Here is a 72,089-nt window from a genome sequence, read left to right on the forward strand (position 1 = left end):
ATGTTGAAAATATGGATCCAAAACGAGATTTGTAAGAAATTATGGAAAGAGTTTAAATTAATGATAAGCTTGGAATGTTTTCTTCATCTACAGACTTATGCAAATACATGACTGAAGTACTCTTCTACAAATGTAACTTGCGGTTGTGTTCCCTATAGAAAGTGACTGCTGGTTTCCTACAGATTCCTAGCATGACCCTAGCCATCCAATGTCAATAAAGGACGGCTAGGGTGTGTTGTGCGCTGTACGGTCAAAGTCATTGAAAACTTTTGGACTGACTTTGAGCAAAACAACAACAAAACATCCTTGACATCAGATGGCTGAAGAGGTGCCCGAGAACTGTAGAAAACCAACATACCGGCACGGAGTACTTTCCAATACAATATAAAACAAATAGGGAAATCACACATAGTATATGGAAACATATAAATAACATGTGGCTTATGTTCTTGGGTTTAGGTCCTTACATACAACTGACTCTAATTTCGTTGAGTGGGTCAAATTTCATATTATGTAGTTGCCACTTCAATATCTTTGTGTATATAGTGGATATTTTTTTGTCACTGTTTACCAAGTCAACAGTTTCATACCATGTTCTTAAACTTGGTATGGACCTTGGGATCTTCTTTTGCCCAGCCGATTAACTTGGTCTAGTCTTAGTGGACTTAGCCAGGTAGTGAATGAGGCCAAAAAATACTTAAACAAGTAAAAAATTAATGAAATTGTTAAAAATAAAATAAAAATTGTAAAAGTCAAACAAAACCGAAACAACAGAAAAGATCCAAATAAGTTGAATATATATACATTCAGAAAAAGTTAGGTGTGACACTAATAGGGTATAAGATGAGATAAACTAGACTTAGGTAGGCTGGCCATGTTCATCGTAAACCCACTACGCACCTGTTAGAAGGTGCGAGATAGTTCAAGTAGAAAGCTAAAAAAGGGCAAGGGGTTGGAAGTAGTGAGAAAAGATATGGAGGCTTATAGCCTCACTGAGAGTATGGCCTTTGATAGAGTAGAATTGCATACTAGGATTTGTGTGGCTAACTCCAAATCGTTTGCGAATAGGATTTGAGTATTATAATATATATATATATATATATATATATATATATATATATAAAGCTGGGATTAGCCCACTAACTCATATGAACATATGAGCCCAACGGCCTAGATTGAATTTGGGCCGATCTGACCATCACGGATGTCCGGTAGTACTTGAATTTTATTTATTTTTCTACAAACCCAAATCACTTGAAATTTTAGGTGTGTTCTTCTCATCAAGATGAACTTAATACAAAAATAAATTTTTTTTTCCCGAAAACAAAATGATCAAAATACCCCCGAAACTTTTTGAGGGTATTTTGGTCAATTTATTTCATGTAAAATATTTTTTTGATTTTTTTTGAAGATTTACTTATTTTTGATAAACACATGTCTAAAATTTTAAGTGATTTGGATTTGTAGAATAAAAATAAAATTCAAACACTACTGGACATCCGTGATCGTCATATCAGCTCAGATTCAATCCGGACCGTTGGGCTCATATGTTCATATGAGCTAGTGGGTTTATATATATATATATATATATATATATATGGAAAAAACTTGGGTGAGTCCACTAGCTCATGGAATAGTATATACCCAACGGTCTAGATTGAATCTGGGCGGATCTGATGAACATGTATGTTTAGTAGTGTTTAAATTTTAATTTTTTTTCTACAAATCCAAATTACTTGAAATAAAAATATAAAAAAAATTTTCGAAAACAATTGACCAAAATACCCCCAAAACTTTTCGGGGGTATTTTGGTCAAACATCTACAAGCTCATACTTCAACAAAGGAGACAAGGGAGTGAGTCGTCGTTCAGAACGTGTTAAATCCGTGGTTTCTGATGCTGAGAAAGATAAAAAAGAGTATCATGTAGCTGGAAGATATCAAGTAAAGCATGGATTTGAAGATGTTAGCTCTCTTGAGTTTTCTAGATATGGATCATGTAATCAGGTTTCTACAGGGAAAAGACAAAAAAAATGAGATTTTATTCTTCGTTGTTTTGCGTAAAATGAGAACTATGCCTGAAATATCGAAATAAATCTTTCAAGTTCTCCATAGTCTCGGAATTTGGAAAGAGCATTTGGACCAATTAATTTACTCATTTCTAGTGTGCATCTTACCTTGTTCATTCAATGTCATTTACTAGATTAATTTGCTTGTTTGACATGTCAAATTCCAGAGTAGGTGCTCACTAACCAAATAGATTGATTGTTTGGAGCTCCTCTTTTTCTTGAGCACTTACATGCATGGTTTATAGAGGTGTTTCAAGCACTGGAACTGTTAATTACAGTATATGGCTCTTTAGTATTCTTCATTTCAATATTGAAGCATTTGAAGTGAACATTAACATGCTTTCCTACTTCTAGAGAGAAAAATATGGAAAAGTTGGTTTATGTTTTTCAAATTTCTGTTGTGGTATTTGGCTATCAGTATTCAAAATTCGGCAATAAAATGACTTGCAGGCCTGGAAGTTGACTCTTTTGCAGAAAATGAAAGAAGATGCCCAGTAACTAAAGAGGAAAAAGAAAGAGCATTCATGGAGGCTTCCTCCTTTAAGTCGGCCAATCTTTTTTTCATCAAATTTATGCATGCCAGATGTAGTCAGGGAGTTGTGGTATGCCTTCTGACTACTTGAACCTTTTTGTGATTGTCCGGTTCTCACAGAAGATGCTTTCTAAGGAATCAATTTGTGTTATTTGATCAAATATTGCTAAGGTGACATCTCCTTTAGCATTTGTATCTCTACAGAAACGTATTTTTTTAATGGAGCACATTCAGTTAGCCTCTTTTTAATTAACTATGCACTACTTTAAATTCTGCTGCCCTGAACATGGGTGATTGTGATTGTTGGGTTCTCACAGAAGATGTTTTTACAAGGAATTTGCTTGTTTTATTTGATCAACTATTGCTAGGTGACATCTCATTTAGCATTTCTACCTCTACAGAAATGCATTTTAAGGGAGCACATTCAGGTACTCTCTTTTTTAAATTATCTATTCTCTGCTTTTAATTCTGCCACCCTGAACATGGGCGGCAGTTACTAATTCTAATTTGACCACCTATAATGTCAGGTGGATTATTTAGAAAATGAGTGACCGAATGTTCTTCCCTTTTTGTAATTGTGTTTTCTTTCTGTCCATTTAATGCAACGAACATAAGAAAATTGACTGTCTGTGAAACTTTGGTCTAGTCTTCATATGAAACTACTAAAGGTGAATATAACTTGAGGCTAATTGCTTAATTTGTGTGCCAAAGTATTGAATGCCTTTGTTTTGTACCAGTTGTGAGAGGCTGTAATGGTTTCGGTTTTTCTATCCATGGTCTACAGAAGCTTCTGTATAGATGGTTTATCTATATAAGCTTCATCTAAATTTGCCTTTTCTTCCTGTTCTGTTTCTCATGCATATGCATTTATTTTGAACGCAGAATGTTCCTAATGCCTTCGTGAGAAAACATGCTTTACTTAAATCTCAAGACTTTCACCCTTCAAGATCCAAAAGGAAGGCTATGGCAAGTGATATTTAGAATAAAAGAAGCAGGACTAAGAGTTCAGCTTAGCACGGGGCGGCGTCAGTTCTCCCTCAACGATAATTTGAAAGAAGGTGATATGTGTATTTTCGAACTGGTTAAAAAAGTTATTCGCCTGCATATATTCAGGTGTAAAGATGATTGTGCCTCTGATTAGAAGGTACCAAAGGTTGATGGTTGGCGAAAGGGAGGCATTTCATTTTGTAAGAATTGATGGGCATTTTATGAGGGGAAGGATCATTACCATCTTGTGAGGGAGGCTCTTTAAGGCTTTAAGGTATGTATTTGCCTTATTCTGTGTGAGAAGGAGCTTAAATGTTGGAAAAATTTATGGCTTTTTTGGACAGGAGAGACAGGGTTTTTCTTCTCATTTTGGAAGTTGGGGTTGTTTCATGGTTACTGCCATTTTAATTGAGAGGAACTTTTGTAGGTGTATTTCGCTCTTGGAAATTAAGGAATACTCATTTTTGTGAACTTCAGATACTGGTATCGGTGTCTTGTATTTGTGGACATAAAACCGCTGCTTCCCCAACTGTCTTGTAATTGGAAATTATTTATTTTATATAAATATAAAAAAATAAAAAAATCATAATTTTTGAAAAATACTGGAAAATATATGGAATATTAAGTAAATTTGATATATAAACTTATTTTATTAAAAAATTATGTGATTAATCATCATACATTCTATGTTCTCTTTTTTTGTTTTGATATAGTAACGGTGGGAGTGGAGAGTGGGATGATGTATTGAGGCATCCACCTCTTAACCATTGATGCCCCAACTCCATTTTTACTTTTTAATATGTTACTTTATCATGAAATTCGGTTCTTGAAACTAGGTGAAAAGTAATTCATGCTATTTATTGGTATCATAAGGAATTATATAAGGCTTTATGCACCAAAAAAAAGTAGAGTAAATATAAATTTTTTATTGACATAAATGGAATACTAGATTTTGCATTTTGATTTGAACGTGAATTACTGGTGTGGGGTGGTTGGGCTTCTGCTCGTGGGTTCAAAGTAATGAGTAGATGCTTGGTTTTGCATTATTAGATGTGGCATTTGGAGCATCCCCACACCTAAGTCATCATGTTGGGGTTTTTATTTTCATTGTACCACCCTATTAACATTTTCAGAAACCTAACTCCTAATCTATTTCAAAATAATTTTAGGGCAATGATTTCATGCAACCGTTATATAGTAATATGATGCAGCAATCTTAAAAAAATCATCTTATGGCCATTTGTTTGATTCAAAATTTGAAATATACACTCTTTTCATTTTAATGAACAATCACAAAAAAAAAAAAAAAATGAAAACACAACCTAGAAAGTATTTTTTTAGCCCAATTAACGTAGGTTTTTCATTTTGGTTAGATGCTTAGATCTAGGTTTTAGATGGATTTTTTCATTTCCAAATTTTTTGGATGACTTTATTATCATTAGATGAACAATGTTAAAAAAGAAAAACATGATTTTGAGTTTATAAAGGCTAAGATTTTGAAATTCACAAAATGAACAGGTTAGATTCGTTTTTGGAGGGGACTCATTTTGACCATAGTTAGGGTTCAAATTGATTAATTTTTTTTTTTTTGTGTGTGCAAAATTTGGAGTCATATAAATACAACAAACATGGTTTTGTTTAGAAGTGTCATTGCATTATACTATAATACAACCGTTGCATTGGATCATTGCTCTATAAATACTTGTGACCTCATTGTATCAAAGGTAAATGGTCTCATTGCGTACAATCCCTTATAAAATTATAAAATAGGGGTCTCATTGTTTAACTATTATAGAATAAGTTTCTCATAGTTTACAATCCGTTGAAATATTAATAGAATGGAAAAAGTTCTTATAAGGTTACAACCTTGAAATGTAGATTTAAAGAGGCACATCAAAAATTCATCGAAAATGGTTGTTTTAATGTCGAAAACCCCTCTAATTGATCATCTTGACATTGTAATGTATGAATATAAAAAAAAAAACAAGATTTTGAGTCTCATAAACAGTACATCTTGTAACATATTATCTAAACTGTCTATTTTCAAGATTTTGATATATTTATAGATCTACTTGATTTTAGCTATATTTGAAGTTCTAAAATTTTATAACTAGATATAAAAATAGATTTTTAAATGATCCAAAAAATTTTGATAACAAAATTACATATTATGATAAAATTTAAAGATGCTACTTGATTGAATTGTTTAAAGTTGCAACCTTATAGAAACCACACCCTTATGAAATAGGAGTTATAGTATATAAGCAACTCGAATAAAAGGGGTATGATGGTCATATTTCGATGGGTATTTGAAAAAAAAAAAAAATCGCATATGCAACAAAATAATGCAATTTGCGGCCATGGTTGATTTAGAGTTTAGAGAGAGAGAGTGGTGAAATAAGGATCAAATCTGTATTCCGACCACCCATCACCTCTTGACCTTATCCGTTTTTCTTCTCTCTCTACTTGTACATAGCCCCCCTAACCTTCCTCTTTCCTTTCCCAATTCCTTCGTCCTTCCACCGCCCAATCGGACTCCCAATTTAAGGTAAAGTACTTGTCTGCAACTCAGTAAATTTATTTCTTCATCTCTTTTTTCTACTAATTTAGTGTCTTTCTCTCTCTAAATTTCCAGTTTCTTAAGAGTTATTTCCAATTCTAGTCTTTTGGGCTCTCTCTCAACCCATCAAAATTTCAGTTCCATAGTTTGGATTCTTTTTTTCTAATCTTTTGGGCTTTCTCTCAACCCATCAAAATTTCAGTTCCATAGTTTGGATTCTATTTTTTTTTTAATTTCTCTCCTGTTTTTTTCCTCCCCCATTTTTTTCCTGCTCTCTCTCTCTAGTCTCTCTTTCGCTCTCTCTCTCTCCTTTTCATCCTCCCCCCATTTTTCCTGTTCTCTCTCTCTTTCCTTTTTTTCCCTCCCCCCATTTTTTCTGCTCTCTCTCTCAACACATCAGAATTCTCAGTTCCATCATTTGGGTTTTCTTATTTTCTCTCATCTTCTCTGCCCCCATTATTTCCTTTTTAGTTCTTGTCATTTGGGCTCTCTCTGTACATCTATCTATCTACCCATAAAATTTTTTATTTGGTTCAATTCTGTTCATTTGGTTGTTTTGTTGCTTTGTTTAATTCTGTTCATTTGGTTCTTTTCTTATTTCGAGTATTACCTCATCTTAGTGGCTCCGTACCTCACTCTAAATTCTTCAGAAAATTTTGCAGCTCCTACAAATCACCAAAATGGCAGCAACTTCAGCCACCATCTCTCCTGCAACACTAGCTCCGGCCTCTGCAGCCAACATATTAAAGAGAAAACCCACAAATTTCATAGTGGGTCTTAATTCCTTTGGTGGGTTGAAAGCCCAAAACAAACTATCAACTTTGGGCCTTCCCAAATCCACTGATCACTCTTTCTCACTCTTCGCCAATTCCATGAGAGCTTCAATGGGTAGTAGTAAAGGCAAAGGGGGCGCCCTCTCTTCAACCTGCAATGCAGCTGCTGAAATTTTCAAGATTGCAGCGATCATGAATGGGTTGGTTCTCGTTGGAGTGGCTGTTGGGTTTGTTTTGCTTCGAATTGAAGCATCAGTAGAAGAGGCAGAATAAGAGAGACAGAGAATGGCTGTTTTTTTTATTTTATTTTAATTTTCTTAAAATAGGCTTGAAGCCTGTGAAAAATCCAATTGGTTGTTGCTGCATAAACTGATTCCTTATTGTGGATTTAGCAATATATTTCCTCTCTCTCACAACTGGTTTTGATTCAAATTCAACTTAGGTATATATTATATATTGTATCGGGACAACCTTTGGTATAAGCAGGTGAGAATGGTTCATGACTGTCTCAATTGAAATTTGATAGCTTCGGTGTTACAAAATTTGAAAAAAATTTATTTTTATTTTTGAGTTTGATAAATAAAATAAATGGAGCCATCAAATTTCACATTCAATGGTAAAAAACAATCGTGACCACCTTATACTAAAAATAAGTCTCACATACTTTACCTATTGTATTACATATATTATGTGTTCTATATAATATTAAAGAAATTTATCAAGTTATCCATGAAAGATTAACAATTTATCCCTCTACCTATATTTTTAAATTTAAATTCAAAATAACTATAAAATAACGGATTAGGTTTCTATAAGGTAAAGGCTTTATGAAAACAAAATAAAACCTTGCCTCAAATCCTCCTCTATAAAGTACTTTTGGCAACATAAATATTCATGATGGATCTAAATCAATTTCTAACACCGACAATAAAATTTGAAATTCAAACAATAGTATAGATTTTGTAGATCTATGAACACTTATTTTTAAAGTGAACCGGACGGTCTAGATAATTTGTTATAATATACATAGTTTTTAGAGTTTAAAATACTATTTTTTTCACAATTAATATGTTCATGCTGAGATGAGATGATTGATGTAGAAGTTTTTCAATGTTTGAATTGTAATTTTCATTAAATTATGAGGTGAGGCTTTATTTATTTTGATAGGGTTGCGAGCCAATCAAACCATTTTCTTAAAATAACACATGCTCTTGAATTAGAATAGTTCTAAAAAGGGTAAATTGTTAAATAGTAAATCTCATGTAAGTATTTTGATAGGTTTCCCATAATATTATAATTATTTAATTTTTTGGTGATTTCAGCTATAAATAGCTTCCTCTGGCTAAAAACATACGGCTTTGAACAAATATTCGAAAAAGGGTGCGGTTTATATAACGCCTAGGCTCTAAACAATCAAATTAGAGCCTACTTTCGAATAGTGTCAAGAAATGTGGTTTCAATAGTGAAAATCTTTTTGATAGCCTTGAAGTATATTTTCATCTTTATTTATAAAGTTTGTAGCTTAAAAAATAGTGTAAATCGAAAGATATATGAAAACTTGAAAATCTTGAAATTTGACAGTGCAAAAATGCGTTACAAAATATGCTATTTCCAAAACTTGAAATCCTTTTTTTTCTCATGTCCATGCATCTTGATATCAAGATGATGAATTTGAGGATATTTGGGCATCAAAACAACCTCTTCTACTGAAATTTTTGGGGTAGGCTTGAATTTGATTGTTTAAAGCCTCGGCTCTAAATAAACTTTTCCCTTAAAAAAAAAAAAAAAAGAGAAAATGGATTTCAAGAAGCACATGGTTTTGGAGCTGCCATAAAGATATCCCAGGCCAAAAGTATTTTCCATTCAAAGTGAGGCTTTACATTTTTTTCATAACGTAGGCCTTATCGATACTCCATCCAATATACAAATGGTGAGGTTTGCATGAGGTTTCAACCTTAAACAATCGAAGTAAGATTTACCTCTAAACTTTGTCAAAAAATTTTTAGATGGCCCTAAAACCTATTTTCATATCTAATTAGATAATTTTAAATTCTAAAAATGGTTCAAATCAAACAAATATATAAACATATGAAAATCTTGAAAATTGACAGCTTAGATAATGTGTTGCAACACGTACTATTTTTGGAATTTGAATTTTTTTTTTTTTGGATACCATCTCGATGTTGAAGTGATCAATTGGATGGTTTTCCAATATCAAAATAGCCTTTTTCCGATGAATTTTTGAGGTGCACTTTATTTTGACAATTTGATGCGTCAATCTTATATAACTTTTTTCCATATATAAAATTAAGGTTTTTTGGCCCATACATTATTGTGTATCAAATTCCTTTTCTTTTCTAAAGGTTGATCGTTAAGTAGTCAAATCTGGAAATTGAGAGGCGGTTTTACATTTGGAAATAAATATACATTTTTGTGCCATAAAAGCCTATATTTACCGCTTATTACAAAGAAAGCACAATTTCATTTAATGCACAACAAAAATTTATGCAAAAAACGAGTGCTCCTAATATTCTAGAAAAAGTAAACCTGAATGCACTCATTTTCTGGGGTAAGTTAGCTAGGATTCAAATCGAAAATCTGACGCCGTGGCCCTCATAACAAAATGACGGTGTCAATTTCACATATCTTTTAAGATTATACCATACATGACGTGTCTTTTAAGATAGTGCCCAACTTACGTTGTCCAAATGTAATAGAAGATGTAAATTACTGCAATCTTAAGTTACAAATTTATATAAATTTTTCCAAATTTTGATTGAGTAATGATCCTATGAGATCTTTTCACATCCATGTGTATAGGACCTCAAAATATTATCATTAAATTTGGTATAAATATCTAAAAAAGGTTATTACATGGGTGTGAGACTTGATTTTTTTAGAGATCGGTGCCAAATTTAATGGTGATCATTTGAGGTCCCACACATATGAGTGTGAGAGGGTCTCATAAGATCATTACTCATCTTGAATTATATACAGCCACAACTAAGACTAGCAAGCATACAATGTGATCGTATGGGAGTACGCACTCATATTCATTTATAACTTGAGTTTCCATAATTCCTTGAACTTGTCCTTGACCAAGAAAACGTGGTTTTTCTTTGGGTGGGTCAGCGAAGACACCCATAAACAAAAGAAGATGGATTCTCCCAGCGGAATACTTTTAGGTGTGAAGCTGACCGTTGGATTTCATCATCAATTGCAACGCCTTCACGTCCACAAAGTTCAAGGGATTTAAGGCCCCTGCAACCGTTCGATATGATGAGCAAGGAGTCCTTTGACACCAAGTCATAGTCCAAAATCAAAGTCTTGAGATTTTTCATGGAATTGGCAATGGCTGATGCCTCTTCTTTCGTCATCCACCACCCTCCAACCTTCAATTTAGTTATCTTCTTGCAAAATTGGCCAATAGTTAGCAAGACTTCTTCATTTGCAACGCACATCAAGTGCATCACTTCAAGCTTTCTCCACTGTCTTATAGCTTTCCACAGAGCATCCTTTGTGACATCAGTGCACCAATTTCATGACACAAACTTGAGTCCAGGGGACCTAGATCAAGAAACAGCTAACACATGCGAGAGACAGAGAGCATGGCTTGAAAATCTACTTTCATACCTACTTTTAAAATTTAAAAAATAGTACATATCAAGCAAATCTATAAATTCTTGAAATATATTGTCTAGATAATTTGTTACAATATACACTATTTATATAATTTGACTATTTTGTTTTTCATAAACAACATGTTGACATAAAGATGATGAATTGGAGGATACTCAAATTTCAAAACATTGTATTCTAGTGGATTTTTGAGGGGACCCGGTTTCTATGCGACCAAGCCCACATATGTAGAAATGTGGGCCCATTGATAAATATATTTTTGAGATAGATTTTAAGATTTACATTTTTAAGGACACGTAATATCTAACATGGAGATCATGAATATGAAAAAATATATAAACTTTAAGAACTTTAAAAATAAATAAACTTTAAGAACTTTAAATACTAATTTTAGCAAGAGAACATTTGGACCGCTAGTTTCCATTGTTTTTAGATGGAACACCTACTTGCATCCATCTTAAAGATGGATGCTTTACACTCTCTGGATCGCATAAGTAGAAATGCGGTCCAGGCCGCATGAAACAATTTTCCTTTTTGAAGTGCACCTTATTTTAATAATACAAGGTTGCAACCTTATATAAACTCTTTTCATCCAGTAAAGTCATCAATAAGAATTATTGTATGGGACAGTATATGATGGGACCATTTACCTTTGGTAAAAAATGTGGTTACAATTAATCTTGACCATTTAATTTGAAATTAAGTGGCTGCATTTATTTTATTGACCAAGCACAAAATTCAAATTTTTTTTTCTTAAACTTTGTAATGCACCCAAGCTATCAGATTTGACTGTAAGTGATTGTGACCTTCATGTATCAATCGTATCTAATGAGATTACTTATTAACTATAGGAGAGAGAGAGAGAACCTTCTAGCTACATACAAAGTGTGTCGATCGGCTGTAACAAAACTAGGGAAATATATTGAGATCAAGTGGCCATGGCTTCGACCGACCACGAATTCGAGAAGCTCAGCGAAATCGAAAATATGCCTGCGTATATCCCGGCTTCCCGAAGAGATCATCCTCCATTGTCGAAGATCAAGGTGCTCCCAACAAAGAGGATCAAGAGATACGAGTCGCCACAGTGAACAGACCAAAGGCACAATTGAGATAAGTTGTTTGAAGTCTAATCTCCTAAAAATTTCAATCATAATATCTCTGGGAAAATTGTTCCATTGTTTACTCTCTCTATCAAGAAAGCATACTTCCTTCCTCCTACTCCTCTCCATAGAGCTCCACACGAGACCACAAAACACATGGATATATAAGACATGAGGGTCTCCTCTTATGTCTCCAAGGAAAATGAATGTTTTAATTTTGTTCCTTTCCGGTGCTATTGGAAATCAGATGGGTCAAATTTATGTCCACTCCCATTAGGCATGGGAGGCCAAATGAAGTTTTTGACTACGAGGGACCTCATTATTACATTTTCTCTTGGATAAACTCAGGCACACTGCGGGATTCAGTATTCGCAGGTCCAACTCAAAACCGGTTGGTTAAACCGGAGCTAGGCACTGACCGATTTGGCTTTGGTGGTCAGGTCGGGTAGTTTTAAAAAAATAAAATCCTCAAAAATAAAAGATTTGTTTGTGATGTATTTTTGAAAATTTTTATTATTTTGACACATATTAGAAAGTGTTTTGGTCATTTTTATATTTTTCCATCTCTTTGGAAAATTTTGAAAATATCTTTAGGTACAAGTCAATTTTCTAAAATCTATTTTTTTTACTTACGTTTCAACTTCATTTGAATGTTTTTTGTTTAATCATAATTTAAATATACTTTTCATAATTTTTTGGATTTGTTTTTAACGCTCTTTGGAGTGTCAAGGACCTGCCCGATTAGGCCGGTTAAACCAGTCAAACCGGTTGCTCGGACCCGGCCTTTGGCCAGTTTTTGAGGGTGGTTTGATTTCTGAAACACTGATATAAAAAACACGGGCACAAAGAAATTGTGTGGGGAAAAAAAAAAATGTACAAAAAATTAAATATGGTCCTCCCTTAGTAAAAAGACGAGGTTTTGATAAGCCCGTTGGTTGGTTTACATAATTCGCATAGGCCTCGCTCCAAATTCCCACCGGGAAATGGAGTTCTGGTGCTTGAAAACCTTGTGATGGCCTACAAATCCGTTTCTCTTAAATGATGCAAATTTAACAGATTTGGGCGGTCTTAAAAATGTGTTGCAAAATGAACTATTTTCAAGCCTTGACATTTATTTTTTATTGATCCATGATTATGAAGCTGGGGTTGAAGTATTTGCATATTTCCCGGCACCAAAAAGGCATTTTAGAGCTAGACTTGTGATGCAGCGTTGAGCCTACACTCCTAGTAAGCTCAAAGGTGGACACCTAGTCAGTGTGCTTGTTACCTGGGACTTGGGCATTACATGATGCATGTGCATGAGTTTATTTGCTTTGGAAAATTGTGTAGGGAAAATAAAAGTATTGCATTGAAGTTAATGTATTTTGCTTTAGAATTTATGTTAGCATGGGTAATAGGTTAGTTTTGTATGTAGTTATTGTTTTAAGAGCTCCAAAACTGGATTTTGATCTTCCAATATATAGGGGGTTGATTAGAGGCCTTTAGAAATATGAAAACTTAGGGGTTGAGTTTATAAAACGGCAATATAAATAGGATGACGAATTTTGACTAAAAATATCATTTGTTGCTAACAAATTTTATGCTGCGTTGAGTTGAGTGAGTCTTCCCTTAGAGTTGAGTGATTCCTCCTTTCTCGCGTGAGTCATTTCATCCTTTCCTTGTCCGTTGAGAGATTCTCGATAGTATCGCGTAGGCCCCAGCCCGCATCAACTTGTTGTGCAGCTACGTAAAGCTACGGCTTTACAAAATACTTTAATCAATGGTTTGATAGGGCTGTGGCTCTATCAAAACAAGTAAAGCCTCACTTCATAACTCATCCAAAATAACAATTCAAGCATTGGAAAACGTTTATATCGATCATCTCGACTTGAGCATTATGATTGGAAAAACATAGGATTTCAAGCTCTAAAAATAACGTATATTATAACAAATTATCTAAACAGCCTATTTTCCCCTAAAAATAAGTATTCATAGATCCACAAGATTTGTACAATTTTTTTAGTTCCAAATTTTCTTTTTGGGGCTGGAAAATGATTTTAAGAGCCATCATGGATATTTCATTTGCCGAAAGTGCTTTCTGGACGAGGATTAGAGGTGAGGCTTTATTTTGTTTTCATAAAGCCTAGGCCTCATAGAAAACTTCTAAAACTCATAGGGAGTTTATCTTAAATAATTTTATTATGGATTGCCAAATAGCAATCCAAATAACATTTTAAAACCTTATAAGTTTATCTCAAATAATTTTATCTCAAAATAGCACTCCAAATAACATTTTAAAGCCTTATAAGTTTATCGCAAATAATTTTATAAATAGTATTGCCAAACAACAAATAGCTCGTTACCATTCATAAAATTATTTGTGATAAACTTATAGGGAGTTTTAGAAGTTTTCTTTTTCAAAAGTTGTTTTTATTTTACTCATAGAAATGGTCAAACCCACAAGTTTTTTTACCAGAAATAACTAAAGGTAAGGTATATAATAGGACCGCTTAGTTTTGTTACAAGGAGGTCACAATTATTATTGGCCATTAAATGTGAAATCAAGTAGATAAGAATGTCTTCGATTGGGCACAAAATATCGAATAAAATTTCTCGAATACGATAACACATTTTATTTTGTAGGATTTCACATCCAATGGCTAAGAGTGAATGCGACTTCATTGTACTAAAAGTGAATGGTCCCAAAAATTTAAATAAATAAACGAGTAACATTATATAATTCAAGGTATGTAATAGAATAAGGGTGTAGTTTGCATAAGGTTGCAACCTTAAACAATTAAAATAAGGTGTCCCTCCAAACTTTTCATAAGATGTAATTTTGGTGCCAAAAATACTTTGGATGCCTTGAGAATCTATTTTCATCCCTAATTAAAAAATTTTAAAATAAAAAAATGGTTCAAATCAAGCATATCTATAAACACGTTAAAATCTTGAAAATGGACGGTCCAAATAATATATTACAAGATGTACTATTTTTGGGACTTAAAAATATTTTTTGTTTTTGTTTTATTCATATCCGTACATCTCAATGTCGAGATGATCAATTAGATGGTTTTCCAACGTCAAAACATCCTTTTTCAATAGATAATTGAGTTGGACAAGAGGCTCAATTTTGGACCACTTCACAAGTCGTGCCTTATTCCTATTTTTGAAATATTATTGTAAATTGATGAAATCCATCATATAACAACTTCTACGAAATCAAATAAAGGAATGTGTACTATAATGCTATTCACTTATGGTACAAGAAGGTTACTATCACTTCTGGCCATCTAATGTGAAATCAGATAGCTTGGAGTATATCATAATGCTCGAAAAATTTTATTTTGGATTTTAAGTCTGGTTAACACCATTGCTATTAGCCACCCCATTTTACATCTAATATTCAGGTGATTATAACCTCCTTGTATCACAAGCAAATAGTCTTATGCTATACTTTTCTATAAATCAATCGGGGCATAAAATCCATGAGAGCATATGATACATAGGACTCTTAAATAACATATCCAATGAAATTATTTAAATTTCAATTTCGTCGATACTTTGATGAAGCATGGGAAGAGGATGACATGCTATTTTTACATAAACATCTCTCTCCACAGTAGTTGTTAACTCCATGTTCATTATAAAAACAATCACTACGGCGCGTTTGTTTGCAGGAAGACAAACGTTCCAGAAAGATTTCTTTCAGAACCAAGACTTAACTGCAAAACAAACGTGCCCTAAGTATAAACATAAACCTTTTGAAACCAAGGACCAAAAACACATCTTACATGTCCTAGCTTCCAAGGACTTTGTAGTAACTAAAACCCTAATCCTTGATTAACAAGGGGGTGGGATCTGAGTTCCACTATAGCTAGCCTTGACATTCATACAAGTGGCCTTAGCACGCTTTCCTGGTCCATAGTAGTTCAATTGCACGTCTTGTAGTCGTACATTTTGGCAAGGGAGTCCATTGCTACAGTGAAGAGTAACTGCGGTCTCAGTAGCGGAAGTCCCGCGTATGTTCTTGAAGGAAACATCACTGATCTTCACTCGAGAAGGTGCCTGTATGAAGAAAAGAATTTTGTTGAGCATGGAATTAAGGGGAAAAAATGGTCATACAGGAATATCGCCTGAGTCGGACCATATCCGGACGCTGGTGATTTTATGGACAAAAACTCCCAAAATCAACCTAGTGTCCTAATCTCTAATTTTTTTTTACAAAAATTTATATCTGTGCCATATTTAAATATGGTAATTACAGACTAGCGCAAATTTATGGAAAATTTATGCGGACGTCCATTTATTTATTTATTTTTAATTTTGCCTTCCAATCTGATTTTGGAAACATCATACTTTTTTTTTGCCTTCCAATCTGATTTTGGAAACATCATACTTTTTTTATATATATATATACTTTACTTTATGTTAAATAATGCAGTTCAGTATCTCTAATATGAGACTGCCCCACTACCAACCACTACATCCACTAGTATCAAAATTGTGTTCTAGGTGGTCGGATGGACTACAATCTATTTTTTTCGTGAATTTTTACTGTTTTCTTGATCCCGTATACGCTCTCTTACTTTTCAAAAATAACGCGAGTATCAAGCTCTTAGACTTCCTGAAATATTGCCTAGTTTTAAAGGTTTTGTGGTACATCGGGGCCTTTGTGGTCGGCCGGACCACCTAGGACGTAAAGGGTTTGAAAAGCTTTTGGATAACGGGGTACGATATGCCATATATTGAACCGCCCTATATGCTTCCTTCTAGAAAATTTACTCCCAATGTCTCCATTAGAACTTGTACCTCAGAAAAATTATGATCTAATGTTTGATGTTTTCAACATCGGGCCAATCCATGCATTTAAAAAAAAAGAAGACTAATTTAACCTTTCCAATATCTTACCAAAGAGTAAAACTAGAAAAAAACAAAAAAGAAGAAAAAGAAAAAAAGAACCACAAAAAGTACCGGTCCGATGTAGATATCGAGTTGGTATACCTCTGCATAATTTTTTCACAAATTTGGATCAGTCTATAATTGCCATATTTAAATATGGCAAGGACCCCATTTTTTATCTTCTCTGTAATTTTTTTATTGCTAAAATATAGCCCGATCCAACTAGGAATCGACCAAGTTAGATCAAGGGAATCGGATTCGATTTACGATTTTTAAACATTGGCGTGGAACATCACTCAGTCCTTATCTTACGTGGTTGTTGTTTCACCATGGATGCACTGTTCACATGAAGAGAGAAAGAGAGAGAGAGAGAGAGAGATATATATACCCGAGCTGTACAGTAGGTGTAGGGACAGTAATTCTGGTCTATGATGATGGGGTTTGCTACATTGTACATGACTATATTTTCAAAAGTCATATTTGTAGCAACACTAGTGTCTGGTGAATCTTGCCATGTCTTGATCCTCAAACCGTTGGCTGTGCCCGTAAGGACGCATCCAGTCACACTCAGTCCCATCACGTCCCCTTCATTAGGATACCTCCCAAGGCTCCCAACACTAGCAAAAGTAGTAACAACAAATTAGATCAAAATGTCATATACTTACTACATACCCTACAAATTTCTACAATTTTTTTCTCCTTTTTCGATAGGGCTGCCCTATTTTTTTTTTGCCCTAATTTAATGTTTAAAAAGACCAATTGCGCGGACACTCGACTTTTGCCACGGAGACACATGTAGACACGCACAGACATGCACCCGACATTTTGTCTATACGGTCAGATGAGATATTTTAGCGATACAGTATGTCGGAATTCCAGACACGAAGTATCTCTATACATTTAAAAAAGGAAAAAGTTTATATAAGGGTAAGCCCTAAACAATCAAATTACGGTGCGTCTAAAATTTTGATGTTAAAAAACCCTCAATTCGATCATCTCGATCTCAAGATGCACGGACATGAGAAAAAATAAATCTTAAATCTTAAAAATTATCTTATCTAGACCGTCAAATTTCAAGTATTTAAAGATCAGCTTGATCTATACTACTTTTGAATCTTTAAATTTTATAATTAGGTATGAAAATAAACTATTAGGCCATCACAAAGATTTCGACACTATTTGAAGGTGCCTCTTACTTTGATTGGATAGGGCCTCAACCTTATACATATACAAACCATACCTTGAAGCGATGACCATTTGTAGTAACACCAAAAGAGCCAACCACCACACCATTAATGTGACACAAGTTTTTATTTGGAATATATTTTGGACAAGGTTTTTATACAGCCAGCCAGCGTATTGTAGAAATGCTGGCTTGGCACTAAAAATAATTTTTAAAAATAATTTAATCCTAATTTGTAGAGAATATATAACTTTAACATAGGTGTCATGAATATGAAATATAAAATAAAATTGAAAAATAAAAATAATAATTATATTAAGAAAACATTAGGACTGTTAGTTACACTTGTTTTTAGATGGACCACCTATTTGCGTCCATCTTTATGGTGGATGGTTTATACCTCTGGACCACATATTGTAGAAATGCGGTCCATCTCACGTAAAATAATTTTTTTATATTTTATTTGTCACTTAACAAGCCATAAATGCACATGTAGCCTTTCTAGCTTTATACAACATGATATTAACAAAAGAATCATTTAATGCAAGCGCATGCACGTGTTTATTAATGTTATTAATATATTGCCAACTTATTATCATATGTATATATTTTTCAATAGAGTAATGATCCTATAGGACCTTCCTCCATCCATATGTGTAGGACCCCAAAGAATCACCATTAAAGTTGGCACATATCTCTAAAAAAATTATGTGGGACTTGATTTTTCTATAGATCCGTGCCAAAGTTAATAGTGATCATTTGGGGTTCTACATACATAGGTGGGAGAGGGTCCAATAGGATCATTTCTCTTTTCAATATATTCAATATCTTTGTTGTTAATTTATTGTTTTGTTAATATGTGCTCGTATATACTAAAAAAATATTATCCATTTTTTTAATTTCTAAAATTAAATGATGCTTAAATTATTTTATTCATAACATTTGGACATGTATATTACTATTATTTACAAGAACAAATGAGATACAAAATTGTACAAACTATCGAGAGATCAAGCTTACGAGCATACAATGAAGCTCTAAGAGAGAGTGATTGGCCAACGACTAAGGCATGAATGAGTGTATCAGAAAATCAATTTGGTTTTATATCAGGAAGATCAACAATCGAGGTTATTTTCCTATTTAGACAACTGATTGTGAAGTTTAGGGCAAAGGGAAAAGGCCTCCATATTGTTTTTATTGGTCTAGAGAAAGCTTATGATATAGTACTTTGAGATTTGATTTGACGGGTGTTGGAAAAGAAATGAGTTTCTAGACACTACATCGATTTGGTGAGAGATGAGTATGATGAAGTACAAACTAGTGTACAAACAACTAGTGAAGAGACGAATGAGTTTTCAATGACAGTAAGTCTACATTAAGGGTCAACATTTAGCTCTTATCTCTTGGGTTTCGTTATGGACGATTTAACTAGGCCCCTACAGGTTAATGTACCGTGGCGCATGTTATTCGCATATGACATAGTTTTGATTGATGAGACCCAAAACGACGTCAATACAAAGTTAGAACTTTGGAGGGATGCTCTAAAATCCAAAGGTTTTAAAAATAGTCGGACTAAGACATAATATATGAAATGTAATTTTTAATAATAATAGGAGTAGAGATGAGGAAGTATTTAAGATTGACTGTCAGGAAGTACAAAAAAGACTCCACTTTCGATATATTAGGTCGATAATTCAAAAAATGGAGAGATTGCGGAAGATGTCGCACACAAAATTAGAACCGGTTGGGTAAAGTAGAGACGTGCAATTGAAATTTTATGTGATCGCTGCATACTAATGAAGCTGAAGTACAAGTTCTATAGAACAACTGTGAGACCAACTTTGTTCTATGGGGTAGATTGTCGGGCAGATATAAAACAATATACCCATAAAATGAGTGTGGCAGAGATGATGATGTTGAGATGAATGAGTGACAAGACAAGAATCGATAGAATTCGAAATGAATCCATTCAAGAAAATTTAGACGTGGCACCAATATGCAATAAGATGATGGAGATAGCAGATTTAGGTGGGCTGGCTATGTATGGCATTGACCCAGTACAACAACTTATTATTTATAGAATTTTAAACTTCGAGACCATTTATCTTTGTTACAATGAGGTCACAATAATTTATCACTAAGATGTCAAATTGGATGGCTTGAGATGTGTTGTGAAGTTAGGTAAAAATACCTTTTCAAGGTTAAGTAGAATTGGAATTACCTGATTCCATGGCCTGGTCCACAGGTGACGCCATTGATAAATACTCTAGTGTTTCCATGGCCAATTGAGATACAATCGTCTCCTGTTCCGATCTTGGAATTGGAGATCGAGACATCAGTGGAACGTTCGATGTGGATTCCATCTGTATTTGGGCTAGTTGCTGGTGCTGTGATTTGTAGGTTGGTAGCCTTAAAATTCTTACAGTCCAGAAGAACTATGTGGAAAAACTTGCTATTCAAAGAAGTTATCGCCTGAACTTCTGTATAATCTGTAGCAACAAATTTAATGGACTGCAAAACCCCAAAAGTTTCCTTTTATTAATTGGCTCAAGAAATTTCTGAAACATTTGAAATAGCCAAACGTTAATAAAGAATCCAGCATGAAATAATGAAAATTCATGTTAAGAAACGCACAAAAACTTTTATCAATTAGGAAAGAACTTACAGCAGGGAGAACTTTGCAATTCTTGTTCTTTGGGCAGTTATTTAGTGGCCATGAAGCCGCGCCTTGGCCATCAAAGGTGCCATAGCCAGTGAGCTTGAGCCCAGTAAGCCATCCAAACATGACCCATGAGTCAGTGGGTCCATACTTGCTCAAGTCTGTAGAGGCTTTTAAGGTGCCCTTAATCATGAAATTCATGGTTGTCACACCCTTGCATGGTCCATTAAAGTTTAAAGGGCCCACTATATAATTGCCAGGAGGTATATAGTACCTAACTGAGCCTTTGAACCCACATGCTGCTTTCCATGTATCCATCAAGGCCTGGCTCAAATATATCAAAATGGATGTCAATAAGAGATAGACATTGTTACAAATATAGAGATACGAATATCATAAATATTAATACGGGTTATGTTAGAATATTCATACACGTTAATATTTTCTTAAGGTACTAAATATTTTTGCACCCTGGATATCCTTATCTCATAATGCAGTAACTTTTTTGTCTAAAGATATTTAAGATAATTAGTCAAGGATAAAATAGAAATTCTCGATAGAAAGATAATCGTTTATTACTTATAGGGCGAGCATTCTATGCTCCCCCTACAGCATAGAATTTCTATCCTCCCCTTACCATTTAGCCATCCAATTTTGATCAAGAGAGCTACTCACCGTTTGATCTTAGATCCGACGTCTTAAAGTATTTTATTTTTAGTTTTTCTTATACAAATTGTATGAATATGAAATTTGGTACGCTCTATCTTCTCGTTGGAGTGCACTTATAAAAAATATTAAAAATATTTTTTCAATAAATTATAATGACCAAAATACCCCTTAAAAATTTTAGGGGTAGTTTGATCATTTTATTTTATTGAAAATATTTTTTTTATATTTTTCTCTAGTGCGAGTTTAATAGAGGAATGGACATCCAAAATTTGGTGTCAAAATAGTTTATAAATTTTTTTTTTTTTTAAAAATAGTGTAAAGATGTGACATTGTGATTGGGGCAATCTTAGCCCGTCATTCAGAATGGACGGTTGGATAAGGGGGCGGATAGAACTTCTATGTTGTAAGGAAAGCATAGAAACCCTTTCCTTAATTATATTGAAGGATGACATTGTTCATATGAGGTGTGATATCACTCACATGGAACAATGATTGCATCTTAACTATTAGTAAAATGCTTTTAATTTTTTATAAAAATATCTATTCTACCCTTCCTAATGATTAAAGATATCCTTACTAAAAAAAACTTTTGTATTACAAAACAAGGGGCAATGAGTATCCAAAACTGTTGAATACATTAAAAAAATGCCAATATATATGTGTTCCCTAACATAACTTTGTTAATATTAAAATTACTCATGCAAATAGTACATGTTTACAAACCATTTAAAGAAGCAAGGGACAGGATCTTACAAGGCATTAAGTACTTTTGTAATAATATTTGAAGAAGAAAGACCCAGAAGGTGTGGAATTAAGTACTTTTGTTTTTGGATAAAAATAGCAAATCACTTGTATCTTGATGAACATGGGCGGTACATGTAAGATTTGAGTACCATATTCCATACTAGTACGAACTATTAAGCATTTTCCCTTGTGCCAAAATTCGCAATAACCTCATTCAAAATGACCAAAAATATCCTTCTAGCAACAATTCTTACTTGTATTGGTTTGAAAAAATATGTGCAGGTTTGGTTTATGCGAAATTTCCATTCATAAAAAAGACTTCTAAGATATTGGTTCTATACTTTGCAAGGCATGAAGCCGCCAAGGTATGGAACCGGTTTCCAATGAATCACTACCAATTTTTATTCCAACGTGAGCATTTTTTGGCGCCATTTTCCCATTAAACAAACATGGAAAAGTGGCTTAGTTAGTAGAGAGAGACAAACTGAATTTTTTTCCTTTGAAATTTTTTTTTAGTAAATTATTGGGGATGACAGGCTTGGATTCTTTCATAATTTGTTTTTTAGATACTGTTTGAAACTATCCCAGTCTTCTACATCCCCTCTCTCTCTCTCCATTTTCTATTCTTTCTTAAAATATAGATTCAAGGAGACACCCTTCAATGCAATTTATGTGGAAAAGGAAGAAAAATGCCATTTTACTCTTTTTTTGAAAAAACAGAATGTATACAATGAGTCAATTTACCTTTGATGGAAGGAAGTCACAATTATTTACAACCATCTAATGTGAAATCTGATAGCTTGAATGGGTTATAAAGTTTGAAATTTTTTTTTTTTTTTTTTTTTTTGAAGTTTGAGTTTAATCAATGAAATAAATGTAGCCGTCTAATTTCATATCTAATGTTCGAGAATAATTATGACCACTTTGTACCAAAGATAAAGAACCTCATAAAAAAAAGAGTTTTTCTTTAAAAAACAAAAAACATAAGAGAAATAACATTTTGTGTGTCTAACCTTACTATCATCTGTTCTCCCATCACCCTTTGCACCATAGTTCATCACATTGAAGAAATCACCATTCTTCTCATTATTGTTCTTCACATCTAAGAAATCATCACCTTTTGCACCATAGTTCTCCACATTTAAGAAATCAGCACCCCGAGAGTGCTTTTTACCTCTACATTCTGAACCTCCAATCCTCAATAGCAACAAGCACAAGAGAGTCAACAATTTCATCCCCATTCTCATTTCTCAATAATCAATACATACACAATTCTTTTGGTTTCTCTAAAGAAAGCTCCAAGTTTGGTGGGGTTTTTATAGAAGCCCAACAATCCTCAAATTCCGGTATATCCATTAATAACCTTCAATTTAGCAGAGTTCAGCCAATTTTAGAAAAAAAAATAACAGCCAATTTGACTTCCCCTGAATTTGTCGCCGTGGAAACATTTAAAGAACAAGTCTCTTTGGCTGATAACCTCTATATTTTTTCTCTCCTGCAGTAGAGAGAGAAAGCGGGAGAGAAACCCGGGAGAGTTTTCATGGATGGGAGAAGGGCAATAAAGTAAAAGAATAAACTGAGTCAAAATATATTAAAATCAATCAATTGTAAATTTATTAGATGTGATTAAATTTAAGATGGACGGTTCCAATGTCACATAAACACTAACAAAGTGTATTGAAAATACATATGATCATCCTCATTTTTAAAATTATTTTTTTTGGAAAAGTTTATATACGGTTGCAACCTTAAAATGTAGAAATAAATATGCACCTCAAAAATCTCTCAAAAATCTATCCAAAAAAGTTGCTTTAATATTGAAAAATCCTCTCATTGATCATCTTGACATAGAGATGTATAAATATGAAAGAGAAAAAAGATTCTGAGTCTCAAAAATAGTGCAGCTTGCAACACATTATCTAGACCGTCCATTTTTAAGATTCTCAGAGTTTTATAGATCTACTTAATTTTAACCATTTTTTGAGTTTAAAATTTTATAATGGACCCGGTTTCTATGAGGCCAAGCCCGCATGTGTAGAAATGTGGGCCTATTAATAAATTTATTTTTGAGATGAATTTTTGGACTTAATTTTTATGGACGTATAATCTCTAACATGGAGATCATGAATATGAATAAATAAATAAATTTTAAATCTTGGAATATTTATTTTAGTAAAAAAATATTTGGACAGTTAGTTGTTATTATTTTTAGATGGAACATATGTTTTACACTTGTTGGACTGCATATGTAGTCATGCAGTACAGCCCGTATGAAATAATTTCCTTTTTATAATTAGATGTGAAAATAGATTTTCAAATAACCCTAAGAATTTTTTACACCGGATTGCTTAAGGTTCACCGGATTGCTTAATCAATTTTTACTAATTTATGTAGAAACCACTTGAATTATCTTCGGCAATATAGACTTCCACACGTCTAAAAACGAAAAATAAGAGCTTGTGCAGCATGCAGGAGCATGCTAGAGGTCTGATTTTTTGGTGAAAGATCTATTCAAGATGATTTTCTCGACTTTAAATTTTGTAATTACATTAATATTTTCAAAAAAAAAAAGAGAAAATATTTTGAGGTTTTAAACACTTACCATAGAGTAAAGCCACGCCTCAAAGCTTTGGAAAATGCATTTTGGTGCCACAAAACATTCAAATTGTTCAAATTGACATCAATAATTATGGGTAAAAACATAAATTTCAAGCTATAAAAATAATGTATCCTATAAAAATATTTTCCTGATCATCCATTCTCAAGTGTCCTTATATTTGCCAGGTTCGTGCTGTTTTTAAAGCTTCTAATTTCATAATCATCTGGCAAAATTTCTAAGCTAGGGGTTTATGGCATTAGAATTGTCTAATTCCGTGGGATCTTGAGGTGCAACTTTACTTTTTTCCATTAAGCTTAGGCCTCATGATAATTGAACCTACAATCCAGTTACATAAACCGATGTAACTGATGATTAACCATTCTGACTATTATACAGTCAAGTGGCATGTCGGTTTCAAAGCCACTTGAATAGCAGTAGAAACAACTATCGAACGATATAATGAGATGACAAATTATTGAGGAAAAAGCTTATTCAAGGTTAGGCTTTATGATAAAGTAAAGCCACAACTCAAACCCCTAGCAAATTCAGTTTTGGTGTCAGAACCCTCAAATATGTACATCTGGATATTGATAATTATGGATAAAAAAATGATTTTCGAGTCATAAAAATAATGTATCATGTTATACATTTTCTTGATCATCTGCTCTTATATTTGTCAGATTTACATTACTTTTTGGAGTTTCAAACTTCATAATCACAAGCAAAAACAAATTTTGAGGCCATCATAAGAGTTTTTGACATTATATGAAGGGATTGTATGCTACGAGACTATTTACTTTTAGTACGAGAAGCTCACAATTAATCTCTGCCATTAGATGTGAAATCCTACATACTAAAGTGTGTTGCAGCATTCTAGAAATTTATTTCGAACTCTGAGCCAATTGATAACACATCCTTATCAACTTGATTTCACATCTAATAGTGAGTAATTTTTGTGACTTGTACCAAACATAAATAGTCTCATTGTACGTTTCATTACATATGAATTTTTCAATAAGATCTTGAGGTGTAGCTTTACTTTTATTATTATTAATATTATTTTCCATAAAGCGTAGGCCTTATGCAAATTGAACCCAATTAGTAATAAACAAAATAAAATAAAATAAAATAAAATAAATTGGCTTTCTTGCCCTTATTTAACCTTTAAGCATGATACCACAAAAAATGTGTCTCCCCATGGCTTAGAAATTTAGAGATAGTATTCCATAGAACTTGAACATGCGTACACAATCAAACTAGAAAAATCATATGTTCATGCTATAATTACAATGTCATTAAGAAAAGAAAAATATTTTAACAAAGCTGCAGCCTTATCCCAACAGGTAAGGCTGAGGATGTTTACAGGGCTTTACAATACATAAAATACAACAAGCCAATCGCTACACATACATATATATACAAATCAATACATAAAATTAATAAAAGCGATTAGCATACATGACTACACTGTGAAACAAGGACTGAGGATGACAGGTTCAATAATACAGCATCATCTCTCGTTGCGAATTAAAACTAATCATACACCTAAGATCTAAACTACCAAAATCTCTTGGCTTTTTTTTCTTGTTTTTTAAGAACAAGGGGGTGGGATTTGGGTTCCACTATATGTGGCTTTAACATTCACACAGGAAGCCTTCGCGGGTCCACCATTATATTCCAGGTGGACATCTTGCAAAATTATCTCTTTGCAGGGGTGGCCCTTGCTACACTCAAGCTTGACTGCAACCTCTGTTTTGGAAGTGCCCCTTATATTCTTGAAGGTGATATCACTTAGCTTCACTTGAGAAGGTGCCTGTGAAGGGTAAAAAAAGGTTCAAATTAGATACAAATTCTAGCATCTACAAGTTATGTAATTGTTGGGATTCGACTTGAATGAGAATAGGAATAAGTGAGTAGAGGAAGGGTAATAAATTTTCTAAGGACAAAGATTTGGTGTTCTGAAGGACCAACTCATATGTTTGGACGTGCACCCAGAATACCACTGAGGGAATTTATTTTACGACAATATACAAGGATACGGTTTTATGAGTCCCTCTTAAAAATCTATCTTTGAGATGGATTTTCAAACCCAATTTTTAAGGAATTGTAATCTCTAACATGGAGATCATGAATATAAAAAAAATAAATAAATTTTTAAAAATAAAAATAATGATTTTACGAAAAAAACAATTGGACCGTTAGTTTCAATTGTTTTTAGATGGATAACCTATTTTACCATGGATGCTTTATACCTTGGGACTGTAGAAATCCGGTCCAGCCCACATGAAACAATTTTCCCAATATACAATGAGACCAGTTATATTTAGCAAATGAATGTCATAAATAATCTTGACCATTGGATGTGAAATTGGGTTGCTGCATTTATTCTATTGACCAGGCGTAAAGTTCAAAAGAAATTCTCTCGAACATTATGACACGTTTAAGCAGTCGGATTTCACATCAGGTAGTTATAAGTAATTGTGGGCTCCTAATATCAAAGATAAATAGTCCCGTAGTATACAGTCCAATTATCTTAAAGCCCCTTAAACTCATAAATTATCTTTATTCATCCCTAAGATCAATAAAAAAAAATGGTTTGAAGTTAAAAAATTATGCTCCAAGATTGACTATCTACTGTCCATCTGATCGAATATCATAACTAAGGTTTTCAAAGCTCAAATATTTTTTTTTTTCTTTTTCTTTTGAAATCAATTACAGGGTGAACCAATTATCAATTAAAAAATTCAATTTATAAAAATCCCCCCTAAGTTGGTATTTCGTCCTCACGATTGCTTGAGATAAAAACCAAATAATATTTAGAGAGAGAGAGAAAGAGAGGATCACCTTGTCAGGGCAAAAAGAATATGGACAATAACTTTGGTCTATGATGATGGGGTTGCCTACATTGTTCATGATTATGTTCTGAAAGGTCATGTTCCTGGCCCTGCTTTCTCCTGGTGATCCTGCCCACGTCTTGATCCTCAAACCATTCATGGTATTCGAAATTGAACAGTCTCTCACACTCAGTCCATCCACGTCCCCTTCATCAACATATTTCCCAAGGCTCCCAACACTGAACCCATTAAACCGTTATTATCCCAAAATTTTAAATCGAAAAGAACTTCAGCAAATGAGCGGTATGCTTCCACAGGAACATAATGTATTACAATCTATATTTCGAATAATATTTTCAATGGTCACTACCAAGGGAGGAGGTACTAATTACTTGACTTAGTTACCTGATGCCATGGCCCGGCCCACATTTGACATTGTCAATGGAGACAAGGGAATTTCCCGGACCAACAGAGATGCAATCGTCTCCTGTTCCAATGGTGCTTTGAGATATGGTGATGTCTGTGTTTCCTTCTAGGTGAATTCCATCAGTGTTTGGGCTATCTTCTGGTGCTGTGATCTTTATGCTGGAGGCCTTGAAATGTTTGCAGTCCAAAATTGCAATGTGGAAAAATTTGCTGTTCAATGAAGATATTCCTCGGACCACCGTGTTTGTCAGTGAAGCGAATTTTACAGACTGCAATAAGCAAGAAAATCCATAATAAAAGATCACATTATTTCTTCTAAAAATTGGTATAACCATGATCTAGGTATAGGTTTCTGCTATATCTGAAAGTGAGATTCACTAAAAAACACTTTAAGAGATGGACTATTTAATGTTTTAAATATATATTTTTTGAATTGTTTTGAAAAATCTTATAAAAAGGACATAATCATGATACAGAACAGTTTAAAATGCGTAGAATATTAAACAATTGATAATTTTTTATAAAGTCCCATATTTGAAATAATTCGTTATTTTAGACCTTAAGACTTAAAGGTCGAACTCCACTTTGCAGAATAATCACCACAAAAAAAAAAAAAAGAGTTTGGAGTTCATAAAATATATCAAATCTAATTTTGTGGCAAAAAATTCATGTCCATATATTGAAATGGGTGCTGATTAAATGGATTTAGAGCCTTTGTGAAACTCCAAATCAAATATTATGTAGAGAAGCCAATGCTAAATTAATTTCCATATTACAAAAACAAAAGAAAGAAGAAAAAGTGCTTGAACCCCAAAAATGCTTCAAATCTATTGCCAACCCAAAATTAGATTTTGACCGAATCGACAGTCAATTGGGGCTTGAGGCTTAGAGGTTTTCCTACAACTTCTAATCAAATCTTATTCAGGGAATCATGATTTGCATTTCACCCAAAAAAACAATAGTATCATGATTTGGAGGTTATCTCAAAAGGTTTTCGAGTTGAGAGTAACTTGGTCGAGTCGATTTTTTGAAAACCGATCACTTTCGACATAAAGAAAACTAAATGGAATTATGCGTAATATGCATAGAAAAACATGTGATTCTGAGAAGCAAGAAAGGTGATCCAAAAAGAACTGTTATAATCATTTTTCTTTTCTTACATATACTTACTGTCGGTAGAAGCTTGCATTTTGTGTTAGTGGTACATTTGTTGAGCGGCCAAGCCGAAGAACCTTGACCGTCGAATGTTCCACCTCCAGTGAGCGTGAGGCCGTCGACCCAACCAAACAGGACCCAGGTGTCCAAGGACCCGAACTTGCTCATGTCTCTTGGGGCCTTGAGGATGCCTATAAGCTGGATGTGCATGGTGGGCACATTCTTGCATGGGCCCCGGAACTCCAATGGGCCCACTAGGTAGGCCCCCCAGGGAATCAACAATCTCCCGGGTCCCCGGGACCCACAAGCTTCCTTCCATGCATCCATGAATGCCTGCACCAACGCACAACTAAATGAATAAAATTGTGATTTTTGTTTAGAATTTTTAGCGTACTGGCTAAGATATTACATGGTCCCAAGGGAGCACATTGTCCATTCAACCCCTTGCATAAATTCTATCCAATGCATTTTCAAGACCCAAAATTTTTTGGATGTAACCATCTCAACCTAACTACCAATCAGAAAAAGAGCAAAAAAAGAAAAAAAAAAAAAAAAAAGGACCTCTTAATGTGCCTAAAAGAGATGTTGATATTGAACATAGACCCTCTAATATTTGGAAGGTTAGATCTAAGTTTTTAAGAGTTCAAAATCCAAATTCATTATTTTTGGTGAAAATACCTTAACCAAATTTTGAGGAAAAGTACCAAGTAGTTATTTACTCAGGAGGAGTAAGTTTACATTGTGGTCCTGCAATAGCAAGCTACTTTTTCAAAATAATACTCCCCTGGTGGGACTAGCCCAAAAAAGTCCTTATGGTTATTAGAGGACATAAAGGTAAATGGTTAACTTGAAGGGGTTATTAGAGAACATAAAAATTAGAGAGCCCCTTGTCACTAATCATTGAATAGAGAAGCAATTTACACGAGCAGTGTTAACTTGTGGTTGAAGCGGGTTTTTCGACCCTGCTAAAAATTATTTTTAGGGCATACTTTTGTTAGGAAATGTAAAATGTATGATTTTAAAATATATTTTTTATTATATATATGATTTTTTATGAACTTTTCTTATTATGCTCAAATTTTTATTTTTTCTCTTTCTTAATTTTTCTGAAATTTTTGAGAGTATAAATCGAATTTCTCAATAATCATCTTTTATATACATTTTTAGATTTTTATAACTTTTAATAATTACGATTACTGACTTTACTTTTTTCCATTGTAACAATTTGTTAACTTTTTTTAGAATTTTTAGACTACAAGATCAGCACATGACTCGGGTGAATCCAACAGGACTCCACCGAGTAACTCGGCTTGAGCAGGGCTCGAGCCGAGTTTTAAAACATTGTTGGGGAGCTTCCAAGTACTTGTGCAAGATCATGGGTCTTAAAATCGTGATTCAGGGCTAAGATTTTCCAGTTTCAATAACATCAGGACTAATTTTGTCCAATTTCCATATTCTATCTTCAGAGCAAGAGAAAATTTTGCTACAGTTTTGAATTTCTCAAAATCCATTCACATTTCAGTCCAGGAATTTGACAACACATTTTCCAGTCCTGAAATTAAAATCTTCCAAGAAGTCACCCTGCCCCAAAAGTGAGTGGTGCCTCTCTCTCTCTCTACTCTCTTTCTCTCTCTAAAAAAAATAAAACTTCATGCAGAGTTTAAAGAGACCAAAGCTATTCTAACCTTAGTGTCATCTGTTTTTCCATCTCCCTTGGCACCATAATCCTTGACATTAAAGAAACCATAGTTGGAGGAGAGAGAGGAAGAAGAAGAGGAGCCACATTCCACTGCTTGAATCCCCAGAAGGCACAGCAGTAACACCACTTTTATCTCCATTTTTGTAATAGACTCACATGATTATGTTTTCTCTCTTTAAACTTGCATTTTCTCTCCCTAAAAGTGTTACCAACTCCCGTAACTCCCCCCACTAAATCTATCATCCATTAACTGCCACTTTGAATAAAGAGCAAGAGACAGGTTAAAGAACGGAGGGGGAATGAGGTTTTTTGTTTAGCCGGTGATTAACCTGAAAATCCCGGTTTACCGGAGTCAATTTACTGCTGACCAGGCTTTGAATGTTCGAGTATGGAGATAGAAATTTGCGGTTTTGGTCCGGGGCTGACCGGACTGTCCGGTTAAACCCAATATTAATGCCATCCAAGTGGCAAGATATCATTCCTTTCTTCCCTATTTTTGCTCCGTCGCTTTTCACCTTCTTTTACTTATGCCAAAAGATTTCCTACTTTTACGTGAGAAAGAAAAAAAAGGAAAAACAAGAAAAAAAAAGTATGTATGCTCCCTTAGACCTAGCTCATCTTATAAATATTTTTTAATGGGTGCGGTCTTAGGCTCTAAACAATCAAATTAGAGCCGACCTTCAAATAGTATCGAGAAATGTGGTTTCAATACTGAAAATCTATGTGATAGCCTTAAAATATACTTTCACATTTCTTTATAAAGTTTAAAGCTTCAAAATAGTGTAGATCGAGGGATCAATGAAAACTTGAAAATTGATGGTCTAAAAATACGTTACAAAATACACTATTTCTAAAACTTGAAATCCATTTTTTTCTCGTGGCCATGCATCTTGATGTCGAGATGATCAATTGGAGGATATTTCGGCATCAAAACAACCTCTTCTAATGAAAATTTTGAGGTTGGCACTAATTTGATTGTTTAGAGCCTCACCTCTATATAAACTTTTCCCTTTCTTAAGCCTAAATTTTTTTAAGAAAGAAGCCTTGCACTCTTCATGTCCTTCCATGGTCCAAGTTTTGGAAGGAAAGATCCAAATGTTCATAAACTCAAAACCCACCTTTTTTTTTCATTTAAAGGAATCATCTAGCGATACTAATTAGATCTCAAAATTTTGAATGAAAAATAATCGCCTAAGTAGCTATTTTGCCCTAGGGAGTTGTGTAATATATCCTCTCATGGGAGCATGCTATATTTTCCATTCACTCCCTTGAGAAGAGTATTTTTGTACCCCATATTTTGGGACGGATGTGTTTGCATAAAATTGCAACCTTGAACTATCATAGTAAGGTGCACCTCCACAAACTTTATCATTAGATGCAATTTTGGTGTAAATTTCTTTTATGTTGGTGTTATAATGTATTTTTATCTCTAATTATTAAATTTTAACCTTCAAACATTGTTCGAATCAACTAAATCTATAAATGTACACAAATCTTGAAAATAGACTGTCCAGGTCAAGAGCTACAAATTTGTAAGACTTGAAATCTTTTTTTGTTCTCTATGTCTATGCATCTCAATGTTGATGATCAATTAGATGCGCTTTTCCAACATCAAAACAACCCTTTTTGAAAGATTTTAGAGGTGCACCTTAATTCTACAGTTTAAGGTTTCAATCTTATAAAAACCTTTCCCTTTTGGGATATCGATCAACCTTAAGAAGAGCAAAGCAAAGAACCTATAAGCGCTTTCGCCAAGATTTAAAATTCTTATTTTTTGGATGATCAAATCCAAGTATTTAAATACAAAAATAGAAATGCACTTTTTGAATGTACTCCTCTGGGCATTCCACATTGGAACGCAAAATTTCACTTGGAAAAATCCTCCTGAGTAGAACTTTTGCCTGAGGGAGTAATTGTGCAATCTGCTCCGACAGTAAAATTCCTTTAAATGTAAATGAAGGAACAAATTTGGGTTGATATCGTAACTGATCCCAAATAGTTAACGTAAGACTTGGATGATGATGATTATGGCTATTACGTTAGAAAAATAAGTATTAAAAAATTTCATAAGGTTGCAACCTTACTTTGTTGGAAAAAAAAAGTTATTATAATTTGGACTGGCGCAGATTTAACACTACCTTCCAAGATGTGTCACTTGTTAACAGTCTTAAAAGATGTAAACTCCACGCTGTCCAACTAAAATGGACAGTACAGGACATTACGTCCAACTAAAATGGACAGTATAGGACATTACAACATTATTTATACAAATAAGCTTGCAACCTTATAAAAAGCGTACCCACTAAAAAAAATAAGAGAAAATTATCAAAATACCCATAATATACCAACTATTTAACATTTTATCCAATTGTAATTATCTACTCATGACCACGAGTCTTTGATGGGTATTTTGAAATTGAATAAAAGATACGGATAGAGTATTGAAAAGTTTCTCTCTCACAGGTATAGGTATTTGAGTAAATTTCCCAAAAACAAAAAAATAAAAAAATTGCAAAAAGCAAAACAATCAAGCGCGAAATTACAGGAAGACAAAAATGACATGTTTTTCTAACCATAATAACAGGCTTCAGTTCTGATATTTGAAATTAACAGCCGCTTTTTCTACCGATTTCGTTTTCCAGGGATTATATCATATCAAAGACCCTCTATCGTGGGCACAACAAAGCCTTGTAATGGCCGTTTTATGCAAAGTAGCATGCAGTCTTTTTTTTGGGTAATTCATTGAGGAAGACAGAGGAAGATAGGCCCCTATCCATTTTTTAATATTAGGGAGTTAGAACTTTTTTTGAAGGTGTCAGTGGGTTGTGTCAGCAGGATTGGAAACTTGAAAATATCGGATTTGGCAAAACCTTGTGATTTTTCTTTCTTTAATCTGAAACCTCAGTTCCTAGGTGGGGAGGAATTTAGTTCACTCCTTCCACACCGTTTGTCATTTCAATTTCAAGTGTAAGTGTATTTCCAGCTAACTACTGTGGAACAGGGCAAGTACACATTGAAATTCTTATGAACTTCGAACGCAGAATTTGATTGGTAAAAAGTAAAAACAAGCTCAAAGAACCAGAAACCCAATGATTTCACATCCATGAAGGTGGAAAGGAAACATCAGTTGGTGTGACAAAGGAATTACACTCTGAATAACACGTACACAAATTTTGACAGAAATGAACTGGAAAACTACAATACAAGAAAAATTGCAAAGTGTACAACAATTTGCGAAAATTGGATTTTCGGTGACTTGGAGAAGTACTTGGGAATAAAAAAACTCAAGAAAAATTGAAAAGACAAGGCTATCAATGAGAAACTACAGAGTATTCTTCTTTATAACCCAATTTATCACCAAGACTTACGATGATTGAGCTTTCGAAGAATGCCTCCTCATAATATTCAGGATGATGGTCGTTGGCACGCGCTAAAAAGCTGCCAGCTAACAAAGGCCATGATCAGTGATGAGAAGAGTTCAAATCCAACAACCTCAGGAAAGTGCCATCCCACACTTCTTCTCAAATAGCTACAGAATAAGAAATTTATTAAGGAAACAAACATAAATATCCAGCAAAACACGAAAGAAATATGAAACAAGACAGGCCTTGATAGGCAAAAAGAGCTATTTGGAATGGTTCTTTAATAAGGAGTACACAATCAACCATAGTAATTTTTGTATTTTTCATTGTAGTGGACATCCAAAGAGATTTTATGCTCTTTAAGTTACTGGTAGCATGGCTAAAGAATCATAAACTATTGAAAATCATATTTTTGTTTTGAGAAAGTTAATAATTTACAATAGCACGTTATGAATAAATACAGAAATTACTCATTCTTGATTTAATAAGACCAAGTGAATTGGTAGATATAATAGTGCAGAAAATTATTCACTCACACTCACCAACACATGCATTAATGTTTACAGAGAGAGAGAGAGAGAGAGAGAGAGAGAGAGAGAGACCTTGTAATGGAGGGCATGGTCGCAAGAATCCCAGCAGATAAATAAATTATAGGAATCAGAGTCTTGGGTTTATTTTTCCGCAGCCACATTAAAGATCCTAGTGCAGCAAGTGAGATGTTCAACACCTGATTACCGAAAGAGAAACATTAAGAGACATTCATCAACTAGCCAGCTTCAGCAGACATAAATTTAAGAACTGTGAAAATACAATATTTAAATGAAAACAAGTTGGAAACTGTATGCATAAATAGTATAATATTCAGTTTTCTCTCTGCTTTGGTTGTCAAAAACCAATGTATATATCAGCATTCTGAGACTCGGCCTCGCCTTAAGGGCGAGGCGAGTTTTGGGTAAGTCGGCTGTACATCATATTTATTTTTTAGTTTAAGTATATTAATACTTCAATTCTTACTAAGATGCATTAAAGTGTCTTTTTGGTTAGTACTACCACCTAAAACTCAACTTTGATACGTTTGAATCCCCATAGCAGCCACCTTTTCAAACTTTTTGAAAACGTCCTTTTTTCTTGGGACTTTTTAAACAAAAATTAGCCCCCCGCTCAAATGGAGGTTAAGACCTCTTGAAAGTGGCCTATTTACTTGGAAAGCAATAACCAACACGGAAACTGTTCCTTGGTGATAAAAACATGGGACTTATAATATATATAACTGAATTTTATCTTCTTTTTCTTAAAAAAAGAATGAACTGGCTCGGAGGAGTTATTCGGACTCACCCTAGTAAATCACCTCGGCCAGGGCCTGAGTACCTTGGCCAAGTTGATTTTTTTGAACACTGGTATATATGAGTTCAGTCAGTTCCTCGGCATTTCACCCTTACACATACTGCAACCTGATCTTTAACTAATGGAATACTACTGTTACCGATTATGCACTTAGAAGCCAAACTTAAACAACTGATGATCTCTAAAACTAGCCAATAAATTCACTAAATTCATCTAACCAGGTTTGAGATAAAACCAGAGTGAAAGAAGCAGAGTGAAAATGTGCAACCAACCAGGTTTGCATTCGCTTCGAGGCCTTGCAGAAGAAAATCCCAAGTGAATTCCAATCCTCTAGCTCCAACCCAGAGAGGTGCAAGTCTATGTAACACTGAATCAGCAAATGCCCAACCTATAAATGGGAAGAGGAAAAAAATTAAAATCGGAGTTTATTATTTAAGCAATGTACTTCCCTCATACAGAGCATTTAAAATATTGGCTATGCTTTAACAAATTGGAAAGTATACAAAATATCCAATGACCATGGAACACAGTTCATTGGAGTCATCACTGTCCAATGAAAAAGAGATGGTTAGGGAAAGCAGGGAGCGTTATAGGGTCAAGTCGTGTTCTAGTGGGTCCCACTCTCTCCATTGCTGTCCAATTTATTGGAAGGTGATGACCATGATGGAGAATGGCTTTCCATAGTCTATCAGATTATAGTACAACTTTCCATAGCAAATGTATTTCTCACACTGAAATATCTCATTACGCACCAAGTCCCACAGCCTGGAATTTATGGTTCTGGGAAATGTTTCGGTGGGTCAACTGCGTCAGAGCAAAATAAAGCCCAGCAACATCTATAAACCCTATCAATGCTTTCAACAATTCCTGCACAAACATAAAGTACTGGTCTGAGGAATTTAATTGAACTTGAATGTGTCAAAACTCAGTGCAGATGTCATTAAAGTTTGAATCCATTGTTTGACAATGTCTAAGGGAAAGAAACTTTTTACTACGTAAATGAAAATAGAACTTTTAAAAACACTTTGAAGTCCTTTGCAAACAATGTATCAGTAACATAAAGTACTGGTCTGAGGAATTTAATTGAACTTGAATGTGTCAAAACTCAGTGCAGATGTCAAGAAAGTTTGAATCCATTGTTCGACAATGTTTAAGGAAAAGAAAGTTTTTACTAACTAAATGAAATTTGAACTTTTAAATACCCTTTGAAGTCCTTTGCAAACAGTGTATCAGTACAATGGTAGAAGAGAAATGAGTTACAAGTGTACTAAATGTAAATACACTATCAGTCATAAAACTGTTAAAATATGCGACGAACAAACCAACTGGTGTTGATCACATATGACTACCATTTGGTTTAGCAGAACCCCTGCAGAAAATTTTATTAGGTTTTCAGCTTATTTAGAACTTTTATAGCAGTGTAGGACAAACTACAGAGTACATTCAACTGTTAAAATATGCCACGAACAAACCAACTGGTGTTGATCACATATGACTACCATATGGTTTAACAGAACCACTGCAGCAAATTTTATTTGGTTTTCAGCTTATTTCGAACTTTTATAGCAGTGTAGGACAAACTACAGAGTACATTCAACCCATAAAATTGCTTGTCTACTGCACCAGGTAGAGCTTATGCAAGCCTCACAATTCCCCCAATTGGTTGATTTTTATTATTTTTTAAATCAAATCCATGAGATTTTGGGGATAACCAAATTGACAAACTTTTAGAGTCTGCGCAATTTGAAGCATAAAAAAGAGAATCATTCAGAACAATTTCCAGTGAAATTAGGAAGAGGTTACGGGATAAAGTACCTGGTATGGATCAAAGCTGTCATTCTCTTGTACTTTAAGAAAAGTTGCAAGGCACACAAGCTGAAAACAAAAAGGGCAGTTCTCTCCATATTAGAAAAAAATACAAATTTCGAAAAAAAGAATACTAGCAAGTTCAATGGTAAACATGGATATACAACACATTTCTGGTGAAAAGCAGAGGCTTACATGTGATATATAAAGAAGATAATTTGACACAACATAGTCACAAATATTAAAACATTATACAAGAAAAGGGAAGCATAAATCTTGTAGTTGTGCATCAGGGGAAAATAGAAAAACCATCAATACATACTACCCAAAGACCACCGTACATTTTTTTTTTGAAGCGTTAACAATTAAAGACCACTGCACATTTTAAAGTACTAGAAAACTTGTAGCAATGGAAATCAAAGCCTAATTTCTTTAGTGGTGGGATGATTCGTTGCAATGTTTATAGCAACATGATGCTTACTGTAGTAATATGCAAATAACTGTAATCCATAAGTTAGGTATTTCTCCTTCATTGGGTTCCTTTGGTAATTCAAATTGTGAATCGGCAAAGGTACTTTCACAATTGTGCCTTTCCGAAAACCTTAGGAGTGTTAAGAGTTCATAGATACGCAATCGCATCACAAGATATGCAGGAATCTTGAAATGTAATATTCCAACAAATGTCTCCAAGAGATAATCCTGAACTTGCTCCAAACAAAGACAATCCCAAACTTATCATGAACCACAGAATGCACAAGCAAACACACCCAACATGAACTTTATTCGGTTACTCACATGGATAAATGCATTACAATTCAACAATCACTCATGTTCGAGGGCTAGTCATTAATGCTGGCTGGTGCACTACTCAAAGTGCTCAAGAGCAATCGACAGTACACTGGCATTTTCTAAGTGGAAGTTTGCAGCATGCTCAATTTCATGAGTAAGGCAGGATTGGATTTCAATAGCCTTTTAACAGACTCCATCTATGGGATCCATAGCATCATAAATAGCAAAGGCCGCATGTTCCACATATGAGACCCATGGCATATACGAAAGCAGTTCTTTACAACTTGGAGAGTCCAACTCGCACTCGCCCAAGACACTTGGAATGGGAGACCCCCTAAACTTCAGGGTACACATAATTGGCTTATGACTGATTTAAACCTTGATTAAATCAATTAGGCTTGACTTATAATTAGTTTCATATATAATTTTTAGGGTTTATGATATTTTTTCCAGTTTTTACTAATTTTTTCTCATCTTTCTGAGAAAATGATCTTTAACCAATTCTCTTTTCTCATTTTTTATGTATGCTCTCTCTCTCTCTCTCTCTCTCTCTCTCTCTCTTTTTCTCTCTCTCTCTCTCTCTCTCTCTCTTTCTCTCTCTCTCTCTCTGTTTCTTTTTGCTTTTTTTTTTTCCCTGACATTTACCGATTTATAGGGATTTTTCCCAATTTTTTCTTAGGTTATTTCACTCTTTGGGTGGGTGGACTTGGGTAAGTCAACTCAGATGCCTCCCAAGTAACTCGGCCAGGCTGCAAGCCAATTTTAAAAACATTGAATAAAAAAAAAAGTTTGTTGTGGACACCTCAACTATAAAAGTACAAGAACAACCTTAGTAGGTTCAAGATGGAATCTCTAAGATTCCTTTGTGTGTGGATGGTGTCTGTAATTCTAGGATTCATAAGGTTTAATTTTATGGATAGAATTCACAAACTGGTGAAAAACTTCAGTTTTACCAAGAACGTACAGAGAACAGAAATGGACAGGGACTTGCCTCGATTGGGGGACTGGTCTCCCGGCCAAAGTAAGGTCCAGCACAGGGCCAAATGGCCCTAAAAATTTATAAAACATTAAGAAAAACATTGAAAAATAAAAAAATGTATTAAAAGTAAATTCAAACCTAAAACACCTTCAAAAAGTTAAAACAAGGTAAAACAAGTAGAAGAAAACATGGATTTAAAATAAAAAATAAAAAACCAAATTTATAGTTTGAAATATTTTTAAAAATTCCAAAAAAAAGGAAAAATATAAAACAGAGGATTGTATATTATGAGCCCATTTAACATTGTTACAAGGAGGTCACAATTACTCAGCCATTAGATGTCATATTGGATGGCTTGGGTTGTGTCATGAAGTCTGAGGATTTATTTACTTGTTTATTTATTTTGAACTTCGAGTCTAATCAATGGCACACTTACAACCACAGATTTAAAATCTGATGGACAAGAGTGCCTGTGACCTTCTTGTACTAAAAGTAAATGGTCTCTTTGTATACTTTTCCATATAAAAATGTGATTATGGCAAGAAACATTCACCAATCTTTGCCAAATACGTCTAAATCACGTAAGAAAAAATTGCATAACATAATTTTATTTTTTACAATTTTTTGCATTTTTTGGATTTTTTTTTAAATAACTGAGTCGTCGCACAACTTGGGGGCAGGGCAAGGCCATGTAACTTGGTTTCACGAGCGTAACACAGCTGAGTCTGAGTAGACTCGGCAGAGTCGAAAAGTTAAGACTACAAGAGTCAAAAGCTAAACTTCTTCATGGGATGACAAGTTCTATCTAAGACAAATGGGAACATAAATGTCTGACCAACTTAACAACATACATGATGAAGCCCAAAAATACTGCCACATGGTTAGTATGTAAGGTTTCACACTGTTTGATACATCATGAGCCAAAAATTGCTTTAAAATAGTGACATTTCAAGCACGAGGAACCTCTAGTAACTACCAAGCTCAATAGGCACAAACAAAACATATTCATATAGCAAAATACATGCTTATCCAGCAACTTGAGTCCAATATGGATCTATTGCTTGTATCTTCAATTTGTTCAACAGTTCAACACACTAGAGAAAGTAAATGAAGGGGACGGCCATAGAAGATATCATCAGTAATAAGGACAAGAATTATGCACAAGATAAATGCAATAAATTGCTATTTGCTAACCTTGACTAAAGCTGTGCCAAGATAAACAAGAGCAGCTTTTACACAAGTTCCAAATGTGTCATACTCAGATCTGCAAGCAAGGTCATTAATCTCAATAATAATCATAGAAATACGAATATAACATATTACTCCAACTGTGATTATTAGAAAGACATATTTCTTTGATGGCAAAGATAATGTATCAGAAACAAACAAATATTCAAAGACGTAACAAACTCAATCAACATCTCTATCATAGACTCTACAAACAACTAGACAAGCACATATGGATGTGGAGGTAACCAATACTCAATTACCAGTACCGAATATATGCCAAATTATTTCATTCAAAAAAATCAAGTAAAACATTGAGATAGTTGAGAAATCTAACTTAAAGAAGATTGAGTGGGCAGGATATGCTCCCTTCATTGCAAATTTTTTTCTAAAAAAAGCCTCCAGCACAATTTGCTCCCAACACTGTATTTAATCATCTATCTGTACTTGCTCAGTAGACAAATAAAATAATGAAGATACTCAAGGAAATTTGATACGTGGAATACTTGGACCTTTAACATTATAGACTTAGAACTTGCCAAATACACAGTGGGAACTAGCATAAGAGTGGAAACATGAGCATGCATGGAAACATAAGCAAGAGTACATACGTAGTAAATGCCAAGAGCAAAACATGAACTTTTCTGGAACTGTTAAGAAATTTCCATAGCAGTTAAAGCCATAAGAAAATCCTAGGATATATGGGCTTACTTTGATGTTGGAAACACCTTGGCGTTGCAAATTCAGGTGCTCAAGAAATTACGCACCTGGAAATTCTTAAGTCAAGACTGAAAAACAATATTGACGTAAAACTTTATGACAAAATATATCATATGTAATGAATTACTGGAAATTCATCATCAATCCGGACATGGCAGGGTAATATCAGTCCCTATAACTTGGGTTTGATGTAGAGCCAAAGGAACTTGAAGGCACCTATGAAACCAAATATTTGGAAATTTTTCTGTGGGATCTCGAGAGGTGTGTTGGTCTCTTCGATTATGCAGTGACTCAAAATCCGGTGACATGGGTCAGGCTCACTTCAGTCACTTGGTTCCAATTGGGCGGGATGGAAAACACTGAAACTGAGCCAAGTTTTACTAGAATTCCAGTCCCGCTTTCTATTTTACCCATAGACTCAGCAATTTTGACCACTGACTCTGTTGAGTGGGTGGCCTTCTCGGGCATGAGACCTTGGGACCCTGGCAGATCCAAGCCCGAGCCAGGATGCATCATTAAAGGCAGATCTCATGAATCTGGACGATTCAACTGTTTGTTGCTAAGGTGTTACACAAAACGTGAACTGAAATAATAACACTACGGGGGCCTGGTGGCGGGTAATGAAGGAAGAATTAGAATCTTTATTTACTAATCCATCATGGCTACTCTTACAATTTCTTTGGGAAGAAATACATTATTGATGGTTGTATGCTTTTATTTTGTTTGAGTTTTTGTTACAGAGCTAACAATTCAAAATTAGATTAAGCTTCTAAAGACAGTTTTGGCTTCTAGAACTTATAGTAATAATCAGAAACGAGTGATTGCTTGTATGTGAAGCAATGAACCCTCAAACTCGAACCCTCTCAAAAGACTAAATAAAATCAACAAATGACTCCTTGTTCCCCATCAATGTTAACCATCAAATTCTGTTTTAAACTTACCAACTGGGCATCAACCCTTGAATCATGATTGAAACATATGAACTAGCACACTGACAAATGGCCAAAACTTTAAACACTCGGAGATAAAACAATCCCTCTCTCCATAATCACAAGATGATCAATTTGTAGGGTTTGAGATCAATGCAAAACACAATCATCTAGCATTGTGTTCGACAAATGTGCGTTCAAATTCCCAACTTATTAGACAATTTGAACTGATAAAAAGTGTTCCATATGGTTCACGAATGGAGAGGAAGCACATAAACCATGGTTTTAGGACCAATTCCCATGTAGCTACGTTAGGAACATGGCTACTCTACAATTAAATCACAGTTTCATCCAATGTTTTCAAACTCAGCTCGGGCCTCGGTCTCGCCCCTTGCCCAAGCTAAGTACCTCGGTTGAGTAGTGGAAAGGGCCAAAAAGCCCTAAAAAAAAAAAGAATGTTAAAAACAAATCAATCGTAGTAAAAATCAGATTAAATAAAAAACAACATAAAAAGTTTAAAAAAGCTGAAAAACAATATACAAAACCGGGATTTTGGAAAAACTAATTTGTTGTTGGATACATTTCAGAAACAACCCAAAAAAAAAAGATGACAAGATAAAATAGGGCATATGGAAAGAAAAAACCAAAAATTCATCGTCAGAAACATGGGAATTACATTTATACATCGATTCCACCATCTAATATATTTTTAATGATCTTTTAAAATATTTTTAGCAAACCTGAGTTGCGCCTACGTACTCAACTCGGCAAGGAGCCGAGTCCGTGTGCTCTCAGCTGAGTTTTCAATCACTGGTTTGATCAAAACCAATATAGGTTTGTTTCTTTAAGCCTTAGCTGAGTCTAAACTAAATCAATGTAAAAGGTAAGCCATTAATACGCAGATCCCATAAAAAAATTAGTCACAATCGATGTTAATTTTTTGATACTTAAATCACATAAAAGGAAAAAACGAAGAAACCAATCCTTAATTGGTAATCCAATTGATAGGCTCACGAATAAATACAATCTAGGTCAAGCATCTTCGATCCAGTAAGAGATAGACTGAGAGAGACAGAGAGAGAGAGCGCACGCCAAATTGAAGAGAGAAAGTAAAAAGGACTTACAATGGGGTGGCCGAGTAATAAACGGCGTGAGGACCAAAAGTGAGAGCAGCGCAGTTGAAGAAGTGAAAGAGCGTCATGTTCCCCCTCTCTCTCTCTCTGCTGGAGATCGGAGCTCGCTTCTTGTGGTAAACCCCGAATTCGAGCGCGAGTTCAATGCTCAGGACTTAAAATCGATAAAAATGACGTATATATCCTCAATCATTTTCCAAAAGATGAACGTGAAGTCACCAGGGAAATTTACGCATCATGAATGGTTGGAAAGTGAATTGAGTTAAGAATTTTGTTGGATAACAAGATACCTTCCAAATAGGGAGAAATCGTAAGAGAAGTCACTAGGGAAATTTACACACGGGCCGGATTAATGATCCGTTATAACGAAATGGCTCGAAATCTTCCGTTATTACTTTGAAAGACGAAATATCAAAATTTTTTTTTTTTTTTGACAAGTGTGACTCGAATATGATGTTTAAAACGTAAGGTGAAATCGTAAGAGAAGTCACTTGGGAAATTTACACACAGGCCGGATTAATGATCCGTTATAACGAAATGGCTGGAAATCTTCCGTTATTACTTTGAAAGTCAAAATATCGAAATTTTTTTTTTTTTTTTTTGACAGGTTTGACTCGAATATGATGTTTAAAACATGGGGAGAAATCGTAAGAGAAGTCATTAGGGAAATTTACACACGGGCCGGATTAATGAACCGTTATAACGAAATGGCTCAAAATCTTCCGTTATTACTTTGAAAAACGAAAATATCAAATTTTTTTTTTTTTTTTTACTCGAATATGATGTTTAAAACATCGAATCCACTATCACCTTTTATCTTTAATCCCTCGCCTCTCTCTCTAACTCTTCAAACCCCAAATCTACCGTCTCATCTCTCTCTACATATTAAACCCTCGCCTCTCTCTCTCTAACCCTTCGAACCCCAAACCTATCGTCTCATCTCTCTCTACATACTCAACCCCAAGCCTCTCTCTCTAATCCTCCAAACCCATCATCAGAGCTTTCCACCCTTTCCGTCCTCACCTTCGATGGAAACCCCCCCCCCCCCCCCCCCCCCCACCCAAAACTGCGAGGGCAGTTGTTCACAGGGGCATCGTCATTGATGAGCAAAACCAGAGCAGAGGGACGGCTTCAACCCTAACAAGAGGTGAAGTGATAGGAAGGGGCAAAAAGGCCTAACCCCAAAAGAAAACGGGCCAAACTCGAAGGGGTTCTCAATGAACTCCATTGAGGCCAGGAGGAGGTGTTATCTTTGGGCCTAAACCTAAGGACCTGGTCCATTAAATTTAATATGACGGAGAAGAGGCTGGCGATTTCGACTGCGACCTACCTCAAGGGAGTTGGGAAGGGGTTAATATTCGGTCCGATGGGTTAAAAATAAATAAAAAAAATTGAAATTCCGTCCTTCAGGATAATAACGGGCCAATTTTGAGCCGTTTCGTTATAACGGACCTTTAATTCGGTACGTATGTAAATTTCCCTCTTGACTACAAAGAGTAAAGTTAAAACTACCTTAACTTTTCTCTAGATTTTATCCATTCGTTCGATGTAGAAACCCCATGATATGCACTTTGTCGAAAAACACAGGCAGCAAGGAACTACATGTTTTAACTGTACGTCATTTTTTAACGGGGTTGGGGAGTTATAGCCTCCATCAAATTGCTAATTTGGACTCTTGTATAATTTTTAACCCACAATTGAATAGTAGCTCGATTTTAGCTTTTGAATAGTATGCCAAACCCTTAAACTTTTAGTAAATGAGATCAAACGGTTTGAGGAGATCAAATTTTGTTTAGGGTTTTGAGTGACCTGCTACAATTTTTTGGACTTTTAGGACACATCATGCACCAATCCATAAGTGCTCCTTTGTAATTTTGCCACTTTTTTATTCTCCACGTCCCATGGACCATACTATCATAATTATTTTCACTTTATCTTAGTCATCCGACATCGTAATGGCCGAGTTTTCATGGAGATTTTGGCAAGAAAATTGGATTACATAGTTTGGGCCTGATCTACATTCATTTTTAACTGCTTTAAACCATGACGTTTATTAGCCATGCAATCAAGAGTTTTGTTCGATCACAGCTGATCTCAAAGCTCATGGTTTACTGTTGAGGTCCTCTATCACCCAGAGTAAGGATCCTCCAAAGTTAGCCAAAATATGTCTTAATTTTATAGGCCTTTTCACCATTTTCTATACGTTCTAGCAGTTTTCTAGCATATGTGTTACCGGATTCCTATTGGAGCGAACAAACCTGTGGCATTCTAACCAGTGGGCTGTCCTTTATTGGGACTCGTCATTTACCCTTCATTTTTAAGGGTTTTTAGCCAAAGTGATGCACTTTAATGCATGTCCCTAGATTCAAAGCCTATTTTCAGGTACACGATTGCCATATATAGATCATCAGGTGCTTTGATGCAAAAAATACAACCCAAACACTTGCAAGACACACCAGAAGAAAAGCTTATTTCTTGTACCTCTCTTGGACTTATGTTGTCTTCACAAAGCACTGCAGATATTTTGATCTTACCCTTTAGAAAGATTTTTTTCCTTTTTAAAATTGAGTGGATGATTTTGTTATTCTTATATGAACAATGTTAAAAAAGAAAATTTTGATTTTGAATTCGTAAAAGTATAAATCTCAAAATTTACCAAACGGATGGTCTAGATTCTTTGTAGGAGAGGGACTCATTTTGACCATATCTAAGCTGCAAATTGAATTTTATTTTTTTAGAATAAATTATTGGGATGAAAAAAAAATGTTTGTGCAAAATTTGGGGTGATACAAATGCCACAAACATGGTTTTTTGAGAGTGTGGTTTCATATATAATAATAACATAGTGACATAAAAATATAAAGAAATCACTATCATAATCTATTGTTAGATGTGAAATCAAGCGGCTTAGAGTGATTAATTGATTAGTCACAAAGTCCAAAGTAGCTTAAAAAAGAAACAATTCTAGGCTAGGGTGTGTCTTAAACTTTCTTTTATTAGGATTGTCAATGTATTTATGAAAATTCGGATCAATCAAATGGCCTTAATATAGTTTTCCAACTTTTGTTTCATTATGTAACTATTCTATTGCAATCGTTATTTCACTTCTTCCATTTTTTTTTATTGGGATAATCCTAGTGCTATACATTTTGTAATCTAGTTTTCCGTAAGAGAAGTAAACAATTCATTGCCATTTTTTTTTTAAAAAAAAGCTCATTGGTTGATTTATGAAGCTTATTGTTTAACCAACGGCTGATTTGTCCACCCAGACGATGACACTAAACTACGTCCTTTTTATTCTCAATAAATCGCTCCCTCATTGATATTGGAGTAAACTTATTTTATGTACTATGTTGTTACTATATTGCCAATTGCTTCCTTGTTTCTGAATTTACAGAAAATTTATTATTTTATTTTGAATTTAAAAGCATTTTTTTTTCCTATATGGGATTGTATATCATGAGACCATTTATTTCTAGTACAAAGAGATCATAATCACTCTTAGCTATTAGATGTGAAAAATCCAATAGATGAAAGTGTGTCGTAATATTCAAGAAATTTATTTTGGACTTTGTGCGACAACAATGATACATTCTCAACGACCCGATTTCAAATCTAACTGTCAATGATGATTGTGACCTCCTTATATCAAAAGCAAATGGTCTCATTGTATACATTTCATTCTTATATTTCATATACTACACTCATATCCCGCTTTTTGAAAGCATGTAGTGTAATTTAATTTAAGAGAAAGACGTATAGCCTCCTCTTTAAAATCATAATCCCAAATAACCTTAAGGTCCATAGAAAGCGTTAGATCACTCCAAGTCAAGAGAAATGACGCTTAACCCATTCTTTACTTTTTTCATTGACTAAATTATAACATTTACCTTTTTATTTTAATTTTTTGAACATTAACCAGAAAAAGAATACATATAAAATACAAAGGATCGATAGGAGGCACTAAATAAAGTTGGTGGCCACTAACGATTAATGATGAACACCCCATTTAGCAAGAGTATCTGCTTTCATATTCGCCTCGCAAAAACAATAAAATATCTCGAGAGAAAAAAAAAGATAGTAACTATGTAATTTCATCCAAAAAGGGTTGTAGTATCCAAAGAGGTTTAATTTCTCCTTTACACCATACAACAATGTTTACTGAATCCCCCCCAAAGATTTTATGTCCCTCCATTGATGATAATAATTTTAAACCCTCTAGAATTGCCCTTGCTTTAGCTTCATTGACAGTGGTCACACCATACAGTATAGATGAGTATAATTATCCCTTCATGATCTCTAGTAAGTCTCTCATGACCGTTAATTTTGGATTCTCTAAAGAGCTCCCATCAAAGTAGAACTTGATACAAGGTGGTGGTGGAGGAGATCAAATAGCATGTCTTCTAACTGAAGCGATTGGCACCTTGAAAACTTCAAGTGGGTTAATGATGATTTGGTCAAAAGACACCAAAGCCCCATACTTGTGACTCTTTATCCACTCAGCTGCCCTAGTCAATATGACAAGAGTAATGATTCTATGAGGCCTTCTCACACCCATATGTGTAGGACCCCAAAGGATCACCATTAAATTTGGCATAGAGATCTAAAAAAGTTATCACATGGGTGTGAGACTTGACTTTTTTAGAGATCTATGCTAAATTTAATGGTGATCCTTTGGGGTCCTACACACATGGGTGTAGGAGGGTCTCATAGGATAATTACGCTTTCTAATAACCCCGTCATACAAATAGAATTGGATATGCCTCTTTTAACCTACTTGTGAGTTTCACAAGATAAAAAATAAGATTGATAAATGTTTGTAATTTGGACAATGAAAATAGTATAGAGAGATTCAACGTCTTTTTTTTAAAAAAAAAAACTGGGAGAAGGTTCACGGGTTTCCATAAACAAGGAGTCATTTAGGATTATGATTTTAGAGAACATGGTATAGGTCTTTATCTCTTCAATTTTATTTTTCTATACATTGGGATGAATTTAGGACATGCATACTTATTACCTCATGCACCTGTAAAAAAACATTAAAAATAATTTGAAGAAAATAAAATAACAAAAATATCCATCAATCTTGTATGGGTATTTTGGTCATTTATTATTAGTAAATTGTTTTTTCATAGGTTTTTATACATTTGTGTGATGATGAAAATTACAAATGTCCCAAATCACGCTTAATATGATGAATAGAAAAAATAAAATAAAAAATACACTGTACAGTCTCGAAAAGTGGGAATTGACTGTAGTGGACGAAATATAGGACTCTTTCTAAATTCCACAAGTAAATAATTTTTTCTGTAAATTTTGCATTTTTTTTTTTTTTTAAGTTAAAAAATTCAACTAATGCGTGAATTTTTTTAGCTTTTCTAATCCTTGTCATTTCCTCCACTTTTGCACATTGTGTTATTTTCTTCCGAGAAATGTCCCTTTTATTGCACCTTGTTATTGAGCCCCAAATCACTTTGTCAAAGGACTAAAAATATCGGTACTTCGAAGCTTTCGTTTTCTCTATCTCATAGAATTAATGACTTTTCATTATCTCTCATCTCACATAGTCCCTTTAGAGGTTGTTTTATCTTTAAATGTCTGATGACTATTATGTTCATTTCAAAAATAAAATAAAATACACAATCATCATTGTATCGTTTAAAATGAAGCATATTTATATGGAGATACAAACTAATACCAAAACAAAAAAATGACATTGTTTTTCTTCTTGATCACATTATCTTCATTAGTTGAATTCTTGAGATAATTCTATCGTAGTTCATTACTCTCTTGTCCACTACTTCTATGATGGACAAAACCAGCCATAGAGCTTCTTATTTTTTTTTAGAGAAAACACAACGCTCTGGCTGCTGATTTTCTCGAGGAAGAAGGAAAAGAAAAGAAACGAAAGACACCTCCAAGACACCAAACTTCCTTACGAAGATGACCTCAAATCTTGTTTGGTAAGAGTTCAAAACTCCTATAAATTTATGATTTTAATTTTCCTTACAAATTATTGGAAGGAAAAAACACAACAAGAGGCATGGAAACACAAGAGGAGGCATGGGTCTTCACATATTTGGTTAGAAAGAGCAAACATAGCATGCTTTAGTTTTAAAAAATCTGTTGTTGATGTTTGTTTACCGTGCAAATTGAGGAGAGCTTTGACTGAAGATCCCTCAAATCTGAACACCACACACAAGTTTTTAAGAGTGATAGAGAGTGGGGACAATCAAATTCTGATCTAAGGCTAGATCTACTTAGAAATGAATAAATCTGCTATTAGATCAGTGGTAGAGCCAGCATTGATTCGAAATATGAAATATAATATCAAATACAATAAAACTTATTTAATTATAATAAAAGTAAATAAATAAAAGAAAAGAAATACAGAAAGAGTAAGAATATACCATACCAGGCTAGATGGCCCGAGACTCCCGAGGCTTCAAGGCCTCGCCCGTATCAGGATCGGTTGAGTTTATGACGTTGTCTCTCTTCAGGTTTTGATCGGGCTTTGGTTTGATTGGATGTCTTTGTTAACCTAATGGCCGCAAATTTAATGGCTTAAAGCTAAGGTCTTCCTAAATCTAGGTTTTTTTATCAAGTATCACAATCTCAAGGTTTTTTCTGGACACGCAAGCTAAAAAGGTTTAACCGCCGAAATGAACCCGAAATGAATCTTTTGTAAGCCGAAAATCGTCCGGAATGGGTAACAAACCATAACCATAAGATTTTTCAACTTGGACTGCTATTTTGGTGGTCGAAGGATTAGGCGACACTGGTAGTGTCGCCCAGACCAAAATGATCTAGGGTCAATGAACCTGACAAAAAAAAGATTCAAGAGGGTTGGCATGTAGAAACTGCCAATTTGTAGCTGTTGGAGCTGGGCGACACCACTAGTGTCGCCAAGACCAAATTTGCTTAAAATTAGCAGATTCTAGTCTGGGGTGATGTTTGGGCTGTTGGGATGCTGCCTGCTAAAAAACAGCTGATTTGAGTTAGTTTAGACTGGGCAACACCACTAGTGTCGCCCAGACTAAATCTGCCAAGAATTGGCAGAGTTTTATTTGGGCTGATTTTGGGGTTATTGGGATGTTGCTTACAAAAAGTCAACCGATTTGGGTCAATCTGGGCTGGGCGACACTAGTGTTGCCTAGACCAAATCTGTCCGAAATTGGTAGATTCTTGTCTGGATTAATTTTGGGGATGTTGCCTGCAAAAAATCAGCCGATTTGGACTAGTTTAGGTTGACAACACCACCAGTTTCACCCAGACAAATCTCTCAGAATCGGTAGATTCTAGTTATGGGGGGGATCTATAAGGTCTTGTGATGCTGCTTGCCAAAATTTAGGTCAAAAAGAGGTGTTTTGATATTTTTTACTAAAACAAGGTGTTCTGTAGGATTCTGGATCATAAGGCAGACAATATGGACTATGGCGGTCTATAGTCTGGGGGTTTACTGGGATAATGTGGTCCTAAAGCTGTCTATGGTTTAAAAAACCATCAAATTTACCGGTTCACAAAATGGGTTGTCTACAATGTTTGGCCTCTTTCTTTCTCCTATCAAGAGCATATTTGTGCAAGAGAATGAGGCGAAAATGCAACAGCTATAAAAAATAGCAAAGATGGTAGAAATTTAATTCCAAGTTCTATAAATCAATTTTACCCTTCAAAAATAAGAACACCACCCTCCACTATCTTTATTTGGCTCTCCATCTACAATCCTGCTTTTCTTAGGGCCCGTTTGAGATACTTTCTCTATCTAAAACTGAAACTTTGATATAGTTTATTTTTAAAAAATTTAAGATAGTTTCTCTCTCTAAGAAATTTTAGGTACTTTATCACTCTAAATTTTGATATAGTTACTCTCTCTAAAATTTTAAGAGGCTTTCTCTCTCTAAAAGTTAAAATTTGAGATAGTTTTTCTATCTAAATTGTTTTAAATATTTTCTCTCTCTCTTAAAATTTTAAGTACTTTCTCTATCTAAAATTTGATATAGTTTCTCTTTCTAAAGTTGTAAGATATTTTCTCTCTCTAAAATTTAAAATTTGAGATAGTTTCTCTCTCTAAAATTTTTATATTCGTTCTCTCTCTAAAACTTAAAATTTGAGATATTTTTTCTATCTAATTTTTTAAAATAGTTTCTCTCTCTAAATATTTCAAGCACATTCTCTATCTAAAATTTGATATAGTTTCTCTCTCTAAAGTTTTAAGATATTTTCTCTCTCTAAAACTTAAATTTTGATATGGTTTCTCTCTCTACAAATTTTCTGGTAGTTTCTCTATTTAAAATTTGATATAGTTTTTAATCTCTAAAATTTTAATATGCTCTTTCTCTCTCTCTAAATCTTAGAATTTGAGATAATTTCTCTCTCGAAATGTTTCAAGATATTTCTCTTTAAAAAAAATTAAGTAGTTCCTCTCTCTAAAATTTAATGTAGTTTCTCTATTTAAAATTTTAAGATAGTTTCTCTCCTTAAATTTTAATATGGTGTCTCTAAATTTTAAATTTGAGATAGATTCTCTCTCTAAAAATTTGAAAAAGTTTCTCTCACTAAAAAATGTGTATATTCTCTCTCTCTAAAATTTTTTGTATACTTTCTCTCTCTAAAATTCGATATAGGTTCCCTCTCTAAAATTTTAATAAGTTTTTTCTATGTAGAATTTGATACAGATTCTCTCTCTAAAATTTTAATATTTTTTTGTTCTTCAGCAACAAAGTGGATCATTTCAATGAAATGTCAATTCCATCTATTTTAATGGAATTGAGATTTCCAAAATTTAGGCTTAAAATGAGCATTTAAAAATCCCACGAAAATCTCAATTCCAATGGAAATGTCAATTTTAAACAAACCAAATACGATTGCCTCAACTTTTTCAAGAAAAGTGACTCTTGGAAATATAAATCCAATTAGCTAAATGAGCCCTTATGTTTCTTAAAAGGAAAAAAATCTTATGTCTCGTGAGTTCTAAAAAATGATCGAATTGTTCAGGGGTTGAACCCAAAAAAGTGATGGGAAATGTACCCACTATAGCCAAAGTGCCATTTTAGACATTTTTAGACTTAACATCGACGAATTAATATATATACTTTACAAATGTGGTGAACAATGTACTTTGCCAAAACGCTGAGTAACTTGGCCAAATCCAACTGAATCCAGGGAAGTCTAGGAACATTGGTTATCAATAATTTGATTTACAAGAATAGCTTATTTTTCTAGGAACATTGGTTATCACTGATTTGATTTACAAGAATAACTTCTTTTACCACACGCCAAGACTCAAAAATTTACCCAAATAGAAACATAACCACAACAAAAACAACCCTCTACAGATCCCAATAAAGAGATAAAAGTAAAGCATCAGTGCATAAAAGATAGAATAATGAACTGAAACATTGTCAAGGCAACAAACAACTTTAGTTCATATGAGCAGTTCTGAAAATTTGGGTCAATAAATTAATCACAACCACAAATTAGGTGCTCCAATCTGACCTTTGAACAGATAGCAATAAGGAGATAATGGAGAGAGAGAGAGATAAAGAGAAAGAGAAATATAGAAAGGGTGAGAGACAAAAATTGACAAGAGGGGAAATGCAAAGCAGCAAAGATAAGGACCCCATCCATTCCAAACCAACTTGGGAACTAAGAAAAGGAAAAAATAACTTATTCATGGTTGATACCCAAAAAAAATGTCACTGAAAATAATCAATCACATTATTTTAACACAACATTCCACAAGAACTATAGAGATAAGAAAGTTAGAAGAAAATTATCACCAACAATTTCACATAAAAAAAATGGATAAATTAATATCTTTTATGCACTTGCTATTTATAATATAATAAATATTAAAAATAATTATGCATTCTATTGCAATAATCAATAAATATAACAATAACAATCTTTTTTTTTATTAATTTTATTTTAAGGAAAAATGAAAATATGAAATAAAGTAAAATCAATATATATAAGAAAATTTCAGTAATAATAATAATAATATAGACCCTGTAAGTAAATTCCTAGCACAATTTCACATTATAATATAAAAAAATTGCCTTTTAGAAAAATGCAAGAAATTTTAAAAAAGAGTTAAATTGGATCAATAATATTGTGGAGAGATGAACGAAGATTCATGTGAACCAAACTTGCACAAATTGGTTCAAAATTGAAGAAGAAATAAAATATTTGGTGGATTTTCAAGAACCCTAATATTACAATGAAACCCCAGTGTTGAAGATCTAAATCCTTTTAGATCCTAAACCGCACTTTGATCTGTAAATATATATTATAAACTCTGATATTTGGTGGATTTCAGGAACATAGATGTGACTAAACCCTAAAATTTTTCAGGCTAGATACATGGAAAACTAAGGTTTCATAGTCAAATTGAAGCTTTGATCTTTTATAAAGTTGAATTAGGATTATTTGGTTCAAAATTGAAGAAGAACTTTGATCTTCGAGGGATTCCTCAAAAAACAGCAGAAAAAAAAAAAAAAAAAAAAAAAAACTCTTTTTTTAATTTAGCAAAAACAATAATTTAGCCACAAATGATATTGAAAAACAATTTGAATGTACTCATTGTATTACTGTAATCAGTCTGGGGTTCAATATAGTACAAAAAAGAAAAGCCGCAAAAGGTTCGATTATAAGTGGATCGTTTGATCCACCGATTCCTTGACAGTGAATCACCGGTTCTCTAACAAGAACCTACAAGTCACAACAAGACAAGGCCGATTCCCGATACCTTAAGGGAATTGGACTAGCCAAGGGCAATTCTCGATCTAGATCAAGAGACTCTATACCCTGCTTTAAACATATATCATGGACTTCCTCTTTCCTCCATTTTAATCATTTCCTTTATTTATCAAAAAGAGATTGTAGGATGTTTTCCTTGTCAAAAAGAGACTGTAGGATGTTTCTATGGCGAGGTACAACATGCATTTAATTTAGTAGGGTTCTTTCCATTTCAAGGAAACAATCATCAAATATCTTTTGTAGATGGACTGAAATAGGACTTTATTGCCACATGGTAGGGAACTACGCATGGCATGATGCGATTTAAGCAATAAAGTACATGTAGATGTTGAGGCATATTGAGTGGCACATGTTGTGAATATTGTTGGTGTGTGGATGGTCATGCTGCCTCGTTCTCCACATTTCTTGTGGATGAAAATCTAAGCACTTTTTTTATAATTTTTTTTTGCCCTTTCAAAATAAGGTGTGGTAGGTGCATGGCCTATGCTTTATAACAAAAAAAAAGTAGAATTCCACTTAAAAACCCTCCATAGAAATACAGTTCTGACATAAAAAAAAATCTCTATCATGGGGGTGGGTGTGTGGGGACGGAATGTTTGGGGTTTTTATGTTTATATTGCTCGAGCTATCCAAATGTTGAAAATCTTACATAACGTAATAATGGGGATTTGAATTAGGAGGATATCATGCTTATAAACATCAATCTCCTTAGCAAGAAAGATTGTGGAATTTCTAAGGAAGTTTTATTTTAGTGGCTGGTCGCAAGGCATATTCTCTCTCTCTCTTTTCTCCTTCAGGTATAAATAGGCTTAGGACCTTCTTCCACAATAGATCGGGTTGCATTCACATCTCCATGTTTATGTCCGATTTGTTTTTTGTTTTTGTTTACATGATTAATATTTAAAGATATTTTACTATAAATTTATGGATTTTTATGTTTTACGTGACACCTTGGTTTTACAATAACAAGTAACGGCCGGCTTCGGCGAGGCTCGTGGTGGTAGCAACCCACATCTTAGTCACCACATTGTAGTTTCCACTAACATTGTTGGGTGAGTGTCGTCATCAAAGGCTTTATGAGTGTTTGTAAAATGAATATATATAATGGAACATGAACTCTAGGAGTGTGGTCCCTTGTGGATCATATTAAGCAAACAATGTTTGTTGGTACTAGACTGTATTTGATGTGCTAGATTAGTCTGGTTGGGGAAAACCTATGTTGCCTAGGCTCTGAGAATCGTATCGATGATGATTATATGGGTTAATCATTGATGATGTCGGTGTATGCCCAGATGAGTGAGCTGAGGGACTGTGTGACCATTGTGTGTGATGGAGGCCTTAAGAGACGGAGCCAAAACCTCATCATTTGTGACATCACATGGCATACGCATCAATAGCCATTTTCGAAAAAGCGTACCACATTTCAAGGTGAAGCCTGTACATGTGCGAGAGATACCCCCTGCGCACCATCGAGCTATATTGGGACTTGAAATCCATATACTGGGACTACGACCTCTTGCTCGTGGGCTAGACTTTGGTGGCCCACTAATGATCCCATAAATATACTGTGGGTCATGGGCGATGCTAGGTTAGTTTGAGAAAGCATGTGTGGCTTGTAGTTCGCGGTTGGACATGGAGTGCCCCAGTAGATATTTTCCTAGACCATATGGATCTTTTTCCCATTAAAGTTTTAATTTTGTTTTATTTTAATTATACTTCATTTTAGAATTTTATTTAATTTTTTTAAATCTTTGGATATTTTATTTATCAAATTTAGATTTATAAAAATAGAGATATTGATTTTATAAGGATTTAAATAATAATTGTTTGTATTTTTAAAATTATAAAATTAACTTAATATGCACGGGAGGCCCAATAGGCCTTTTGGGCTCACCATTGCATGATGGGTGTGGCTCATTATGTGCCACCATGGGTGGCACGCCCCACCTATGACATCTTTCCTATTTGGTGTTCAACCTTTGAAACTTGAGAGAAGGGTCTGTGTTGTTTTGGAAAGTTTGAAGCCTTGAGGAATATTTGATTAATAGTTTGGAATGTGTGAGAAGGCTTATGGATAAAAATAAAAAATGATAATATTATGATATGTTAATTTCTTATTTAAATTACTTGATGGGGAAATGGTTTCAAAAGTGGGAGATAATGGTCTAGCACCTTCCATAAGATATTGATGGTCTATCTATAGAATGGAGAGCTCAGATTTTTCACTCTATAAGTCAATCAAGATCAATGGTTCATATTCAATCTTATGTGAGTGGCAAGCTAAGAAAAACCTATAAAACCCTAATCCTATTCAAATTCTATAAAAAGATATTGTCTCTACCCAAATCTCTATACACTTAGAATTTTCTATCTCTCTCACAACCTACCATAGGGGGCACACCCCACTTAGAAACTTCTCTCTCTCTCTCTCTCTCTCTCTCTCTCTCTCTCTCTCTCGATAGCCCAAAGGGGCACACCCCACTCTCTCTCATGGTGTTTTCTCTCATTGTCTCCCATGTCTCTTTGGGGTTCTAAGATTTTAGGGTTCTGGTAGTAAGATGATCATCTCCCTCTTAAACTAGATTGCTAAGGGGATTCACCTAGAGGTTTTGAGTTTTATAATAAGGGGTTCATGTTGCACACGTGTAGCTTGTCCAAACTTGCTTTTCTGGTTGAGATTGAATATTGACTATTAGATCTCGCGCCATCAGAAGGTAGCAACTTGGTTTGGGGTGTAAGAAGGCCAGTTGAGGTAATCCCTGACACCCTCTTTTGTTTCTTACTTATTTTTTTTATATGCTTTTTTCATTCTCAAGCATAGGTTGTCTTCTTTTCTTTGTTAATGATATTAACAAGTATAGCCATAAAGCCTAGCATGACTTTCCCTACAATCGTGGGTTGCGATGCCTACAATTGTGGGAGGAATCCTATGCTTATCACATCCAACATTCATATGAACCAATGTCCATTGGAACGTTGGATGAATATCCCTAAGATCAGGGAAAAACCTTTTCTCAAAGACCCGTTGGAAAGATAATCGTTAGGCCATTTTCTTCCCCTATAAAATGGGAAGCCAACTAGTAGTAGAATGCAACAAGAAACCCTATAATCGTGGGTTGCGATGCCTACAATTGTGGGAGGAATCCTATGCTTATCACATCCAACATTCACATGAACCAATGTCCATTGGAACATTGGATGAATATCCCTAAGATCGGAAAAAAACCTTTCCTAAAAGACCCGTTGGAAAGATAACCGTTAAGCCCTTTTCTTCCCCTATAAAATGGGAAGCCAACAAGTGGTAGAATGCAGCAAGAAAAAAAAAAGAAACACAGAGCTTCATCTGTAAACATACAACTCCTCTTCTCTCTATCTCAAAAAGACAAGAAAAATCCGGGCTTTGTGATCACCAGCCTCATACATTTTTCTCTGATCCCGGGTTGATGTCATATGCGAGCTATTTTTTTATTTTTTTTGCTAACATTGGTATCAGAGTGACCAGGTTCCATCTTTCCTAATTTTATTCTGAATATTTTTTAGAGATAGAGCTTGTGTGATTTGTTTGCCACTATCTATGCCCAATTTTTGTGTTTAAATGGTGCTCTTGTATATCACCCACCACTATCTTATCTTGGTTCATAATGTTGATTAAATGATAAGTATCATACACTAGTACTTTATATATACATAGGGCATTTCAACTTTGAAGCTATCATCGCCATAGTTTTATCTATGGATGCGGTATCATGATAACTTTTATTCCATTCTCTTATTTATCCGTAGTGTTTATTTATCTCTTGGTATTAAGTGATTCCTATTTTGGTGCATTATTTCCATAGCTCGTAAAAATAAGTAACTCACACATTGGGTTACTAAAACCTAGTCGATTTTGTTTTTTTCTCTCTATTGAAATTAGACCGTTCACAAATCACAATCATCTATCAGAAAAAAAAGTCAAAGAATCAACGCTAGTAATCCCGATATAATTCACAAGAAGCTCTCAGTATTGATTTCAAGGATCTGAGACCTCCTCTTCCTTTGTGCTCACATTTTTTTTGTTTTTATTGTTTTTTTTTTTTTGACAGTCTGATATGTTATGTTCATTGAATTGCGAATTATGTACAGGAATTGTTCTTAGTTCAATATTCTTTGTTTAATTTAGACTCTCTTGATACTTTATTGGGCAATTTTATGTTTTGTGATTGTTATTTTGTGTTTTTTGTATTGGGATTTATCTATAAAGGCACATTATTTTAGCAGATATTTTAATTGGAATCCTTTGATCTTTTATGTTTCATTTATTTGCCACTTGGGTTTGTTTTGAATTGCTGATCCAAGAAGGGTTCCCTTTACTTGCTTTTGCCATTATTCTTGGTATATTGTTTGATGAACCATTAAATACTATTTGTTATTGACAGTCAAAGCCCAATTTTAGTTGCATTAATATTTTCACATTGGAATAAATATTTACTTATACTACTTGGTAATACTCTCGTTGAAATTGCTCATTTATACTGATGATATTGCACACACATACTTGATATTGATCTAGCACCCCAAATAAATAATATAAAGGGGAATTTTATCCTTGATAATTGTAGTGCTTGCTTATAGTTTTGGAGATTGCCTATTTCATAATTTTTTTTTAAGACATCAATTAATAACTGGCATTATTTGTAAAATAATTGCAGCTCTCTCTGTACAAATATTGACCACATATTAATTTTTTGGTGCCTTGTTTAGCTTCTTTAAGACTTAGAAATAATTAGTTTGCTCACACAAAACTTACCAAATGGCCAGTAGAATTGTATAGCTAAACTTTCTAAATTTGAAAATTTGAATGGAAATAATTTTGGGATGTGGAAGAGGAAGATGAAATATATTCTCATCCAAGATAGAATAATATATGTACTAAGAGAAGATCTACTAGAAGTTGGTGATAAACCAACTGAAGAAGAAAAAAGAAGGCTAGAAAATTTTAGAAGGTGACCTCATAACAAAAACATCTATGTTAACTTTTATGCAAGATGGCCTTATTAAGGTTTTCAAGCATCATGAAACATCTAAGAAAATACTAAAGGCAGTAAAAGCTAAATATGACTCAACCTCTGTAACACACATCCATTTGCTATTAGAGCAATATAATTCATTTAAGATGAAATAGGGTAATAATGTAGTAGAACATATTAACAAGATGCTCGTTATGGCTAAGGACTTTGTCATTGCTAGGAATGAAGTCCTCGATTGCATGTAAGTTTCCATTATCTTAAATAGTCTTCCACCTTCATGGAAGATGGTAAAAATTGTACTAGGTTGAATGCAAAATCTCTTACATTAGGGGACCTACCAATGCTACTAGCTTTAGAGCAAGAGCACATGAATAAAGATAAAAAGAGTAAACTCACGCTTGCTCAAGGACCTCCCAAATTTAGCTAACACAAGCCTGAGAACCATAAATTTTAAGGGAAGTTTAACAAGAGAAACAATAAGTTAAAAAACAAAGGAACTAAGCCCTACAACCAATAAACTAAACATGGACCTCTAAAATGCTTCTTATGTGGTAAGCCAGGTCACTTCAAGAGCCGCTGCCCACAAAATAGAAACTTGCAAAATCCAAAGAATAACGAGAATGGAAGCAATATGAGTGAAGTTGTTTGTGTGGTCTCTGAGTCTTGCTAGTAAACCATGACATCAAAGGATGGCGGGTGAACTCAGGCGATAATCAGCACATCCCAAGCTCAAAAGGCCTATTCGAGGACTTTAACAAAACAAAAGCCAGGGAGAAGCGCATCTTCATGGGGAACAACACCTATTCTGATGTATTAGGTATAGGAACTTGTAGGTTGTATGCAGGGACAATCAATCTTGTGTTAACTGATGTATATTTTATTCTTTGTATGAGACAAAATATTGTATCTGTCCCCTTGTTTAATATAAAAGGCTTTGAAGTCCGTTTCTGATCATTAAAAGTATCAGTCGGAAAGAGTGGAAAAATTTATGCTTGGGGGCACTTAGTTGATGGCCACAACTTGTTCCTACTTCATATAAATGAGAAAGCTAACAATAAAATTTCATCTTATTTTGGTTATATTGATTGTGTAATGTTTGTTGATGCATATACTCGGCATCTTAGGCTTGGCCACATAGGATATGATAAAATGAATAGGTTAATAAAGAAATGTCTTATTCCAAATCTAAATAATGAGGAATTTCCAACCTGTCAACACTACTTGTCAGAAAAAATTATTAGGAAATCATTCAATAAAGGGGAGAGAGCTAATGAGCTATTGAATGTGGTATACTCAGACATTTGTGGGCCCCTCAATGTTAAAACTCATAGAGGGATATCAAACTTCATCACTTTTATTGATGATTTTTCTAGATTTGGATACGTTTATCTAATTCACCACAAATCAGAAGCTTTAAAAAATTTTAAACTATATAAAAGAGAAGTAGAAAATCAATTGGGTAGAAACATTAAAGTTCTTAGAACTGATAGGGGAAGTGAATACACATCTGAAGCTTTCAATGCTTATTACAAAGAATATTGTATTAAAAACACACTACTATGCCTTATACACCACAACAAAATGGAATAGTTGAAGTGCGTAATAGAACCCTATTAGAAATGACTAGATCCATGATGGCTCATGCTAATCTACCTAAGACCTTTTGGGCAGAAGCAATAAGCACATCTATGTATATTCTTAATAGGGTTTTGACTAAAACAATAGATTCTACCCCTTATAAACGGTGGACATGTAGAAAACCTGATCTATCAACCTTAAAGAAGTGGGGGTCGATTGCGCATGTCCCAATTTCATATCAACATAGAAATAAGTTAGAATCAAAACTCTAGTTTGTAATTTTATAGGATACCTTAAAGGATCAAAGGGATATCGATTTTATAATAAAGATTTGAGACTCATTGAAAGCATAGATGCTGAGTTCCTAGAAGATTTTATTGAATAAAATATACCTGTAGTGGATAATGATAATCTACTTAATATCATAAATGATTTAGAACCACTACCTACAGTAGATAAGGATAACCTTGATCAACATGATAATGTTGAAATACCCACACATCCAATGCTAAGTGGTCAAAAGAGGTCTAGAGCTCCTCGATCATCCTTCATGACTTCTATGTCTATGTGAGTGAGGAGACAGACAACCTTATTGACCTAGATGAAATCCATGACCCTTTTGATTTCAATGATGCTATGAAGTCACAAAAATCCCAAAAATGACTTAGCACCACGAGAGAGGAATTATATTCTATTGAGAAAAGTTTGGGATTTATGTGATTTACTGACAGATAGGAAACCTATAGGTAAAAGAAATTAAAATCTGATGGATTAACTGATAAATTTAAAGCTAGATAAATAACAAAGGGCTTTACCCAAAAAAAAGGAATCGACTATGTCGATACTTATTCCCCAGTTGCAACGTTTATATCCATTAGAATAATTTTGGCAATCATTGCATACTATGACCTAGAACTTTACCAAATGGATGTAAAGACAACATATTTGAATAGTGAACTAAAGGAAACCATCTACATGAAGCAACCGGAGGGCTTTATAATTAAAGGTCAAGAAAATAAAGTATACAAATTAAATAAATCTTTATATGGTTTAAAACAATCTTAAGATAATGGTACCTAATATTTCATGATTCCATCTTACAGATGGGATATAAAGTAAATAGCTTGGACCATTGTGTGTATGTCTTGAAGAGTGTGAGTAAATTCACAATGCCCTCATTATATGTAGATGATATCTCGATAGCTAGAATTGACTTAGAAATTATTGATAAAACTAAGTCATGACTTTCTTCTCGGTTTGAGATGAAAGATATAGGAGAAACATCTTATGTCCTAGGCATAAAAATAACTAAAGATAGAAAATCAAATATGTTGTGCTTGAGCCAAGAGAGATAAGTGACTCTATTCTTAAAAGATTTCAAATGGAAAATTGTAAATCATTGTTTACTCCTGTTGAAAAGGGAGTAAAGTTGATTAGGAAAGATTGTCTAGTAAAAAGACAAGAAAAGCCTAATGTTCCCTATGCACAAGTTATTAGTAGCTTGGTATATGCAATAGCATGTACAAGACCAGAATTGAGTTATGCCGCAGGACTTATTAGTAGATATCAAAGTAATCCAGACATAGCTCATTAAAAACTAGTAAAAAGAATTCTGAGGTACATTGAGAGAATAAAGAGCTTAAAATCGTGTTTTCAAGCAGATAAGCTTGAAGTTGTAGGATATTCAGATGCTGACTTTGCTGGGGATAAAGATGTTAGTAAGTCTACCTCAGGATATATTTTCCTATTTGGAGCGGCTGTTGTTTATTGTCTAACAAGAAACAAGAGTGTGTAGCTAAGTACATACAGGAAGCAGAATACATTGCATGTAGCAATGCTTGTACTTTCGCCGTCTGGATAAAGTGCTTCATAGATAACTTGAAGTTGTACATAATTGATGGACCGATCCTAATATTTTGTCATAATCAAGTGGAAATTAAATTAATTAAAAGTGAAGCAAATAGCTCCAAAGAAAGACATATAGATGTTTAATATCACTACATTCAGAATGTAGTTGAAAAAGGTGAAGTAACCGTTAGTTACTTGCCCTCATCGGATATGATCGCTGATCCATTAACAAAAGGTCTAAGTGTTGAACTACTGTCTAAGCACACTAGCTTAATGAGATGTACAAATGTTTAAGTCAGTCAGTTTTCATGAGTGACAAATTCGCATTAGCATGAAAATGCTCATGATGGATATTTTTTATGAGAAGTATATTCGCGAAAGCGTGAGAAAAACCTCATAACAAGAAATTTTCTTAAAGGTCATACTCAAAAGTCGGAGTATGCATGTGACTTATTATTACGTTCGGCCGTCATGACTAAGTGGGATATGTTAGCATGTATGACTAGAAGGCCTACTTTGCATATAATTGTGGGTTGGAAGGCCTACAATTGTGGGAGAAATCATATGCTTATTACATCCAATGTTCAAATGAAGCAATATCCATACGAACGTTGGATGAATATCCCTATGATAAGGGAAGACCCTTTTCTCAGAGACTCATTGGAAAGATAATCATTAAGCCTTTTTTTTCTCCTTATAAAATGAGAAGCCAGAGATAGGAAGAATGCAATAAGAAGAAAAGAAACACCGAGCTTCATCTGTAAACACACAACTCCTCTTTTCTCTCTCAAAAGGGAAAAAAAAATCCAGGCTCTGCGATCACCAGCCTCACGATATTTTTCTCTGATCTCGGGTTGATGTCATATGCACGCTATTTTTTTTTTTGCTAACAAATGAAAAATGTGGTTTGAATGGCTTCAAGTTCTTGAGAACTTATTGTATTCTTTTCTTTTATTTTACTTGGAGTTATTTTATTATAAAAGATAGGTTGTTTGCGGGCCAAAGAAGCACCATTTTATTTGTTGGGTTCCACTTACTGGGGGTTGGAAAGAAATGTCACAAAAATTTTGGGATAAGTTTTGTTTGCTCCAGACTGAGGAATTAATGAAGGATTTTAAGATTCAGACAATAGACACAAAGCAACTTGAAGCAATCAAAGCTTTCTTATTGCTTCAGGGATTAGTAGATAGGATTAAGGGCTGTACATGGCCTTGTTCCTTGGGATAAAAACGTAAGTTGCAGGAGAGGGACAACCCAACAATGGCAACAATCCCACTTACATTTTAGAGAGAGGAAGAGAAAGGGGGACGGGGCTACAGTGTTTCATGGACCTCTTATTCTTTAGTTATGAGCAATCCACAAATCATAGCTCCAACCCCATCTAATTGATTGTCGACTAGACGCTATCTCTTAAGTGTGAGAATGTTTTTATACCAATTGGTTTTAGTGTATCTTTTTATGCCAATTGAGTGTATCTTTTTATGCCAATTGACAATTAATTGATGTAAAACTATTCTCACATTTAACGACATGACATCATTTTTTCATGTAAAAATATTTTTTAAAAAACAATTTCGCATGAACCAAGCTATATTTACTTTCTATTCATAGCTATATACACCAAGAAAGTAGACTATTCTTACAACGCCGCACAGCCAGTGCACCATATGTGCAAGGCCTTGTAATTCTATAAATGTATCACTCCTGTATTGTCATTAAACACAATATTTTCTGCATGTAACACCTATTATAATCTTCTTTCTTTCTAAAATGTAATGGATTTAGGTTGACAATTGCCTTTCTCAAACCAAAAAGAAAAAGGAAAAATGACCTCTAAGCCCTTCCCTTAAATTTCCATTCCTATTAACCCCCTAGGTTAACCAAAATCCCTTGCAATCTCTTAAGTTTTAAACTTTGGGACTATTAGCCCCCTAATTATATTTTTCTTTGTTCATTTTACAAATTTGATCTCTTTGTTTTACAAAATGCCAAGCCTATACATTAGTCATCCATATTTTTTTTGTGACTTTATATATAAATTTTATTGATGATAATAATTTATAATTATTATAATTAATTAACAATGACAATGATAACAATAATAATATATTAATTGTTAAATATTTCATCTCTTATAAGTATTTTGATAAAGTTTTATAATTAATAAATAATAATAACCATTAACAATAGTAACAAATATCTTGATTAATCATTTTTTCAAGTTCAAACGATATTGATATAATTATAAAATAGGTCATAATGTTAAATAAAAATTCATTTTTATATGTCTAAGTTTATAGGGTGGGATCCACGGAGGTAAGATTGGTTTTAAGCAACGGAAGAGAAAGGAAAGGGAAACTTTTGTAAAATAAAAAGATCACATTTGTAAAAAAAAAAAAAAGGAAAAAAAAAGAAAAAAAAAATAAAAGAAAAAAGAAAAAAAAGAAAACACAAAAAAACACAATTAGGGAGCTAACAGTCCCAAAATTCAAAATTTGAAGGGGTACAAGGGATTTTGGTAAATCCAAAAGGCTAATAGAAATGGAAGTTTCAGGGAGGGGGTTTAAGGTCATTTTCCCAAAAAAAAAAAAAAAACCCACCTCTTCTAAAGATAGGGCATTACAGGCATCTCTCAAAGAATAAGGTACATCAAGCCTCCATCTCTTCCATAACACTTCCTTTTCTCTTTAAGGAAATGGGCGTCCACACTTATGGAGGTTAGACCAGTGTTAAAAAATGTCCGGTTTCGAATAACCTGTAATTTAGGTCCTTGGTAGTCCAAAAAGTATTAAAAAAAAAATGAAAAATATATCTAATACATGATTGAACAAAGTACATCTGAAGCTGAAAATTAGTGAAAAAAATGAATTTTAAAAAATCAATTTGTGCCCGATGGTAGTTTTAGAATTTTTTTTTAAAATAGAACAATATAAAAATACATATTCATGGACAAAACACTTTAAAATCTTTGCCAAAATTATAAAAAAACATTCAAAAACACATTACAAATAAATCTTTTATTTTTGAGATTTTATACATTTTTTTTTATTTTTTTTATTTTAAAAATACCAAGATCGGACTACCAAAATCGGTCAAAACAAGATCAACTAATGGCCGATTCTGGTTTGATCGGCTGGTTCCAAGTTGACCCGGCTGAGTTTGCGAACATTGGGTCACACACAAATGGAAAGGGAAAGGGTGACCGTAAATCAAAGAAAGATGATGGATTCGATCGTTAAATTGAAGTGCCGGAGGTCAGAGAGAGAAAACAGGAAAATTAAAGAGATAAAAAAGAAGGATAAAAATAATAATAATAACTCACTTGTTTTGGCCATTTTAAATAAAGAAAAAGTTTATATAAAGTTGCAACTTTAAAAGGTAGAATTAAAGGTGCACCTCAAAAATCCAAATGTTGTTTGAATGTTGCCTCTAATTGATCATCTCAATATCGAGATGTATGAATACAAAAAGAAAAAAAAGATTTCAAGTCCGCGAAATAGTGTATCTTTTAATACATTATTTGGGCCGCCCATTTTCAATATTTTCATATGTTTATAGATTTTCTTGATTTGAATCATTTTGAAAATTTAAAATTTTGTAATTAAAAATGAAAATAGATTCTCAAACCATCCTAAAAATATTTAATATCAAATTGTTTAAAGTTGCAACCTTGTGCAAACCACACCCTTTAAATAAATAGATGACAAAATTAATCATTTCCTTTCCGAGAAAAACCACGTAAAAGTTGGAGAACAAAGTCTAAAGTAAAGATTTAAAAGGTTCAAATTCTTAAAAATAACATCTTAGAGAGCTCGTTTCTTAAAAAGCTCATATCCACATGTGTGCACCTGAAAATTCGTTGACATGATGCACTCGTGTATTTAAACATAGGAAAAAGTTCATATAAGGATGCAACCTTATAATGTAGAATACGGGTGCACTTCAAAAATCTATCGGAAAAGGTAATCTCGACATCGCGATGTATGATCATGAAAAATAAAAAAATTTTAAGTCTCAAAAATACTGTATTTTATGACATATTATCTACACCGTCAATTTTCAAGATTTTCATATGTTTATAGATCTATTTGATTTTATCTATTTTTAAAATTTAAAATTTAAAATTTTATAACTAGATATAAAAATAGATTTTACGATAATCCTAAGAACATTTTATATCAAAATTATAGACCATGACAAAATTTGAAGGTACACCTTACCTCTACAGCTAGAAATGCATCTGTATGCCAACCGCACCCTTAAGTATAACAATACGAGATGCGTGATATAGAGAGTAGAGATAGATGCATGCCCATTGCCGAGGCTTAAGAACTTCACTAAAATAAGAAATTAAATACTCATTTTCAAATTAATTTAGATTTTCAAACTCCCTCTACCGATGCAGTTTTGGTGTAAATTTTTTTTACAAAAATCTAAAAATCAATCTCCACCTTTAATTATAAAATTTGAAGGTCCAAAATGGTGCAGATGAATAAACAATTGAAATTTTTTTTTAAATTGATGGTCCAAATAATGTACTACAAGATACACTATTGTTAAGACTTAATTTTTTTTTTTTTTTTCCATTCCCATATATCTTGGGTTTGAGACAATCAAATGGAGGGTGTTTCAAAATCGGAATGACTTATCTAGTGTACACCTTACTATTGACACCGTGTATAAATTATTTTCTCAAACAAACAATCAGCATTTAAAAATTCAGGGATGGTTACTTATCTTTTTACTATCGGTAGTTGAACACCAAACTCAACTTTTTGTCGCTTACTTTACTACAGTCATTCTCTTTCCGCTCCTCAATAAGCCCTGATCACCATTTGTGGCATTTTAAATTTGTAATCTCTCTCTCTGCTAGAATTTCAAGTTTGTAACCCCTCTCTCCCTTAGTTCCACTATTTGCCTCTTAAAATAGGCTCAAAGCTAGGTGATAAGGTAGCAGGACACTACAACATAACATCTTGAGTTTTTTTTTTATTGTAGATAAAAAACTCATCTTTACTCAACTACTTTTAAAATTTGACCTGGTGAATCAGTGAACACTATTTTGGTTTGAGTCCAAATTCATGTAGACCCGACTTGGACCTGACCTAAATAATGTTAATAATTAAATATTATCTAATATTATATGTTAATAATATTTAAATAAATATATCTAATATATAACCGGATTGTCTACAAAGAAATCATTTCCCTTTATCTTTTGTAAGCAATATTTTCCAAATGGGTGGTTGCGAGCAATGTTGTCAAATTCGCTTCGGAGTCTTTATGGTTTAGTGAGAAAAATGAAGCAATTCGTGTGCTTTGGCCGATTCGAGGGAAGACTTCGGATTTTTTTTAATTTAATATAAATAAATTATATATATATATATTTATTTATTTATTTATCAAATAGAAAAAATAAAACAAAAAAAACACTTTGATATAACTATTTCTTTGCTAGCCAAAGTAGACCCAAAGCAAACCTTAAGCAGACCCAATGTATATCGAATCTGGTAGAAGCAGCCTGAGTCTAACCAAAGTGACAGCGCCATGCTTCGCTTCGCTTCGATTTATACTTAAAATCCAAAAGGCATCGGGTGAAACGAAGCGCATTTGATAACATTGGTTGTAAGAGTATCATTGAATAAACATAAACTTCCAAAACAAAATTTTTAGACTTTGTGACTCATCCCTAATCATCTAATTTGACATGTAATGAGTGAGAATGATTGTAAACTCTATGTACAAAAGATAAAAAGTACGGTTTGTATAGAGGCTCTAAACAATCAAATTAAAGCCTACCTTCAAATAGCGTCGAGAAATGTGGTTTCAATATTGGAAATCTTTGTGATAGCCTTAAAATATATTTTCATATTTATTTATAAAGTTTAATGCACTATTTCTATGAAAACTTGAAAATTTTAAAAATATAAGGTCCAAAAATACGTTACAAAATACACTATTTCGAAAACTTATAATCCATTTTTTTCTCATGTCCATGCATCTTGATGATTAATTTGAAGATATTTGGGCATCAAAACAACCTCTTCTAGTGAAAATTTTGACTCAAATTTGATTGTTTAGAGCTTCGGCTCTATATAAACTTTCCCAAAGATAGATGGTGTCTTTGTAGACAATCCTTTTCTATTATTTGAAGGAAAAATGTTTCATGTGGGCTGGACCGCATTTCTACAATATCCGGTCTCAAGGTATAAAGCATCAATCTTAAAGATGAATGCACATTGGTGGTCTATCAAATGTTTTATTATTCATTAAATCATTATTTTTATTTTTAAAAATTTATTTATTTTTCATATTCATGATATCTATGTTAGAGATTACATGTCCTTAAAATTGGGTTTCGAAAATCCATGTGAAAAATAGAATTTTAAGAGTCGACTAATTTCTACATGGACTCATAGAAACGTGTCCTTATTTAAAAATTTGAAGTTTGTAACCCCTCTCTCTCTCTTACATCAACTAATAAAAGTCCTGAAAACCTCGCTATCAAGCAGAGGCGGTCGTTGCCCTTCGTAGCTAATATTCCAGGTCACAGTCTTGTGGTCCCTTTCATTAACAACAATATAATAAGCTCATTGAAAAGGAATATAATGAGAGAATAATAATGGCCTCCTCATTCAAACTTCCACTTGGACCTCATGGAGAAATCCAACACCTTTGAAAGCAATATATAAAATTCCTTGTTGAGATGTTGACATTTTTAGTTTAATGCCCGATCTGGTTTGCATGCCCTGCAGGGAGCCGGTTTCCAAAGGGTCCATTATTTCTAGAGAGAGGAAATCCAATTATTCATTGTTCATTATACGGCTTGGGGAATGAGAGGTGACACTCTCTCAGAAATAATAAAGCCTTCCTCTGCCAAGTGTTTGAATAGAATGGGGTGGACATGACAAAAAACAAGAAAGTGAGTATTTTTGTAGAGAGAGCCCATGTGGATTTGAACAAGAATGAGGATCCAGGAAAGCTAGAGAGAGAAAGAGAGCCTAGGGACGTGGTGTGTGTGTGAGAGATATAGAGAGAGTCTATGGGTGTGGTGTGTGTGTGTGAGAGAAAGAGAGAGCCCAAGTAAATTCTTAGTGCATACTAGAGGTAGAGGGATAGAACCCCAAGGAAGTTCTCTATAGGGATAGAAGCCCAAGTGAATTCTTTGTGCACACCAGAGCAGTGTTCCGCAAACTCGGCCGGTCCAATTAAGATTAGGGCACTGGCCCATCCGGTTTTTTTTTATTTGTCTGGGTAGTTAAAAAAATTTAAAAACAATATAATGAATATATAAAATCCTAACAAATAAGATTTGTTTTTAATGTTCTTTGATTTTTTTTTTTTATCATTTTGACAAAGATTTGGGAGTCTTTTAGCTATGAATATTTATTTTTATATTTTCCCATCTTTTTGTAAAGTTTTGACAGTACCTCTAGCCATAAATAGAATTTTTAAAAATTTTCACTACTTTTCCACTTCATTTGAAGGACCATTGGCCGGTTCCAAGGCGTTCGATTTTTGGAACAATGCACTAAAGAGAGAGCCCAAGGGAGTTCTCTAGAGAGAGAACCTAGATGTTATAGAGAGAGAGAGAGCCCAAGGGAGTTATCCAGAGAGAGAACCTAGATGTTATAGAGAGAGAGAGAGCCCAAGGGAGTTATCCAGAGAGAGAACCTAGATGTTATAGAGAGAGAGAGAGCCCAAGGGAGTTCTTTAGAGAGAGAACCTAGATGCTATAGAGAGAGAGAGAGAGCCCAAGGGAGTTCTCTAGAGAGAGAACCTAGATGTTATACAGAGAGAGAGAGCACCCAGGAAAATGTGGTCCACCTGGAGGGCTGAAAAGCAATTTCTAGTTGCTTGTTCATATTGAGAAATTTGAGACGACCCATTGTAGGAATGAGGGTCCTACGCGCCTAGTGTGGGAATTGGTGTGGGGCTCCCCCAGAGAGAAACATGACGTGGGAGATGGGTTTGTAGGGCAGGGGGTGTCCTCAAATGTTCAGGTTTCCAGGCTCCTATGGGATCGTAATTGTATCCTTCACTTTCTTTAACATTTTTCTCTTTTGGGGAATTGGGTTTTCAATCGTTTAGAGAGAGAAAGTTAGAGAGAGAAAGAGATGAGAGATGAAGTTCGGGTAATGCATGACTTCATCATGGCCATATTGAGAAGTGTCTTGGGCAGAATAAAGGACAGGGTAAAAGTGAAGAGGCTTTTTGCGTTTAGGTTTTTGACGTGGGTTTGACCAGGTTCATCGAGCGGCGCGGTGCAGATTTTTCCAAGTGATGTGAATTCCTAGTCCTTTCACTACCCGTGATGAGAGAGAAAACAATGGCATTAGCTTGAGAGAGAAAGAACCATACAAAATCACATATCTCAAGTAGAAAACTGTAATTCGTTTCGAGCACATGAGTTGCCTTTTGATTAGGGCTGCCAATCGGGTGAGGGCCCCGGCATGGTTATCTCGACCTAAAAGAAGTGAGCCTGGGCTGCAAGAATTGGCCAAGAGTCCGGCTGGGGCCGGTAGTGTCAGCAAGGCATTCGTCTTTTATTTTATTTTCGTTTTTTTTTTCTTTTTTTATGATGCCCGACCGTATCAATATCGGGTCCGGCCCAGTCCGGGGCACTTAGTCAAAGCCCCAAGTTGGGCACCAGCCAATGCTCATTTAGCGAGGCTTGGCCCAAGACCAGGCCAAGGTTAGGACTGTCCTGCCCGTTGTCAACCCTACTTTTGATTATTGCAACTAGCAACATTTTTAGGGCGATGTGCATGTTGTATATGAGAGAGATTGGAGATTTCAGAAGGGAGTTGGAGTCGTCGTGGTAGCACTACTTGTGTTTAGGCTTTTATTATCACCTAACTCATTAAAAAACCACTTATAATTTTTAAAAACGGATAGGACTCATTATCCCCATTAAATTACCAAAACAAAAAAACAAAAAAAGAATGGGGATTTTGCAAGGACACGTGAAATATTTTAGAGAGAGGGGGTAGGAAAGATAATTTGGAAGTTCATTATGTCAAGATATTATACACTCTCACGGGTACGTATTTATATATGTGTGTGTTTTATACACAAACAAGATCGCATCTAGGAATATTTTTAACACCTGAAGATAATAGACGTAAACCTAGAAATTAACTTTTATACCAAAAAAAGAAAACGACATGTATTTCTTAGGTGCCACAAAAGATATTGTCCCAAGATTGAACAATGACTAATCAATTTTAGAAGATTAAATCTAAGTTTTTAAAACCCCATGAGTACTTTCTCTCCTTGAAAATAGGATCCCAAAATTATATACTGAGAAATAGTTCTGAATAGATAAATTACCCATGAGAGTAATTGTACGCTATGAAGACGAATGAGGAAGCCGTGGGGGGAGAGGTTTACTATGCCCGAGAAAGAGATTAAATAGGAAGAGAGAGAGAGAGAGAGGCCCACTAAAACAGAAACACTCCTGTTAACAGACAAAGGGAGGGTCAAGAGTCGGACGGTCACGCAGTAGTTTAAATCTTTAGGAGAGAGAAAGAGAGTTTTCACTATTTTAAGAGAGAGAAAATACATTAAAAGCCGTAGAGAGAGAGAGAGAAAAATAGGAGAGAGAGTAATCTAGCTGTTTAAGGGAGAGAAAGATGTTAACGGTATTAAGAGAGAGAAAGTACATTATAGGCCCTAGAGAGAGAGAGAGAGAGGGGGAGGGACAAGGAATAGGAGAGAGAGAGAAGGTAAGAGAATTCGGAGGGAGGAATTAAGAGATGAAGGTGTGGTAATTTCCCAAGGGGAATCTACCGCATGTAACGCTGACCACACTCTTTTATCCTCATTAACAAATCATTACCACAACTTCTCCCAATAAACCTCCATCAACCCACGTTCCACCAGTCAATGCATGACGTTCTCCCACGTGGCCAAGTCTTAGGCGTTGGATTTACAACCTTTGGTTGCACGCGTGGGGCTCGAGAGAGGAGAATGCGTAGACAGGGAAAGGGAATATTGAAGATTAAGACAAAGCGTGTAGAGAGAAGGGAGTAGAGAGAGAAGTTGGGAGTTTGTCACAAGTGATAGAGAGAGAAAGAGTACAATACTTGGACATGAGA

General features: G+C 34.2%; 3 protein-coding genes and 1 non-coding gene across 6 annotated transcripts; 1 reads left to right on the forward strand and 3 right to left on the reverse strand.

The window, feature by feature from the left end:
- The first annotated feature begins 5,912 nt into the window (after positions 1 to 5,912).
- Positions 5,913 to 7,335, forward strand: LOC18446040 (uncharacterized). The gene is made up of 2 exons (XR_016048366.1): positions 5,913 to 6,134; positions 6,797 to 7,335. It is a non-coding gene; the product is annotated as an uncharacterized LOC18446040 (transcript).
- A 7,816-nt stretch (positions 7,336 to 15,151) lies between these two features.
- Positions 15,152 to 23,219, reverse strand: LOC18446038 (exopolygalacturonase). The gene is made up of 5 exons (XM_006856164.4): positions 22,808 to 23,219; positions 20,388 to 20,705; positions 19,944 to 20,233; positions 16,928 to 17,156; positions 15,152 to 15,705 (listed from the first exon to the last, which is right to left on the reverse strand). The coding sequence occupies exons 1-5, from the start codon at positions 23,039 to 23,041 to the stop codon at positions 15,481 to 15,483; spliced, it is 1,296 nt and encodes a 431-aa protein (XP_006856226.1). The 5' UTR covers positions 23,042 to 23,219; the 3' UTR covers positions 15,152 to 15,480.
- Positions 23,220 to 25,669: 2,450 nt separating this feature from the next.
- LOC18446037 (exopolygalacturonase) lies at positions 25,670 to 30,891 on the reverse strand. The gene is made up of 5 exons (XM_006856163.3): positions 30,494 to 30,891; positions 28,824 to 29,141; positions 27,633 to 27,922; positions 27,238 to 27,466; positions 25,670 to 26,206 (listed from the first exon to the last, which is right to left on the reverse strand). The coding sequence occupies exons 1-5, from the start codon at positions 30,644 to 30,646 to the stop codon at positions 25,985 to 25,987; spliced, it is 1,212 nt and encodes a 403-aa protein (XP_006856225.1). The 5' UTR covers positions 30,647 to 30,891; the 3' UTR covers positions 25,670 to 25,984.
- A 2,691-nt stretch (positions 30,892 to 33,582) lies between these two features.
- LOC18446036 (seven transmembrane domain protein) lies at positions 33,583 to 42,946 on the reverse strand. Of its 3 annotated transcripts, none has more exons than XM_006856162.4 (7): positions 42,788 to 42,946; positions 39,982 to 40,051; positions 37,029 to 37,088; positions 35,966 to 36,080; positions 35,486 to 35,601; positions 34,472 to 34,596; positions 33,583 to 33,945 (listed from the first exon to the last, which is right to left on the reverse strand). In XM_006856162.4, the coding sequence occupies exons 1-7, from the start codon at positions 42,862 to 42,864 to the stop codon at positions 33,819 to 33,821; spliced, it is 690 nt and encodes a 229-aa protein (XP_006856224.1). In that variant the 5' UTR covers positions 42,865 to 42,946; the 3' UTR covers positions 33,583 to 33,818. The 3 variants fall into 3 exon arrangements, with proteins under 3 accessions (XP_006856224.1, XP_020530172.1, XP_011627739.1); XM_020674513.2 differs by having other exon boundaries at positions 33,583 to 33,952; XM_011629437.3 differs by having other exon boundaries at positions 33,583 to 34,036.
- Between the last annotated feature and the right edge of the window lie 29,143 nt (positions 42,947 to 72,089).

This window comes from Amborella trichopoda, chromosome 13 (genome assembly GCF_054954075.1).
Source record: "Amborella trichopoda isolate Santa Cruz 75 chromosome 13, AtrichopodaSantaCruz75HAP2 v2.0, whole genome shotgun sequence".
In the NCBI taxonomy this organism is placed as follows: Eukaryota; Viridiplantae; Streptophyta; class Magnoliopsida; order Amborellales; family Amborellaceae; genus Amborella; species Amborella trichopoda.

Bases quoted from the DNA above. Each gene is read 5' to 3' on its own strand.
- LOC18446038 (XM_006856164.4), bottom strand. From the start codon at position 23,041: ATGAGAATGGGGATGAAATTGTTGACTCTCTTGTGCTTGTTGCTATTG. The intron at 20,706-22,807 runs GTTAGACACACA...TATTTGAGCCAG, and splicing joins GGAGAACAGATGATAGTAAG to GCCTTGATGGATACATGGAA. The intron at 20,234-20,387 runs GTAAGTTCTTTC...GGGGTTTTGCAG, and splicing joins ATTGCAAAGTTCTCCCTGCT to TCCATTAAATTTGTTGCTAC.
- LOC18446037 (XM_006856163.3), bottom strand. From the start codon at position 30,646: ATGGAGATAAAAGTGGTGTTACTGCTGTGCCTTCTGGGGATTCAAGCA. The intron at 27,467-27,632 runs GTAACTAAGTCA...TAATGGGTTCAG, and splicing joins GGGCCGGGCCATGGCATCAG to TGTTGGGAGCCTTGGGAAAT. The intron at 26,207-27,237 runs GTGATCCTCTCT...TACCCTTCACAG, and splicing joins ATTCTTTTTGCCCTGACAAG to GCACCTTCTCAAGTGAAGCT.
- LOC18446036 (XM_006856162.4), bottom strand. From the start codon at position 42,864: ATGACGCTCTTTCACTTCTTCAACTGCGCTGCTCTCACTTTTGGTCCT. The intron at 36,081-37,028 runs GTACTTTATCCC...ATGTTTGTGCAG, and splicing joins ACAGCTTTGATCCATACCAG to GAATTGTTGAAAGCATTGAT. The intron at 34,597-35,485 runs GTTGGTTGCACA...TTCGGTAATCAG, and splicing joins TCGAAGCGAATGCAAACCTG to GTGTTGAACATCTCACTTGC.